At 32.8% G+C, this 72,089-nt stretch overlaps 2 protein-coding genes, 1 non-coding gene and 5 pseudogenes across 3 annotated transcripts; 7 read left to right on the top strand and 1 right to left on the bottom strand.

Annotated features, from left to right (window-relative positions):
• Nucleotides 1-12,625: 12,625 nt before the first annotated feature.
• Nucleotides 12,626-13,572, top strand: LOC114086464 (olfactory receptor 6C2-like; annotated as a pseudogene).
• Nucleotides 13,573-17,326: 3,754 nt separating this feature from the next.
• On the top strand, nt 17,327-19,789 carry LOC114086457 (olfactory receptor 6C74-like; annotated as a pseudogene).
• Nucleotides 19,790-26,578: 6,789 nt separating this feature from the next.
• LOC114087705 (olfactory receptor 6C6-like) lies at nt 26,579-27,541 on the top strand. Its single transcript, XM_027929273.2, has one exon. The coding sequence runs from the start codon at nt 26,585-26,587 to the stop codon at nt 27,539-27,541; it is 957 nt and encodes a 318-aa protein (XP_027785074.2). The 5' UTR covers nt 26,579-26,584.
• Nucleotides 27,542-41,207: 13,666 nt separating this feature from the next.
• Nucleotides 41,208-42,171, top strand: LOC114086448 (olfactory receptor 6C1-like; annotated as a pseudogene).
• A 7,277-nt stretch (nt 42,172-49,448) lies between these two features.
• On the top strand, nt 49,449-50,381 carry LOC114088129 (olfactory receptor 6C3-like; annotated as a pseudogene).
• Nucleotides 50,382-56,379: 5,998 nt separating this feature from the next.
• Nucleotides 56,380-63,784, bottom strand: LOC114086439 (ubiquitin carboxyl-terminal hydrolase isozyme L5-like; annotated as a pseudogene).
• On the top strand, nt 63,732-63,840 carry LOC114088792 (U6 spliceosomal RNA). The gene has a single exon (XR_003582058.1). It is a non-coding gene; the product is annotated as a U6 spliceosomal RNA (small nuclear RNA).
• A 1,338-nt stretch (nt 63,841-65,178) lies between these two features.
• LOC114085879 (olfactory receptor 9K2-like) lies at nt 65,179-66,150 on the top strand. Its single transcript, XM_027927200.1, has one exon. The coding sequence runs from the start codon at nt 65,209-65,211 to the stop codon at nt 66,148-66,150; it is 942 nt and encodes a 313-aa protein (XP_027783001.1). The 5' UTR covers nt 65,179-65,208.
• The last annotated feature ends 5,939 nt before the right edge of the window (nt 66,151-72,089 follow it).

The raw sequence follows: 72,089 nt of genomic DNA, 5'->3' as shown, positions 1-72,089 counted from the left end.
GGGATTAGGTTGCCAGGGTTTGTACTCTGGATTTGTCATTTACAAGTTGACACTTTGAAAAAAAAAAATTACCTTCTCTGGAATTCAGATTTGTTCATTTGTTGTAACAGAGAAAAAATAATTGTACTCAATTCATAGATTTTTTGTTATGATTTTGTGTAGGTTAGTATCTAAAATAGTACAAGTAAACAAGTAAATACTCACCAATATTAATAATTATCCTTCTAATTGGTTCATTCCAGTGCAAGTCTTATTTCAGCAGGCTATTTTATAAAGAATCCATAGCCTGAAACTTCTAAAACCAAGCCAATTTATGCTGCCCAACACAACTTCAGATTTGGGACAAACTGTGCTTGGATTGCCCTCTAGCGCTGACACAATGAACACATTAAGCAAATGTGTAACAAACCTGGACTTAGAACACTATCTAGAGATGAAATAGCAGAAATGACTACAGACTCAGAGAAACTACGTAGGCCACTTAAAATTACTAGAAATAAAGGCATAAACAAAGATAGGTTATGAAGATTGAAATAAACACCCAACGCTTCAATGATATTGTGCACCAAAAAAACATCAAGAACTTTCATGGAACTACTAACTGTCCAAATAAGGTACACAAAGACGACCGGATAGTAACCCACATGGATGTGAACTCTTGAATGAAGACTCTAAAAGAATAATTTTAAGGAACTTAATAAGCTTCAAAAAATAGGGAAATGATCAACTGTAACAAAGAATTAGCAGAAAATTTGAAGCAATTGAAAATGAAAAAAAAAATGACCAGAAATCCTTGCACCACAAAAAATACACTAAGCAAAATTTTAAAATATGAAAGAAGGCATTATAGCAATATTGATTAAACAGCAAAGAGAATTAATTAAATCAAAGCTTATTTGAAAATGCACCATTGGAGAAGAAAGAAGACAAGAGGAATAAAGAAAGCCTTTGGGGATTTGGGGACACCATTAAACAGCAAATAATTGTGTTATTGGGCTTCAATAGGGACTTTAGAATGCCTAAGGGATAGAAAACTTATTGTCAGATATAACAACAGAAAACTCCCCAAACTTATGGAAGAATACAAATATCCAGGTATAGGAAATTCAAGGTTCACCAGACAGATTTAACTTGACCAAGTCTATTCCAAGACATTTTAATGAAGTTATCAAAGTGAAAGATAAAGAAAAGATTCTCAAGAGGGCAGAAGAAAAGAAACAGATGACACATAAGGGTGTCTCAATTTACCTGACAGCAGACTTTTTAGAAAAATCTTATAGGGTAAGAGAGAGGGGCATGAGATTTTTAGAAAAAGGAAAAGCAAATTATTAGCAAAAGAAACCACTGAACCCATCAAAGCTATTCTTTGAAATGAAAAAGATGTAAAGTAAATGTATGTTTAGCTAAAAGCTGAGAGAATTTGTCCCCACCAGATCTAAATGCCAAAAAATGCTAGAGGGAGTTATTTAAAATGAAAGAAACTGATGTTGAAGAGTAAGAAGAAAAGATGAGAAGATTTAAAACTTAAGAATTAGAGTAACAGAAAAAATTCACAATGCCTTAATGTTCTAAGGTGGTATGTAGATCATTTATGTCTTTAGTATGAAAATGATGAACAAAAGGAGCCTAAACCCAGTAAATACATTGGTACGTTTACGGAATATGTGATGTGGGATACTAAAAATTGAAACTGTGGGAAGGAGTGGAGTGCAAATGTAATGTTTTTATTAGTATAGTTTCTTTTTCCTTTGTCTTCTTTTTAAACCTTCATAATAATGCTATGTTGTAAATATTTTAAAATAACTTGTTATAATCAAAGATGTCTTTGGAACCCTCAGAGAAAATACAAAAAAATCTATAAGCCAAAAATAATAAGAAATAAATCAAAACACATTCACAAAGGAAGTAAATCACTTAATCACAAAAATAAGACTTTGAAGAAAGGGGAAAGGGAAGAAAATAAATATAATAAAACCAAAAAAGTGTTTCCAAAATGGCTGTAGTAAGTATTTACCTATTGAAAATGTATTTAAATGTAAGCATGTTAAATTCCCCAACTAAAAGATGCAAAGCTAAATGAATAAAAAATAAAGACCCAACTGTCTGTTGCTGACAAGAAGCTCAACTCACCACTAAGATCCACATAGGCTGGAAGTGAGAGTATGTAATAAGGTGTTCTGTTGGCAGCAGGTCCACCCTGGCCCCTGGAGCCCTACCTCCACTAGTTTGTTCTGCATGCCAGTGTGGCCAGCTCACAAGGCCATGGCGAACTTGCGGTTTTTCTGTTCCTGCTTGTCCGTCTGAGACATATGTATCCCACGGGAATGCCTTGACCTTTTCTGGTCTGATGGACTTATTGTTAAGGGAGGTTTCGGTACCTGACAATAATAGATGTTGAAACTAAATTTCTCCCCTCTCCCTCCTGCTTTTGGGTAGTTTTCCACTTCTGCTGCTTGGGGTATAAAAAAAGGTGTGTTAGCAATAAAGATTGTTGTTGACTCCTGGATGAAGAACCTTGGTGTCCTGTGTGTCTTTTAACCTCGCCGTCCCTCGCCGGACTCGGCTCCCTTGGCCGGACGCGGCAGTGTTCCATTAAAATAGAATAAAATGAAGCAAGAATAGCCACAGTCACATCACAAAATATTAGACCCTCTATAAAAACTGTAGGGCCAAGGGTGTGGCTCAGTGATAAAGTCCTTTTCTAGAATTCATGAGCCCCAAGTTGAATCCTCAGCACCACCAACAACAAAAAAGGAAATAAAAAGTTTTAAAAAATATACAAAGGATATAATTAAATAGTGATGAAGCGTCAATTCCATGGGAGTAAATAATAGTTCTATGTGCATCCAATATTGGAGCATGCAAATATATAAAGAAAATATTCATAGATGAAAAGGGAGAGATAAACTCCAAAACAATAATAGTATGGAACTTGAATTCCGTACTTTCAGTAATAGACAGAATCATTCAGAATAATATGATAGGCTATAAAACAAATCTCAATAAGTATTTAAAAATTGTGATCATATTAATTTATCTTGTGAAAACAAACCATGACACAATTAGAAATCAATCAAAATTAAAACTTTGGAAATTACATAAATCCAGGGAAATTAAACAAATTCAGTCTTGAACAACCAACAGATAAAGAAAGAAATCAAGACTGAAGTTAAAAAAATGCTTGAAACAATTTAAATTGGAAACACAGCATACCAAAAACAATGGTATACAACTGAAGCAGTACTAAGAAGGAAGTTCATAGCAATCAACACCTGCACCAGAAAAGTAAAGACTTTAAATAAAGATTTTATCTCTGCATCTCAAGGCACTAGAAAAATAAGAACAAACAAAATTCAAAATTAGTAAAAGGAAAGAAATAATAATCTAAACCAAAAGGAGTCAAATGGAGAATTAAAACAACAACAACAACTACAACAAAGGCAAGTTAAATAAAGAGCTGGTCCTTCAAAAAATAAAGAAAATTGACAATTCTCTAGCAAGGCTTACAAAAAGAAAGAATATGCAAACAAAATCAGAAATAAAAATAAAATTATTAAAATTGGCACTGAAGAAATACAGAGAAACATCAAAGATTATTATGAATAACTATACCTAAAAAATAAACCTAGGAGAACAGAAAAAAATACTGGAAACGTACACCTTGCCAAGATTTAATCATGAAGAGATAGAAAAAATGAACAGCCAATAGTTAATAATGAGGTTGATTTAGTAAATGAAAGTCTCCCTTCAAAGAAAAACCCAGGACTAGATGGCTTCACCACAAAGTCCTACCAAATATGTAAGAAATATTAGTTCCATTTTTTATGTGGCTCCATAAAGTTTAAAAGAAGGAAATTCTTGCAGATTAATCCATGAGGCTAACATTAATTTCCCTGATACCCAAACCAGAAAAGGACATAATTAAAAAGAATACTATAGGCCAATGTTCTTGATGAACATAGATGCAAAAATTTACCACAAAAGCTAGCAAACTATATGCAATGATACATTAAAAAGATTATTCACCATTCTTAAGTGGGAATCATGCCAGGGATGCAAGGATGGTTCAAAATATGCAAACAAGATATACAGCATCAACAAAGTGAAAGACAAAAACATATGATCAACTGAATAGATATAGAACAGCTATTTGTAGATGTAGAATAGCGAACTCAACAAGACTTTATGATAAAATAGAACACATTAAGTATAAAACTAATGTATCTCAACATAATAAAATCTTTATATGATAAGTCAACAGTTGCAGTCACTCTGTATGGAGAAAAGCTGGAAGCTTTCCCTCTAACATCTGGAACAAGAATGCCATTTCTAACACTTTCATTCTAGCAAGAACAATCAGGCAAAAGTAAAAACTTCTAATTTGGAAAAGAGGAAATCATATTGTCATTGTTTGTAAGACAATATGTACAGATAATCCCCAAAATTTTAATAAAATTCTATTGGAACTAAAATGAATTCAACAAAGTTAAATGATAAAAAACCAACATTCAAAACTCATTAGTATTTCTGTGCACTAACAGTCAATTATCTGACTTAAAAATCGAGATTATTCAGCTATAAAAATAATGATATCATATGCCGCATGATGGATATACACTAGAGAACAATATGCAAAGTAAAATAAGTCACATGCAGACAGACAAATATTATCTATTCTTTTTCATATGTGGATATCAAACAAATTAAGCTGATAAGATTGTGTAATAGTGGTTACTAGAACTGGTAATGAGGAGGATAATGGGGGTAAGAAAAGTGGTACCCGAACACAGTAAGATAATACTCTATAGAACAGAGAGGGGTATGCAGTTCACAATAACATTTTATGTTTTATGAATAAATAGAATAAAGAAGCTGGAAGGCTCCAAACACAAAGTAATAAGGAGATGCATTGTTTGCATATAGAACAAATAATGTCCAATGTACATATGTTCTCCTGTTTTAAAATGTAAATGCTGATTAATAAAATGATTGTTTTTTATAATATATCGGTATACATAATAATATTTGTCAATTAGAATTTTCACATGTAGCAGATACTTTACAGAACATTTCATCATGAAGAATTCAATAAAATAACCGACATAATTATATCCTTAGAAACTATAATGGTGAGCTGAGTCAGGCTTGAGCTTTCTTTCCCCCTCATTAAGATGAGAAACTACTCTCTAAATTATTTTGGTTTGCTATCTTACTGTCTCAAAGGAAAGTGTCTCTGCTGCTGCCTATTTTAGTTGCTTTGCCAAGGCTAATTACACAGAAGGTTTAGTAAGTGATGTTTGAACCTGGGCACTAAGGATACTTGACTATTAATTTGGGCAATCCCAGTGTGTCTCTTGGAAACAGAGCAGAAAACATAAATATCATTATTTGGGTAGTAGAAATATTTACTGCCTGCTCAGAAAAAATCATAACACCACTTTTCTCAACCCAAAGAAAATTCTTTCTTTTTTTTCCTTCTCCCTCTCAGTTTTGTTTTTTTTTTTTTTGTTATTGTTTTTTACCAGCTGGATAGCAAAGAAAATATTTGCAATTTGGAAAGTAAGAGTTTTCTAAAGATATAAACATACTGTGTGAAAATGGGAAACTAGAAAAACCCAAGCCTCTCCAAAATATGTCTACAGAGCAAATTTAGATGATGGTGCTAGCCCTGGACAAGTCACATCTTCCTTAACACAACCCAGTTAAACCCAAAAAAGAGCTGCCAGCCAAAATGATAAAAATAATCAAGAGTAAGTAATGTAATGTAGACGTGAGAACTGCTTTCTGTTTTGAGAGATAAGGGAGAGAAATATTTGTTAGTGTATTTTCCTGTAATTTTGTTAAACTTTGCTTCAACTTTTTAATATGGAAAATTGTAATGAGCATGTTTTTAAATTATTGAACAGATCCTTGACAAAACTAAGGACTTGGTCAGGGCATATTTAAGCATCAATCTGTATTCACTCATCCAGTAATTTGTTATCCAGGTTATTTAATTTAAAAGACACTTTGAGGTATGCATTCCAAATCCTTGGAAAATGTACCACAAAGAATATTACATTGCTGAAACTTTCAACATTTTCTAAATTATAAACATTCTTTTACTGTGAAATATCGCCTATTAGTTTAATCAAATTGTTCCCTTAAAAGCTAAGTGAGACAAATTACTCTCTATTGAGAGAACTTTTAGATGTCCACCATTCACTGCACAAGATAATCAAGGCTAAGATTTTCACCAAGACAGTTTTTGCCCAGTATGTGTTCAGAGGGGGAGTATGAAGAATGAGATGACAGAAAGCTTGTCAACTTTTAGTTACTTCATAGCTTATTACACTTTTTTATCACCCTGAAGTAGTAGAGAGACAATTAGTTCTTAGATAAACTAAAATCAAAAAGGAAGTTATAATGAAGTATTAGCATATGATTTACCTGTATAAAAGAGAAACAATTAATGTATTGATTTTTGTCTATCAAAGACAAAATTGAATTTTCATTTAAAAAGATTGAAGTTGAAGTAGAAAACCCCAGCAAATCCAAAAACAAAGAGCTGTTTCCTTTTCCTTGAATAAGCTGTTGGTTAGCCTGAAAGGCTTTCAAAGAGACCAATCTTGAGGTGGGGGTGGGATATCATTAAGGATAACAGATTTGGTTTTACAGATTTCTTTAAAAACCTGAAGTCTCACTCATAATTAAATGCATGTGACAGACTGTCATTGTACATTATTGTCAGAATGCTTTGTTAGTATCTTCATCCAAGTTATACCAGTCTGCATCATTTCCCTTAATTTTCTGCTTATTTTCCTGTGATGATTCTCTGAAAGTAAGCTGAGTCTTGCCACATATACCACATGGGATTTTCTAAGGCACATGGCCATAGGAAGAAAGAATTCATTTTTCCAGACCCATAGGACTCACGTTATTTACAAAAATTTGTAAAAAGCAAACTGAGTTATTTTTTTCCCCTAAAACAGTTATCTCCTGGGAAAATATCAATGATAGGAAAATAGAAAACTCCAAGAGATTGTGTTTACAGATAATGCATGTGTTCATTGTTAGCATTATAAATAATTAGTGCTGGCTGACCAGGGGAAGTTATTGCTCCATGAACAGAAGCACAGTCTGTTCCTCTATATGAAGACTACAAGTAATGATCAGAGATTACATCAACAAAAGAAAGGCTGTAAGGCAGGTAAAAGATCTCTATTAATGTTTTTGTCATCCTTCATTTGTGTCTAAATTATAATGCAAATATATAAATTAAGTGATGATTTATGGCATAAAGAACAAAGTATGTAGATGACAATGTCATTGTTGAAAACTGTCATTTAATTGCCTCGGTGATTCTTAAATTTTAACATGCATATGAAAACTCTTAATCATTATACTAAAATTATTTTAGCTTCTAATTTCTCCACTAATGTCTAACCTCACTCCCCTACTACCTGGTGAAAACTTTTTAGCTTTGTCTAATTCCCATGAATCTATATTTGAGAAAAATCTTTGATAATTTTAATTCAGAAGATGCATGTAACAGATTACAGAAAATGACAGTGAGAGTTTTAGTACAAATTAAATGAGTTTCATCATATGGAACCTATCCTGGTGCCTGGGAAATGGCAGATGCTACATGTTATAAATTTATTTTAAATAACTTGCTTCATGTTTACCAACAGCCAGGTTCAATCAATCCCTGAACAAAATTAATAACAGCAAAGGGGATGAAAAGATCCAGAGCACTTAATTCATTGGGAAGACTAGGGCCATGAGGATGTCAGAGTGGTGCACTCTGGCAGAAGAACATTGGGAGTTTGGGAAGATGAATATGGAGAATGGATGCTATGAAGCAATCATTACGTTAACACAACTTCCCCTAGCCTGCACTGGTGGAAAGATTTATGAAAGGACAAAACTAAAAAATATAAGGAGAATTGAAAGAATTCTTATGAAAAAGGAGAAAAAAATATTTACTGCTACTCAATAAAATATAAAGACTGAAAAGAGAAATGAAAGTGATATTGTGTTCTGAGGAGAAAAATAGATGAAATTGAAAGTTTGGGTAGAAGATCACATGAGAGCCTATAAAAGTACACATGGAAAAACTACATGTCAAATAATTAAGGAGGCAAATTTTTTACTTTAAGATGGTCCAAATAAACATGTTAGGTCTTTTCCAAATGATACAGTTGACCAAATAACTTTAGATGTGATTCACCAATAGCCTACCCACAAGGAGCAGAGATCAGTTCGAAACTACTGCCAGATGCCATTTGGCAGAGTATGCCACAACCTGTTCATAAATATGGAAGAGACACTTCATTTAGATAGTGTAATGATCTCCAGCATATGCTTCTTTTTGACAGCTTTATACAAGTATAATTTATAATATAAATTGCATATACTTGAAATATTCAATTTGATGTGATAAGATACATGCAAACCATGAAGACATTATCAGAATTGAAGTAATGAAGAGATCCATCAGCTCCCAAAATTTGTTTCCCTTTTAGCTTTTGGTTTTCTTTCTTTGTTTGTTGTGTTTAGTCCTTTGCTTTGGTAAAAACACTTAACAGGACATATATTCTCTTTAATTTTTTCAGTGCTCAAATTAACAGTGCTAATAATGGCACCATGTTGCACAGCAGATCTCTAGACTTACTTATCTTGCATACTGAAATTTTATAGCATCAGAACAGCTCTCCATTTCCCCTCCCTCTGCTTCTGACAACCTCCCTTCTGAATCTCTATTTCTTTCAATCTGACAATGTTAAATACTTCACGGAAGTGGAATCTTGCAACATTTGCCCTTCTGTAACTCATTTCACTTTGATAATATCTTCCAGGTTATTTATATTGTTGCATATTGCAGGGTTTCCTTCTTTTTAAAGTTGAATAATATTGCAGTGTGTGTGTGTGTGTGTGTGTGTGTCTGTGTGTGTGTGTGTGCCTGCCACATTTTCTTTTAATCCACTTATGTGTTGACAAAATCAGGGTTGTTTCAATGTCTTTGCTGTTTTCAGTTTTGCTACAATGAACACAGGGATGCAGATTTTTCTTTGGGATACTTATTTTTATTTTTTTTGGAAATATGACAAAAAGTGGGATTCCTAGATTACAGCCATTCTATTGCTAGTTTTCTGAGGAAATATCATAATGTTTTCTATAGTAACTATACCAGGTTACATTCCCACCAAAAGGGGTACAGATTCCAATTTCTCCACATACTCATCAAAACATATCTTAGTTGTTGGTAATAGATTCCATAAGAGATATAAGAGACATCTGATTGTAGTTCACAACTTATTATTAGTTGTTAGAATTACTTTTTTTTTACTGTGCGACTCCAAATACCCACAATTCCCAGGGTAGCAAAGATCTTAAGCGAGGATCACACCTCCTGAAGGATAGATAGCAAAATCACCAGAAAAGAGAAGTTTAAGAAAAACTCTAACTTTTCCCTCTCACGCAGCCTTTACTTCATCCTGTATGTAGTTTCTGTTCACTGCAAAAGAAAAATCAACTTCTATTGTAGTATTGTGTTCCTTATCTCAAAAATGTTGGATCCTAAGAAATTTATAATTTAATAACATTTTAGGTGACTTGATGGACTGGAAGAATGGAGAAAACAGAAGGAAACCTGGCCAGGCAAAGAAAAGTTGAATAAGAGTTTTTCAGACTGTGAAAGTTATGGGCCACAGAAATGTGATGACATTTTTTTTTTCTCTCTTACAAAAGGTAGGTAGGTTTATTTATTTATCTCTATGGTAAACATTTTTTTTTTCTCTAGAAACACTACCACTAAATTTGATTTTAAAAAATACAGAAAACTAGTCAGCTAGAGGAACATTCTAATATGGATATAAAGAGATGTGTACAATTAATACATGATCACGGAAAGTCTGTAACACTAGTTGCATTCTGGTTATATCAGCAAATATACTTGGAGTGTCAGTATGAGAGAAATGGTTTGGGATATAGATAGGAAAGTAAATTAAACAAAGAAAAAAAAACTCCCTTGGTTACAATCACAGGATTTAACAGCAATTCTAATCTTCCAAAGGGAAGATATAAGAGAGCCTTTTAGATATGTGTTATCTGAAACATTCTCTACTTTTTGAAAAATTAAAATACAAGTTACAGTTACATAAAGGTACATTAAATTATTCCTTCAAAAATTATTAAACATGAGTTATGTATCAGGTACTCTTTTTTTTAGCCATGAATGACATAACCGAAAAAGAACAAACTTCCTATATTTAGAGTACATTTCCTATTGACCCTAAAAATCAAATAATCTTGAGAATATTCAGGTAGTCTTCAGCTTCTTGAATGTATCTGTTCATTTTATATAAGTGGGTCACTATTGATTTTAGTAAAAAACATAGAAAGTCTATCTCAGGAGATTAAATCTTTAGACATGCAGTAGGTGGTTTCAGACAAAGAAAAATCAAGAAGTGAAACTATTGCAGTCTCAAAAAATGATATATGGGAAACAATTCTGTAAAATGGTGGAAAATCCTAATTAAGTATCTAAAAAGGAAGAGGTCAGGAAAGAGTTTATCAGACACAGGAAAGCAAATAGCAGCTGCAGAGAGGGAATTAGTTATTAAGAGTAAAGGCAGAGTCGTTCACAAGCTGGGAAAACCCTGGGAAAGGAGAATCTTTACAGTTTAAAACTGGGCATAATCAGGCCTTTGTTTTAAAAGTATTCAAAATGAAAGAGTAGTTTAAGCACATATGAAAATAAGAACGTTGAACCAAGTGATCAGAATAGGCATTAAGGGGTACAAGTTTCCCCAGTATGTAGACAATGCTGCTTTGTTCTGTCCCTAAATTTATTATATAAGCCAAGATATAAGGATATTTAATAGTGTATACAATATGGTTTCTACTTCAGATAAATTTACAGAAACATACAGGAGAAATGTAATTACAGTGCACAGCAAAATACAGTGTGATGTATTCCATGACTGGACAAACAACACGTACTTGGAAATACCACAGGAGCACAATTTCACATGCTTTGGGTTCATGAATGAAGATTTCCTGAAAGAACTGATACGTATGGGGAACGTGGAAGGACTAATAGGTATTAATCAAAAGATTAGCCTGTGCAGAGGAGAAAGCATATAGAACTGAAGAAGACTTTCAAGTAGTCAGTGTTAGTGGAACTCAAGCCCTAAGGAAGACAGGTAAGAAAATGACAAGTGTTGAAGTGAAAAAAACAAATAAGGTACTTTCCATAAGAGCCTTGCAGGTTAAAAAAAAGATATTTTTTTCTATATTAAAACTTAGTTAACACTGGAAGAAGATAAGGTAAATCATTTAGAGCATATGGTAATTGAGATGTGGACACACAACTTGTAATGTTTAGAGCATCCTCAGATTTGTTATCCACAGAGGTTCCTAGAACAACCCAGAAATGACCGATATGTTTAACATTTTTATAGAGAATAGATCTCATCTTTGGGGTACATCATATAAGGTAAAACAAATGAATTGATGAAATCATTTATAGAAAGCATAGAGAAAGAAGAATAACAAACAAAACATAAGAAGTGAGAGGTCTGAAAACAGGATATTGGGGAGGACCAATATTTCACATGTGAATAGAAAAAAGAGAGACATTAAAAATAGCAATCTAATGCTAGGAGGAAAATCAGAAATATGATATAGGAACCACTTAAAGAATGACCAAACTTTGCTTTTTAATGCTGCTGCAATTTCAGGCAAGATAAAAACTAAAATGTGACATTGTCTAACAGAAATAAACTCATTAGGGTGTTCGGAAAGCTATAGGGAGTTGCAAGTGAAAGTCCCAATATAACTGTTTAAAGCCTCAATGGAATGAAGATGAACTGAGGAGACACTAAAGTCTTTTCAAAGGAATTAAAAGCATCATGAAAAAAAGACAAGTCCTAGAAGGCTATGTTTATTGATGTTAAATAAAAATTAAATTCTAGGTTTCGAGAGAAAAGGGGGAACAATCAATAAATGATCACAAATGAATGCATAAGAAAATACTTGTTTTGTAAATATCTTGGACATTTCCTTGCAGTATGTGTAAATTAGTTTTATATCAAACCAACCATATGTTCTAGAATTTCCACTATAAGGAATCCTGTTGTTGTCATTATCATTTGTTTGTTTTTCAGAAGAAATATATCTTATCCTTAAAACAATCCCCAGATAATAACAGTGAAAAGAATCCATGCTCTTAGTTACCTGGATATGCCCTGTATCCAGAGTTTGCTTGGACAAAGAACTATTAGCCTCCCATGAAATGACATCTTTCTGTACCCATCTGGAAATCCAGTCCATGTAATAAGTTGTTTGTGACAAATAAACTACATATATAAATTCTGTAGGAACAAATGATAAAAGAAAAAGTTGAATGTTTTACCATAATGTGAATCCTTAAGGAAATCTCCACTGCTCATCCACATATAATTCAGGAAGGCTATTGGAATAGTAAAAACATTAATTATGATGTGAAAACAGAAAATAAACAAGCTGATTTGCTTGGCTTCTATATGCACAGTCTTTTGCTGTAGAATTTAAATGTCTGTTTCTTCATAAAATTTTTATTTTTTTTACACAAAGATTAGATAACTGTCAAAGTTCTATGATGAGGAACCACACAGCAATAACCACTTTCATCCTGCTGGGACTGACAGATGACCCAAAACTGCAAGTTCTGCTTTTTATCTTTCTGTTGCTCACCTACATGTTGAGTGTAACAGGGAACCTGACTATTATCACCCTCACATTGGTGGATCCCCATCTGAAGACACCTATGTACTTCTTCCTCAGAAACTTTTCCTTCCTAGAAGTTTCATTTACTACTGTCTGTATCCCTAGATTCCTGTACAGTTTATCAAGTGGAGACAATACTGTTACCTACAATGCTTGTGCAAGTCAGATATTTTTTGTTTTTCTCTTTGGAGCAACAGAATTTTTTCTCCTGGCAGCCATGTCCTATGATCGCTATGTGGCCATCTGTAAACCCCTTCATTATATGTCCATCATGAACAACAGAGTGTGCACCTTATTAGTCCTCTCCTGCTGGGTAGCTGGCTTGATGATTTTGTCCCACCCCTTAGCTTAGGCCTCCAGCTTGAATTCTGTGATTCTAATGCCATTGATCATTTCAGCTGTGATGCAAGTCCCCTCCTAAAGATCTCGTGCTCAGACACATGGATACTAGAACAGATGGTTATCATTGTGGCTGTATTTGGGCTCATTATTACCCTAGTCTGTGTGGTTCTGTCATACACACACATCATCAGGACCATTCTGAGATTCCCCTCTGTTCAGCAAAGGAAAAAGGCCTTTTCCACCTGCTCCTCCCACATGATTGTGGTTTCCATCACCTATGGCAGCTGTATCTTCATCTACATCAAGCCATCGGCAAAGGAAGAGGTGGCCATAAATAAAGGAGTTTCAGTTCTCACCTCTTCTGTAGTGCCCTTGCTGAACCTTTTCATTTATACCTTGAGGAATAAGCAAGTGAAACATGCTTTCAATGACTGCATAAAGAATATTGTGTTTCTCTCAAAGAAGCAGAAGTTTTGATGAATTAAAGGAAAATAAAACATTCTGCAACTGTTTTACTGCTGCTTCTCACTTACTTCATGGTTTCTTTTCTACATTTCAGTCAGATTAGCCTTCTCAATAATATTTAATATTTCATACTGACCACAACTTTATTAAACTCTTTATAATTTCAAATCAAATTCACACATCTTGTTTACCTTTATTGTGAAATTGAAATATATAACTTCCAAGGAATTCTGTTTTTCTCCACTTATAAGGTAGGGAAGTACAGAAAATAACATTTCTCTAGGGAAGGAAAGTAATATTAAAAATTTGTGTAAATTTTCTATGGGTTAAATTATATGGCAATAGTGCTAGTCACTTTCTTTCTGTAATAAAAGTCGCAAAATGAACAACACAAATGCAACCATCAAAAAAACAAAACAAAACAACCCAGCAGAGACATGCTGAAAATAATAAACTGAATAAGACATTCCAGGTCCATTAAACTAATTGGGAAAAAAAGATGTCTACAGTAGTTTATGATTAATCAGAATTGAAGAAGTAGACATATTGTTATAATTACTGACAAGATTTACTTGATATTTCCTTATATAAAAGAGCAATATCACTTAAAAGATAAATACTTAATTTAAAGCAATATAAACATAAAATAACCTATTATGGGTTAGTAATACACAATAGTTGCATAAAAGGTAATTGGGACACCAAACTTTAATTTCCCACAAATAGGAAAACTAGTTAAATCAACACAAAAAATATATAAAGTTGTGTGTGTGTGTGTGCGTGTGTGTGTGTGTTTTCCTGAGTGGAGGGTATACCAGGGATTGAATTCAGGGGCACTTGACCACTGAACCACGTCCCCAGCCCTATTTTGTATTTTATTTAGATACAGGGTCTCACAAGTTGCTTAGCATCTCACTTTTGCTGAGGCTGGTTTTGAACTCACTATCCTCCTGGCTCAGCCTCCCCAGCCACTGGGATTACAGGCATACACCACCACAACTGGGTTAAAAGTTTTTTTATAATGATATCAAGGATATAACGTGAGAAAAATAGGAAAAAAACTAGGAGATACAAATGTTAATATAGATTAGAATTAAGATCTAAGGAACAATGAAGAAAATACTCAAAAATTAGAGAACTAATTTAACTAGTTTTGGAGTTATTAATAGTATACTCACCATTGAAAGAAAATCCCAACAATATGTTACCTTCAAGAGGCACACCTCTGAGGCAAAGACATCCACAGGCTAAAGTAAAAGGATAGAGAATTATATTCCATAGAAATGGAGATTGAAAGCAAGCAGAAGTAGCTCCTCTAATAGTCAACAAAGCAGATTTCAAGCTGAAATTAATGAGAAGAGACAAAAAGTTTCCCTTCACACTATAAAGGAAGAAATCCAACAAGAATATATCATAATACTAAATATTTATGCCCCCAGAACTTTTCAAAATAGTATCTAATGAGACTCTGGATTTCACTGATGTCTGTGGTGATATGTCCTTTTTCATCTCTAATTGTTACTTTTCCTTCATCTGTCATTTTATCGCATATCTCTCTTTCTTTTACTTAGTTTGGCTAAAAGTCTCTCAATCTTGTTTATCTTTATAAAAAACAAACCTTTATTACATTATTCTTTGTACTTTTAAAATTTTCTATTAATTTTACTTTATATCTTACTTATTCTTTTTCTTCTATTAGTTTTAGAATTGGTTTGTTCTTGTCTTTCTCAGACCTTCAGATGCATCATTAGATTGTTTCTTTGGGATCTCTCTGCGTTTGGACTTTTTGTTGTTGTTTCTGTTGTTGTTCATGTAGGCACTTATAGCTGTAAACTTTCCTCTTAGAACAACCTTCAAAGTGCCCCAGAATTTCTGGTTATGTTCTATGTCTATTCTCAGTTGATTCTAAGATTTTTTTTTAAGTTTATTTAAAGAAAGAACATTGGAGTGACAATCCACATGGCCCCTACCTAATCTTTTTGCCCCATAATTCTGTCATAATAATGGCAACTTGGATCACCCAGTTGGATTTGACTGGCATAGCCTCAGGGTTTTAATCTGGACACAAGGTAGATTTTATTGTTTAAGTGTGTTCCCCCAAAGCCCAAGTGTTGGAAATTTAATTCCTCAATTTAGTAGTGTTGAAAGGTTGGGTCTAGTGGGAGGAGTTTGGGACAATCGATCAGAGTCTTCATGAATACCTGAATCCCTTTATAACATTAATGGACTTCTTTTTAAAAAATTATTTATTTATCTAATTTGTTATACATGACAGCAGAATGCATTTCAATTCATAGTACACATGTACAGCACAATTTTTCATTTCTCTGGTTGAACACAATGTAGCATCACACCATTCATGTCTTCATACATGTACTTAGGGTAATGATGTCCATCTCATTCCACCATTTTTCCTACCCCCATACCCCCTCTCTTTTGCTCTTTGCCCTATCTAAAGTTCCTCCTTTCCTTCCATGCTCCCCCAACCCCATTATGGATCAGCATCCACATAACAGAGAAAACAAGGAGTGAGCTTCTTATTATGGGAACTTAATTCTCTTTCCTCCTTCCTGCATAGGACCACTTGTTTTTCTTCTATTTTGAATTTAATGAGTATGAGTTCCTCCCCTCAGGCAGCTATTTGATGTTGGACTTCCCTTACTCCAGAATCATGAGAAAAAATAAACCTCTTTAAAATTTTTCCAGTCTTCAGACACTCTGTTACAGCATTAGAAAATGGACTGAGAGAGGTCCATTTAAGCATAAATATAAATGGATATTTCTTTTTCTTCTATTCATATCCCATCTGTAAGAATCCTGATCTGTCTTGGTTTCCACAAAGCAATGTCTTCATGTCCCACCACATACAACTTCCTGATTCCAATTTCTTTTATTTCTCTTTGCCTCTACATTCATGAATCTTATTATTCACTTTACCTGGCTGACCTAACACTGACATTATCAGAGTGTTCCTACTGATTTTGTATTGAGGTACAGAATAGAAAGATGCCAACGGAGACTATTCCAGAGATACTGGCATAGTAAAAAGAAGAGCAAATGAAATTATTTCCTATGTATCATTTCTCTTGTTAGAAATTGAGTTTCAGCCATGAAAACAAATGATAAAGGAATAAAGATTTTTGAGTACATTGTAAAGCCCTAAACCTTGAGGAGGGTTAGGTATGTGTGTGTGTGTGTGTGTGTGTGTCTATGCAAAAATACAAAATAAAATGATGTATTGAAAATAACAAGAATCACAAGGTTTACACAAAGTGATGGAATTTTATTTAATTAAACTTTAAATGAGGGGCTCAGGTTTTGGCTCAGTGGTAGAGTGCTTCCCTAGCACAAGCGAGGCCCTGGGTTCAATCCTCAGCACCACATAAAAATAAATAAAGAAAATTAAGGTTAAAACAAAAAGAAACAAAGAAAAACTTTAAATGACTAGTGAAATTATGTACCAAAACATATGTATTTATCAAGAAAGAAAAGTATTTTTAGTCTTTAACTTCCTTTAATTTCCCTCTAATTTATTCATAAAACAGAATAAACAATTGCTACACAATATAGATTGTTCTCCAGTAGAAATGCAAACTAATTTATTAGTTCTCTGACTAGGTAGCCTGAAAAAAAAAAAAAAAAAGGAATGCTTCTTGCTGGCATAATCATTTTTAAAGCATAAATGAGCATTGCATAGCTTTTTTTGGTATATTGCTTTTTTAATGTTAGCTCAAACCTAGTTACCACTGTTATTTTTGGGGAAGAGATGATGATGATGATGATGATGATGATGATGATGATGATGATGATGATTGTTTTTGCATTCAGACTTGATGAAAGTAAGAGCACCATAATTCAAAACCACACAAGACTGACAATGTTCATCCTCACAGGTTTGACTGATGACCCAGAATTAAAAGTTGTATTATTTGACTTCCTGCTTCTTACCTAGTCGCTGAGTGTCACTGGCAATCTGACCATCATCACACTCACCCTAGTGGATACGGACCTGAAGATCCCCATGTACTTTTTCCTTCGGAATTTCTCTCTTAGAAATCCCCTATACTATTAAATTGCTGGCTACTATGGCAACTGGGGACACGACCATTTCCTATGCCGTTGTGCTACTCAAGTGTTTTTTGCTTACCTGCCTGTGTCCCGCCCTAGCGGGGTCCAGGGAGTCCTGAAGGATGAGTGGCATCGGCGAAAAGATGAGACAGGAGTCGTTCTGTTGGAGCAATCTCCAGAGAGAGAGCTAATGCAGCTTTCTCTGGGTCATCTTTTATTACAATTTTTCTCATCATTATAGATTCAGAATACGTCATTGATTATATAATTTAAAACTTTGCCAAGACATGACATTTCCTTAACCATGATTGGGGGTACAAATAATGTAACATTAATTTACATTTTTCCAGGATATGACCTTCAGTTATGTAATTATTAAAAGTACAGAATCATTAATAAAATACATCACTAATTTACATTTTTCAGATTTTCCCAAGATTTACTATTTTTCCCAAGTTATGTTATTTTCTACGTAACCAGACTCTAAGTCTCCTAACCAATCATTAACCTAAAGTACACTTGTACTTTATTTCTAATCTAAAATTCCCATCTAAAAAAGTCCCTTTAAATCTTATATTTAAAACATCCTAAAGTTTATAAATCATTCTTAAAACATATCAGAAACCTATACAACTAAAAACTTAAGAATTTCTAAACTTAAGAATCTAAATAAAATAATATTTTTAACATTATTCTAAAACTGTGTCTTATAAAGCTATTTTAATTAATTCCTAAATTTATTCTCATAAAACTGGTTGAGCTGCTTTCTCAAATAGTTTCTTTGTTTCTCAGTCAAGGTGCACTAGTTCTCATATCTTTATAATCTTTCTCAAAAGAAAATAAGTTCTAAACATCAATCCACTTTCCACCAATATTAACTATGCTCATCATATATCCCTATGTAAAATAAAAAAGGGTTTATAAAAAGAGAAGAATATGTCTTTATATGTTTTAACTTTCCTAAGTGTATAATATAACTTTCCTTAATCAAAAATGAAACTGCATGTGGTGAACTTTGTAAAATAAGCATACGGATTAGGTTTTCTAAGAGGCCGGAAATATGGGCTTGGGTTCTAGTTGATATAATCAATGTGGTGCCTAAAATTCTCATGACCTTTCAAAGGATGATTGTTGTCCATTATCAGGTTTGTCCACAATGTACTGAAATAGAAGAACAGCCTTCTACTTTGTCCTTGATATGCTGAGGGGTGGTAGAACAGCCTTCAAGGCATGAACTACCTGTTATTTTATAGCCATCTGAAATTTAACTTGTTTGGCATTTAACATACTCATGCTTCCTGTCAGGAACATAAGCATGAAAATGAAAAGTCCCAACTACATAAAAAGGGTCTCATGGTTTCGGTTTCCCACCAACCAGCGTGGCTTTGCCAGCATTCATCCTCACTGTGACCCTGTCAAGACAGTGGGAGAGTGGCTTTGCCAACACTTTTTCTCACTGTGACCCTGTCAAGACAATGAGTGGGGGATCGCCTTCACCACCTACCTACTTGGAGCATCAGAATTTTACTTGTTGGCAGCTATGTCCTATGACCACTATGTGGCCATCTGTAAGCCCCTTCATTACATGACCATCATGAACAGCAAAATCTGCATTCAGCTGGTCCTCAGTTGTGGGCTTGCTGGCTTTTTTGTCATCTTCCCACCACTGTCCTAGCTCTAAATATTGACTTCTGTGCCTCCAAGGTTGTTGATCATTTCTACTGTGACACTACACCCCTCATGCAGATCTCCTGCACAGACACACGGCTCCTGGAGATGATGAGATTCATCTCAGTTTTGGTGACACTCTTGGTCACACTGGTCATGATGATGTTATCCTACACCTATGTCGCTCTGATCATTCTAAGAATCCCTTCAACTAGTCAGAGGAAAAAGGCTTTTCCATATGTTCTTCTCACATGATCGTGATATCCCTTTCCTATGGCAGCTGCATCTTCATGTATCTTAAACCTTCAATCAAACAAAGAACATCTTTTTCCAAGGGAATTGCTGTCCTCAATACCTCAGTTGCTCCACTTTTGAACCCTTTCATCTATACCTTACGGAATCAACAAGTGAAAAAGCCTTTGTTAATCTGATACACAGGATTGTCTCTTTCTCAAAGAAATTAATGTTTTACTTTGTTATACAAAGGATATGAACAAGGAAGGCCCAGGTAGTTTCAGCAGCTTCCAAGAGATAGTTTTCTCCTTTAGTTTTTATTTCATTGTTCTGACATTTAACTTTATATCCTTTGAAAAATATTTTTTTCGCAAAACTTTAGTCTGAAATGCTAATTTTTCTTGTAATCTCCATTAAATCTGCCTTTTATTTTTGACTTTATTTCCTCCCTTCTCTTAGTTTTCTTTCTATGGACATATGAAAATGTTGAGCTTCCACTTTCAATATGTCTCTTTTTGTTCCTTAAGAATTGCAATTAGGTAAGACTAAAAAGTTTATCTCATTTAAAATTGCGTTTGATGTATGTATGATCCATCAAACTAATTTAGAATTAATATTTATTTTTATGCTTCCAATTAAGTGATGTATATTGTATTTAAGTAGATTAAAAGAAAATTATAGCAGAGCTTTTCATGTTTGCCTTTGAGCACTATTTACCTTTGACGTGTATATTTAAATGTTTTATATGTGCCTGTCTCTGAGTGTATATTCACACATATCTATGTATATGTGCATATGCTCTAAAATAACAAATCACTTAATTTTTAGATGAAAGAAGTTACATTCATAAATGATTTTTATCATGGTTAAAAGAAAATGTGACAATATTACTGGTTCATTTTGAAAATCAATAATAAATATAATACTTATTTGATGGTCTCAAAATCCCCAAAATTCCTCTGATTAACTTGAGATAATCCTAAAGTAAATTCTAAATGATTTGTGAAATAAGAGCAATGCTAATTCTATTTTGTTTTCAAATTTTATTTGTCTGACCTTTATGTCTGACCTAGGTATATATTAGTACAGATATGCAGATTGATATAGTTATAGATATACTTCCTACCAGTGATACCAATATAGTAGAAGATTCAATTTCTAGCTTACTGAATTGCTACCTTAAGACTGAATCTATTAGGAGACTCTGAAATTTAAATTCTGTGGAATAAACAGAACTTCAAAAGAATTAAATATAATAGTATTTTTAAAGATACACATCTAATTTCATGAACATTTTCCCATAAACATCTGTATTAGATCGGATTTCCTTTTTTCATTTCATTTTTTAAAAGTGAGAATCTTAGTTGGAAAAAATATATTTGAAAATATCACCCAAAGGGATGAGATTAAATATAACCAGGGAGAAAAATAAACATAGCATATAATTAGACAATTATACAAGTTTCTGTACAATTTGTAGAACAAATTGGATATTAGAAGATACTTAGGTTATAAACATGATTTCAGGAAAAAATATATTTAAACAATTGATTATAAGTTATTTATAGTTTTTCTTTTCATCTATGTATACATTTTTTTTCTAAATTGTCCATTTACACCTGATGATCATAGAGCATTATATAAGGTTTAGAAATATGAAGAGAACACAAAATTATATGTGTGCACACACGTGTGTACATATATACACACACATATGTATAAATATCTTGTGACAATGTAATAAAAGTCAAGCCTAAAGAACTCTCAATAGATTCATTAATTTTGATTCTGTTATGTATCAATGAGGACCAGTTTGCTTAAGTCAATACCATTCAAGTTAAACTACCTGTTATTTACTCTGAAATATTTTATGTATTAGTTTTTCTGAGACTTCTAAGTATCTAGTTCAAATATCACTTTTCTTAAGTATCTCTGTTTTCATTTCAATGCATATTTATCAATCAGTTCTCTGTGTTACATATTTCATAACTTTTTTTAGTAACTCTGTGATAAAAACAGATACATGGACTAGTGGAGCAGAATAGAAAGCCTAGAAGCAACCCACACACCTATAGCCACTGACTCAAGACAAATATGCTAACAACAAGCATTGGAGAAAAGACAGTCTTTTCAATAAACAGTGCTGGTGAATTTCAACATACAAATGCTAAGGAATGAAACTAGATCCCATCTCTCACCAGTTCCAAAAACTAACTCAACGAGAAGGAAATAGTTAAATGTGAAACCTGAAATTATGAAACTACCAGAAGAAAATAGAGAGGGCATTTTTAAGTCCTTGGAATGGGCAAAGATTTTTGGATGAGACCCCAAAACCACAGACATAAAAGCAAAACAAAACAAAACAAACAAAAAAAAAAACAATAACAACAACAAAAATGAATGGAATTATATTAAACAAAAAGCTATACAAGAAAGAAAACAGTCAATATGATGGATTATTTTACATATTTTATGTAAGAAAAAGATGTCCAGCTGTTATAATCAAATACAAGTACAATAAAAATGATTGACACATTTGAAGACACAAAAAATAAAGATCTTTTCCCCCCTACATCTACTTAGACAGAAAGTCATAAAAAAAATCAAGTCATGGTCAAATAGGAGGAAATATCTATCACACAGCAAAGATGAAAAGATGATATTAATGATTTATAAACAACTCTTAAAAGGTGTAAGAAAACTAAAAACTTGATAGAGAAAATTAGCTAAAGACATATATAGACAATTCATATAGGAAATGGCTGTTTGATTTGTGAAATGATATTCAATCCAACATATAATTAGAGAAATGCAAAGTAAAATGATTCTAAACTATCATGTCTAAGACATAGGATAGCTAACATTTTGTAACTATATAAATTTACTCTGTTGTTAAGGTTAATGAAAAACAAGAACCCTAATAATACAATACTAATGAGAATTAAAATACTGTGTGTAGAAAATGATTTAACATTGCTAACTGAAAGTGAATGGTGTTTTCTTTTGATTCAGAAATCCCAATTTTAATTATTTATATTAGATTATGTAATTTAAATTTTATTTTAAAAACTTATGAAAATATATATGCACAATTTTATACATATGTGCTCTCTACTTGTCAAAATTGTAAACAATCTATTAGCCAAATATGAGAGGAATTAAATCAACTGTGACACATCCTTACAAAGAAGGACTATGCACCCATTAACAAATTTGAAATATCTCCATGTGTTGATGTATTTGTTTGAAAGGATATTCTTGTTTAGTGAATAAACCAAAAGGAAACAGAGTATCTGTCATATAACTTATTTAGCCTGAGCTTAATTAGTCTATAAGAGGCTATGTTTTTATATCTTATATTCTCACTTCTCATATCAACCTTAAAATATTATTCTTTCTGTCTACTTTTAAACTCCTAACTATGCATCTGGGACTGGATGTGTGGTAGGCAACCAACTAGTATAACAACATATACAGAATTCATTGAAAGCATAGTTAGAACATATAAAAATGTGTGCGTGTGTGTGTGTGTGTGTGTGTGTGTGTGTATGTGTTTGTTTGTAGAAAACAATTTGGCCATCCCTTAGGAAATGATATTTTGGGATGTGAGTTATCCTGAGAATTCTTTGTTCTTATTAGATATTTTCCTGTAAAACAGAAGACATAAATCCTTCACAGTATCAAGTGATAATTAATTTTCATATTGTATAGCACATCACATTTAGCAAGTGGTATAATACTTCAGATAAGTGGGTTATAGTAAATTTTAGAAAGAAGTTAGTTTGATAAATTTTCTAAGAACATATAATAAATTAGTCAAAATTAACATTTCTAAAATAACATTTAAATCAGTCATGTTTATGTAGAATTAAGTGCTTAGGGAGAAAAATGAATCCTCATTGCTTTCTGCTCGCCAGGATGATGAGTTAAGTATGGAAGTGCATACTTAACTTTCTTTGGACCAAAGAAGCAAGGTTAGTGTTTTAACTATTATCTGTACTTCAGCTTGTAGATATGGGTGAAAGGTAATTGATAAGATAACATAATGATTTAAAAATTAAAACTAGCATTTTAAGTTTCAATTTTTATGTTATATTTACTATTTCAACAAAACTGCATATAATTGTACTTATTGGCCCATGTTCATATGATGTTATATTATTTTCCCTCAAAATATACATTGTACAGATACATGGTATGCATGATTGTTGAATAAGGAAAAACCAACCATTTGATAGAAGAAAATTGTAGTTTACTATATAATTAAACATTTATATTAGGGTTGCCTTTGGGATGGTCTGTGTATATGAGATAAATTTATAATATACAATTTACATTCATTTTAATGTGGTAAAGAACTCTGGACATGGGACACTGCTCTTTCCACTGGTTTATACTTTTATTAAAGATGATTAAACAGGGGAACTCTAAATATTATTTTCAACCAAACTATGTTGGAGCCATTGATGTTCTTTGGCTTATCCTGCTTCATCTGTCTAGCATATCTTGTCTCATCTTTTTATCTCCTTCTAAGGTCCATCTAAAGATCCAAATACTCAAATATCTACTTCTTTAAATTCCTGTACAGAACACTGGTAAGACCTCTATTTTTTGGTTCACCTTTGGTTCTTTTATGTTTATTTTTATATGTATTCTGCTGTCTTAAAGATAAATTATGCATTTTAGATTGAAAGTAATTCTGTTAATATCCTCAATGCAAAACACAAGATTTTACATAGCAACCATTTAAAATAGGTTTAAATATTTTGTGATGATCATAAAACACCTAAGAAAGAATTTTTACATAGGGGTATCACTAATTCTTTTTAGAAGTATTGTACTATAATTCAGCTTCTAGTTAAAAATTTAAAACAAAAAGCTTGCATAAAAGCTTTTAGAAACCTGTGCAATTTTAAAGCCAGGACTTCTGAAAATAACCTCTATTAATCTGACCCTTTGCTCTAAATATAAACCTGAGCACATTTCTTGAATATTTAATCTCATTTGTCCCACATAACACATGCAGAGCATTAAGAAAGTAATTGTTTTATATATAGTTCTCAGTGGGCACCAGATTATAGGCATAGACTTAGTAGCTTGTTTGCCTGACATATGAATATCATTATGTTGGGAAGGCTCTACATGCTATCCAAAATTTGTCTGAACTACAGTCCAACCACCTAGTGTAAGTTTAAAATTTATCACTAACTTTTCTTCTCCTTCTAAATTATGCTGACTTAAAGTATACTCATGGTTGTAGTCTACACTTTGTGGAATCAACAAAGTGGTATGTTATTATAAAGAAGCATATTCTGTTTTAAATTTTCTTCCCTTATTACATATATATCTTTATGTATTTTAATCATTCAATTTTTTCTTAAGCTAATCCCCTAACTTTTAAAAAATATAATTTTTTCTTCAGGTTTCTATGACCCTTTCTTTCTCCTCACATTATACTTCCCTTCTCATAGCACATCCCAAACACATTTTTATATTTCTGTGCTTCTGAAAATCATTACTGTACATTTCACATTATTAGATCTTATCAAGTTTCAAATTATAACTAGAAGAAAAACATTTTTTGTTATATATAACAGCATTACCAAATTGTTCATAATGAAAAATGTTTTGGGAAGTGTGTGCATCTGGAATAGATGTTATCAGAGACGAGGAGATAGAAATTGTCACAAGAAAAGCAAATAGATTGTACCTTGGTTGTTTGGAAATAGTTGAGGACCAGTGGTATAATTAGCCATAAAAGTCATTTAATAATCAGGCATATTAAACTTTCATATAGCACAGATGGCCACACTCTGGTTACTTGTCTAGACTAGATTTGTTCTTCTGTGTATGTTAAATGGCAAATGTAGGTTGCTGTGTATATGGTTCTACTTTACAAACTAATCAAGAACTGATATGCCATCTCAACTCTTGTATATTAATCAAAACGGTGCATTCTCCAAGATTTATGGGTCTTCTAACTATTCATATAAATAACCAACACTCATTACATTTATAGAATCATAATATTGCTAAAATATATAAAGTTTTAATTTTCTGTCAAAATATTCTGGAAATTCAAATTATTTTTCTTACCAGCAAGTTACCTGTGCATTATGAATGAGCATTACATTACTCTACCTGAAACAAATTTTTGCTAATTGTAACTTAAGCACTAGCTATTGCTGTTATTTGATTGAGCTTCTTCCCTAACCCCCACCATTCAGATTGGTAAAAGTCAGAAAATGGTAATGGGAAACCATACAGTAGTGGCTGTGTTTATCATAGTGGGTTCAAATGATGACCCACATTTGAAAGTTGCGTTATTTGTTTTCCTGCTTCTCAGTTATATGCTAAGCACTATTTTGATCTGATCATTTCCACATTCACTCTGCTAGATACTCATTAGACTCTCATATATATTTTCTTCCTTAGAAATCCTATACTGGTATATGTATCTTCAAATTTTAGTTATTATGGCTACAGGAAAAAAAAAAACAAACCACTATTTCCTATTACCATTGTATCACTTGAATGAAAATTTGTTTGAAATATTAGCTAAATTCAGAAATTTAAAAAAATTAAAAATACCAATCCAGGCATGGTGGTGCATGCTTGTATTTCTAGGGGCTTTGAGGCTGAGGCAAGAGGATCTGGAGTTTAAAACCAGCCTCAGTAACTTAGTGAGAACCTAATCAACTCGATGAGACCCTGTTTCTAAATAAAATACATAAAGGGTTTGGGAACATGGCTCAGTGCCCCTGAATTCAATACTTGGTTCAAAAAAATAATCAAATATTTGAATAGCTTGTCATAATAGCCTATTGTGGTAAAGCCTTTGAAAGATTGGTCATAGAAGGATCTCTCAGTGTTCTTATAAAGATGATGACTGAAGTGAAGGATATGTTCATTGTGATGAACTCTCAGCTGATTTGAGAAATATTTGTGAATTGGTAAGTTTCTGAAAATGGAACTTTATATAGATTAAAAGGAAGAAAAAACTTCTTGTAATATTAATTTTTATTTTATGTCAATTAGATAGAATAAAAGAGAAATGAAGAATCAATCAGTGGAGATAGAGTTCATTTTGCTTGGACTCACAGATGACCCTCTGCTACAAATTGTGATTTTCCTCTTTCTATTTTTCAATTATACCTTGAGCCTGATGGGGAACTTAGTCATCATCCTTCTCACCTTGCTGGATCCCCGCCTCAAGACTCCAATGTATTTCTTCCTCCGAAATTTTTCCTTTATGGAAATTTTGTTCACAACAGTCTGCATTCCACGGTTCTTGATAAGCATTATCAGTGGAGACAAAACAATTTCCTACAATGGTTGTACAACTCAGTTATTCTTTTTTTTCCTAGTAGGGGCTACAGAGTTTTACCTCCTGGCTGCCATGTCCTATGACCGCTATGTCGCCATCTGCAAACCTCTGCATTACCCAGTCATTATGAACAGCAGAGTGTGCTACCTACTGGTGCTCAGCTCCTGGGCAGCTGGATTCTTAATCATCTTTCCCCCTTTGCTTTTGCTACTCAAGCTGGATTTCTGTGCTTCCAAAGTGATTGATCACTTCCTGTGTGAATCTTCTGTCCTGCAGATCTCTTGCACTGATACACGTTTCATAGAATTGATGGCTTTTGTCTTAGCTGTGATGACACTTGACATCACATTGTTTTTAGTGATCCTCTCCTACACATTCATCATCATAACTATTCTCAAATTCCCTTCTGGTCAACAACGAAGGAAGGCCTTTTCCACCTGCTCCTCACACATGGTAGTTGTCTCTATTACTTATGGAAGTTGTATCTTTATGTATATGAAGCCATCAGCAAAAGAAAGGGTGACTTTAATTAAAGATGTAGCTGTGCTCAATACCTCTGTTGCCCCTTTGCTCAACCCTTTCATTTACACCCTGAGGAACCAGCAGGTGAAAGAAGCTCTTAAGCATATGCTCCAAAGGTTTTGTTCTTTTAAAAAGGACAAGTCAGTGGTTAGACATAAATAATATGCTGTTGGAACTTGAATAAGAAAATTCAATATGATTATTTATTACATCAGTTTGTATGTATAATATTTTACCCCTTGAATATTTATATCTTATTAGGTTTCATGTGTCTATCTACACTTCTCTGTTCTTATTTCTGAGTGGATTTTCCTAATTTCTATGAATAGATTGTCTTCTTCAATCTAGAATATTAATTCTATCTTGACCTAGAAATGTCTATTCTCTTAAAGGGTAGTTTTATACATTGAATTTTTTTGCAAGCGAACCTTGCTAGACATACTTACTTCAATATTTTGATATATGTATTAATTGCTAAGCATTGCATCTGCTCTGAAATATTTTGCATTGCTAAAATTGTCAGAGACACAAAACATGATCATTTATTATGTAATGTAATTGTTGTTGTGATAGAAAAGTAGCAGAAAAATCTAAGCAATTTTAAAGTTCAAGGTAAACTTCCAAGAAGAATCAGTATTTATGTTGAACATTGAAAGATGGATAAGGAAAATAAAAATGTAAGGATGTTGTGATTTAGAGCTATAACATATGAAAGGAATGGATATTCTACTGAAAACTTTTCTCCTATGGAATTGTAATAATTAAGAATAAGTTAAACATAAACATGAATAGTTGTCATTTGAGGTAAAAAATTAAACTCCAGCCTTTGGTTCTAACTTTACCGTTTCTGAACACTACAGGTGATACTATTTCATGGAAGAAATTCAACCGACAATTAATTTATATTTTGGTTTGGAAAAATATTTATATATTTAAAGCATGTGTATTAAATCACCTCCATCAGCCACTGAAAGAAACGATACACTGATGATTTTTAGTCCCTGTAGACTAGGACCTGTTCTGAAATTTCATATAAATGAAACTTTGGTTTGAATTTCATGTCTGACTTCTTTTGTTCAATATAACAAAGTTCACCCATGCTATTTCATGCATTCATATCTTCTTCTTTATGCTGATGTGATTTAGCAACATGTCTCCTGTTCTTTTGAAATTGCCTGTTTTTCCTCACTTGATCCAATAGTTTGGTGTTTCATTGTCTGAGGAATCTCTCCACAAAAGTAAATCATTTCCTTGATTAGTGTGAAAAGTTAGTAAATTGAAATGCCAATCCCTGAAAGTTTCTATCCTTTCATATGTCCTTTTGAAATAAAATCTGTCAAAGTGAAATTAATAAGAATGGACTTCTTATTTTTTGATGATTCCACTCTCCAATTCCCATCATCCAGGCAGAGAAGCTTAAGAAATTGTCTCTCAAAGAAAAGAAGAAGTAACTGTAAAGGAACACATTCCATGTTTTCTTGCTCTCTCCATGGGCCCACTTCACCTGAAAATAAACTTGATAACTTGTTTTTATAATTCAACAGACTCCAAGACTCAACTTGGTTTTGAAGACTTGAGGGAGCCAAAAGCCAAAGTAAGAGTATTGATGACAGGATGTTGAGCAAACTAATACTTAAGATTTCAGGATGGAGATCTCCAAAGAAGGTGAGGCAGGTGTGAATGGGAAATGGCAATGCATTTCAGTAATTTCTGAGACAGTGTTTACCGAAAGCCTTAGCAGTAAAGTAGGTAATTCCCAAACACTTAGTGAGAAGATACTCTGGATGTCACATTGGCTCAGCTGCCTGACTACAAACACCTGGGGAACAATAAACTTTGCTTCTTTTCCTACTTGCAAGTTTTTCACAAAGTCCTCTCCTGGTTTTAACTTACCATAGTGAGATGGAAACACTGGGAAATGGCCTCCCAGTTGGTCCTCTGCTCTTAGAGAACAGCTAGAAAGGTCATGTGTGATGTTGACTCAGCAATATATATAGTTCAATGGAGATTCTATAAAACCAAAGCCATGGTATTAGAGAGTGCAAATCATTGCTTTTATTGTTGACTCTACTCAAAGAATGATGTCAGTGTTGTGGACAGGCTGGAAGGAATGACATGCAGTTTTCATCTTCTTGTTCAATTTAAACCAATTATAAGGACTGTTTGAAGTTTCTGTCCATTATGAATGCTTACATCCATGAAATCTACTCATGCTATTTCAGATGGCTTTGATGTTGATAAGTGTGATTTTAGAGGGCTTAGTAGATTATTTCTGATGCAGGGAAGAATCAGAAAAAAAGCAAAAATCATAAGGATATATATTACTATTAAAGCAATTTAATTTTTCCAAGATAAAACAGGTCTAGATTTTAAGAACTATATGTGTTCCTTGTAGAACAATATCTCAACTCCAAGCTCTTCTGGGACAAATTCTTCTCAGTCATCAAATCACAAATCCTGGGAACAAAACTATGTTCTTTCTTTTATTCATAACCTCATCAAACAGCTATCTAAGAACTTATATCATACTAGACAAAATAGGCATGTTCCTGGAAATTGAATGTTGATAGTTTCATTGACAGTAGATTGAGATCTATAAAAGAAAATGTCATAGAACAATATATATATTTGGATGCTAAAACACATGATAGAGAATTCTAAGTAGTTAGAGGGTTAGGAGTGTTTTTTTGTTTTTTAAACAAATTTTCTTCTGCTTATTCCTTAACTACAGAAGTTACACTCCTCTAACCATAAGCAATTTACATTTCAGTTAAAGATGCTCTCTAGTCCACTAAAGCATAGTCAGTGATGGATAGGATAAATAGGGATAAGCAGGAATAATGGGAGGTCACAGGGACACAGTCACAGAGGGAGATAAAATCATCTTTCTCAGGCAGACAGTATGTTCAGTCAGCTCTTTCTAGAGAACAAAATATCTTAGCCCTGATAACAAGGTAGGATTACCAACCACAATGGCAGAGCAAGGACTGTCTCCCTTTCCAGATGGAATTCAGGCCTTGAAACATAAACCAATTAGTAAATATGCCCATGCAGTCTGAGCACTTAAAAAGGGACCTAGAAACATACCACTATGGTTATTCTTTGTTCAGTCTGACAAAACCAGTAATTAAATGTGTATGTGGACAGGACTTCCAGGGAACATGGGGCTATTCTCTGTCTACAGATGGGCCATTCAGTGTCTACACTGCATATATGTTTGCTTTCAATAAATCTTGGACGTATACAGCCATGTGAGAGAGAAAGTTCAGGCCATCACTAATCTTGCCTGGTCAGGACAAAGGAAACAAGGGACCCACTTCCTTCTGTGATATTCCTGGTCTTCCTATAACATTAGGACCATGTTGTCTTTGCACTCAGGCAAATGCTTCTTGTCTGTGCTCTATGGTTCATAAACTCTAGACAGACATCTGTAATATTCTCTGTAGTTACACTAATTTCAATAATTTATACTTATAAATGAATGAAATGGGCCAACTCAGTGTAATGTTGAAATGCTCTTCATAATAATCTTGTTTTCTATGAAATCAAAGTAACCAAAGATGAACCTTTAAGAAGAAATTGAAAATAAAACCCCAGGAGTCGGTGGATGGTACTCAAAATTTAACAGTCTGAGAAGATTCTCAGAATTATTCAATAATAATAATGTTAATCAGATTTTACTAATAAATAAAACTTTATAAATATGAATACTAAATAGGAACTTCCTGTTCCTCCAGAGTTGTTTAAGAATCCAAAATACAGGGCATAACTTTTCAGATTCTAAAGGTTGTCATCAAAGAGGTAGAAGTATTGACCTTATAAACAAATAAAGAAAGTGGGTTGAAAAAAATATGTGGTTTTATTACCTTCCTGAAGGCAAGTTAAAAGTCAAGTTAATGAATAAAGTATCTGTACAAAAAAAATATGTATGTTTTCTGGTCGGAATCTGGCTGAAATATTGAATGTTCAGACCTACAGTCTGCTACTTGAGAAGAGCCTGTGTGTTATACCCCCAGGGTAGACTTACTGAACACAGCTTTTTTTTAATGTATTTTTTTTAGTTGTAGGTAGACACAATATCTTTATTTTATTTTTTATGTGTTGCTGAGTCTCAAACCCAGTGCCTCACGTGTGCCAGGCGAGCATTCTACCACTGAGACACAGCCCCAGCCCCACTTTTTTTTTTTTTTTTTTTTTTGGTACAAAAGGGACCATGACTGAGAAGATGACTTTGTTTTTTGAGAAAAAAAAAATCATTGTATCTGCTAATTTACACTGTCCTGATGTGAAACAATATTATATTTTTTTGTTAATAGTATGATTTTAGAAAAGTGGATAGATTGGGCAAAAGTCATATATTTATATGCAGTATTCTTTCAACATGATGGTTCAGTTTTTGACAATACATTTTTTTTTAGAGAGAGAGAGAGAATTTTTGAATATTTATTTTTCAGTTTTTGGTGGACACAACATCTGTATTTTATTTTATTTTTTTATGTGGTGCTAAGGATAGAACCCAGCACCCCGCGCATGCCAGGCGAGCACGTTACCGCTTAAGCCACATCCCCAGCCCTTTGTCAATACATTTTTAAAAGCTTTATCAAGTTATACTTTCATTTTTACAGAGTAAATATTCAGGACTATAATGGCTTGGTTATATGGCAGGTAAATGTTTGGTTATTTAAGAAAGTGACAAACTATTTTCTGAAATGGTGACATAATTTTATATTCCATCAGCAGTGTGTGAGGTTTTCAGTGATTCCACATTCTTACCAACAGTTGTTTTGACAAATATGTGTATATATATATATATATATATATATATACATATATATAATCTTTAATCATTCCAAAGTGTATATAGTTGTATCTCACTGTAATTATAATTTCAATTCTATAGAGATTAATGATGCTGATCATTATTTTTATGCTTTCCTGCCATTGAATAATTCCTTTGATAAAATGAGTGCTTAAATATATGCCCATTTTATTTTTTACCACTCTTATTATCATTTGGGATTCTTTGTGTATTGCAGATACAAGTCCTTTTTCAGATATGAAAATTTCATATATATTTTCTATGCTGTGGCTTGTATTTCCATTCACAAATCATGTGTTTTGAAAAGCATAACATTGATTATTTATATTTATCAACTATTTTTCTTTATGCCTCATGTTTCAATTTAGCTCAAGATAACATCTACTATCAGTTTTGTGTTTATCTGGAAATTTTATACCTTTAATTTTATAGTTATGGCTTATTTGAGTTTTATATATGGTATGATTACTGATCATGTGGATAGCCATTTTTTTCAAATATTATTTGTTTAAAGATACTCATAGAAAAAATATTTATTATCTTGGAAATGTTAATAGTTCCAAGATTAGAAACGCTAATCTATACAAACACACGTGATTGAGAGAAAATTACAAGACATGATTTATCAAATGCCATCCCATACATGCCTCATTATCATAAATAGTGTTTCATAATGTGCTAAAAATTTAGCTTAAACTGAGCTTTATGAAATTGAACATAAATTAAAACTTAATGAAGTACTATGGTAAACAATTAGAGGATTTTTCTGCTTTGTCCATAATTCAGAAAATTAGAGAATGAACAGAGAGAGGTGATGATACCTTTGTGTGTCAAAAACTCAGATCAGTTTTGTTCATGCATTCATTTATCTTTGAAATGTGATCATGACAATGAAGTAGATAAACATGATGATAAAATGAAGATATGTAGATGATCCTAATAATACAAACACACTTACAAAGTGTGAAGAAAGTTAAGAGATCATGGGACATGAGCAAAGACGAACACATGAAAGAGTGTTTTTACACTGAAAATCAAATGATGTTATAATTTAAATTAGGAATGTGTAATACAGTTATACCAGACAAATTCACCAAAACCACACACTGAGAAAAGTTAGCCTCTTCAACAAATGTCTGGGGAAACTGGAAATCCATATGAAATAGAATGAAAGTTAACTCCCATCTCTCACCCTGCACAAAAATCATCTCTAAGTGGATCAAGGACCTAGGAATCAGAACAGAAACACTGAACATACTAGAGGAAAATGTAGGCTCAACAGTTCAACATTTTGGCACAGGAACTTACTTCTTTAACAAGAGTCCTAAAGCACAATAAATAAAGAATCAATACATGGGTTGACATCAAACTAACAAACTTCTTTATAGCAAAAGAAACAATCAAGAGCATGAAGAGAGAGCCTATAGAGTGAGAGAACATCTTTGCTACCTGCACCTCACATAGAGTATTAATTACTAGGATATGTAAAAAAAAAAAAAAACCTCAAAAAGCTTAACACCAAATAAACAAAACAAAACAAAACTAGAAAAGAAAAAAAATAAAAACAAACAAAAACAAATAACCCAATTAACAAATGGGCAAAAGAACAAAGCAGGCACTTCTGAAAAGAAGAAATTTGAATGATCAACAAATATATAAAAACATGTTTAACATCTCTATCAATTAGAAAAATGCTAATGAAAACTACAGAGATTCCATCACACTCCAGAAAGAATGGCAATTATCAAGAATATAAGTAACAACAAATGATTGTGAGGATGTGGGAAAAAGGGAACAGTCATGCTTTATTGTTGGGACTGAAAATTGGTGCAACCTTTCTGGAGAGCAGTATGGAGATTCCTCCAAAAACTAGAAATGCAACCACCATTGACCCACTCCATGGCATATATCCAAAGTATTTTAAATTAGTGTACTACAATAACACAGCCACATCAAGGTTTATAGCAGCACAATTTACAATAGCTAAGTTATGTAAGCAACCTAGATACCCATCAACAGATGAATGGATAAAGGAAATGATGGAGTATTACTCAGCTGTAAAGAATCACTTTATGTCTTTTGCTGGTAAATGTATGGATCTGGAGACTATCATGCTAAGTGAAATAATCGAATCCCACCAAAAAATGAAAGTTGAATGTTTTTCTTGATATGTAGAAGCTAAATCACAACAAATGTGTGGGAAGGGAATCAGAGAAGCTCAGTAGATTATACAAAGGAGGATGAAATGAAGGGAGTTGGGAAAGGAATAAGGAAGAAGGTAGAATCAATCTAATATAATTTTTCTAAGTACACATATTAAAATACCTAAGTGAACTCCACCATTGACCCCCTATACAAGAATGGGGTCTTAATTAGAATAAGATATATTCCATCATTAGATAATTTTATCAAAATAGAGTCTACTCTCATTTTTAACTAAGGAGACCCAATTTAAAACAGATGTATACTGGGTTTTTAGAAAGTGGAGAATAGATTTATATAAAATTAGAATTTGAAGACAAATACTTTTCTAGATGACATGAAAAAAAATTGTCATAATTGAAAAATGAAATAGTCCTTGACAGAATTGGTGTGTACTATGGAATAAAGGGACTGAGGCACAAGTAATTATTGATCTGAGTTCACATACACTTCTACTTTCACACTTGGAAGGCATTCCTGGGAGATCCAATTGAAAATGTATAATAAGAAGTAAATTTACCAAGGACACAGGAATATAATTCTCAAATTTTGGGGGGCTATTCCTGATACAGTTACAGGGAATGTGAGTGAGTTATGCCCCAGGGCCTGATATGTGAGCACAGTGGCACATTCATTCCTGTATCACTCTCTCTAAACAGAGTGAAGATTCTGTCCTGTGGAGAGAAACTTTCAAAGTCTAGGGATACTAGGAAGAAAGCTTTGTGATTTTATTATAGACATAAGTTAATAAAATATTCCAAATGAATAAACTAGACTTTTTGTAATTAGTTATGATTTTAAATCTGTAGCATAATTCCTAAAGCTCAGCTAAAAGTTGGGTTGTTTTTGTTTGTTTATTTTTTGCTTTATGAGACACTCACATACTGTGACTGTCTCATATAAATTTATACATGTGTTTAAATATATACATGTTTAAACATATAATTTAAATATATACATGTGTTTAAAATTAGGCAAATATTTCTAAAGTATTGCTTCCATATTTGTATATTACAGTAAATCATGACCCCCTTATTTCCCACTGTCCCCCAACCTTTCATTTAGAACTTCAGTAGTAATGTGTATTATGTTTATATTCCTTTGAGTTTTGTTTACATTCTTCTTCTGGCAGTCTTCACTGAATTGGTCCCTTGAGTCAGTGACAGAGAAAATGGATAAAAATATTAAGTAGCTCATGATATATAAAATTTTTATAGAAACCACATCAAACCATTTTAAAGCACTTCTGATATTGTTTCTATTTTATATTTTTGCTTCTTTCTCACGATTTATAGTCAAAGAGATATATATGCTCTGGATAAAATGGAAAAAATAAGACAAAAATTTTGACAATATAAAAATTGACTTGTATTTTAAGTGATACATAACCTGCAACAATTAAAATAAGCATACTAGTTCAGTAGAAGAAAGAGGGAATGTTTTTAGGAATACTGGTTTCCCTGGATTACAACAAAGCCATTGTCTATTTTTTTTTATTCCAGTCATTCTGGTTATTAGTGAAACTGGATAAAACCCAGAGGTAAGTTGGATATACAGAGAGTGGAGGAAGACTCTCAAATCTCAGCATTGATTCAATTCTTAACAGCTCAACTTTTTAATCAAGGTTAAATAGAACTTGACATATTACAAGTCATGAAATGGTTATGTTTTTGCATGTTTTGCTTTACTTAATCTATTCATTTTCTATTGATTAAATACTATTCATATCTCTGTATTTTAAATTGAATACCGACTTGTAGTACTGTGTTAAAGGAATAGACTTGAGTTGTACATAGTCTGAGAGTGTATTCCACATTTGCTAGCTGTGTGGATTAATGGAAATTTTACAATTTTGAGTCTCAATGCTTCGTTAGGAATAGGTGGAACAATTTCACACTTGTGTTATGATAACTAAGATAAAATTTTTCAGTCACTGGAATAAACTTCTGTTTAGTAAACCACAATTACTATTAGTACTCTTCCAAGAGTTGAGAATGAATTCCAACCAAAAGAAAAATCATCAACGCAGCTATTTTTAGAACCTAAGAGCCACATGATTTATGGAGTACATTTGTTTACATGATTATATTTAATTCTCAAAAACACTCTTGAAATTCCTTTTGCATTTTAAGCAGAGACTGAAACTTAATGAATTTAAGTAATGCATCCAAAGTCCCCAATCCATTGCATGACACATCTATATTTTTGATCTACATCTAAAACCTAAGCTCATACCTAATGTAATAAAGAATAATTTAATCATGTTTTGAGATGATTATTTCCTCTTCCTTTCTTGTTTAAATTATAGATAACTAGGTAATGAAATGAAAATATAAACACTGACATGAGTGTTAGTATTTATGAAATGATCATCAATTGTAATTTGATGATCTCTCTTTTCCCTTGATTTCTTTCTCTGTAAGCTGGTATGATTACAGAGAATTGAATCTGCCTATCATTTCTGAAATTAATAAATATAAATTATTCTTATTTCTATTACTTTTTAGGCAAAAGTTTTCTAAAATAATTGAAAGAAACAGTAAAATAAATTCTCATAAACAAGTGTTTCAACCACTCAGTTGGTGTTCCTAAGTAGTCTTTGCTTTGTTCATGCTGACAGAATTTTTCAGGAACCATCATCTCCCGTGTCCTGGCTCAGAGCCTGAAATACCTAAGAACTGTAAAAGTGCATTTTAGTGTGGTTACAGAGCTGAGCTAGAGATTGCCTACATGTCGAATTCAATAATTAGCTTGTTCTGTAATGTACTAACCTAGACACTGAACAGATCCTGAAATTTATAAAGGAGAAATAAAGAGTGTAACAGGATCAGATGCTCTATGAAACTTTACTAATGATTTCCACTGGGGTTTAAGTGAAGAAAAGAGAATTGAGCAAACGAAATATTGAAAAGCTAGAATCTCAAAGTTATTGCATTACTGAAGAAGATTTCAACCCAGTGCTATATGAGTGTGTGTGTGTGTGTGTGTGTGTGTGTGTGTGTGTGTATAAAACAAACAACCAAAAGAGAGAGAGAGAGTGGGGTGGAGATCAGAAATCAAATGGAACCAAAGTTTTTTATCTCATTCTCTAAAGAACATCCTTTGATCCTTCACACCTAATATATATTTAAGTATAGTGTTTCTAATTAAATATATTGCCCATATCACATTGGCTTTATTTATATGGTCATTATTAATATTCATTGGATAGTAGAGATTTGGAAAGTGCAAATTTTATTTAACAAGTTATAAATATCACTATTAAATTTCATTTTGAATGATTCAAATAATCTATCTCAGATTCTTTGGAAAGAAAATAAGAAGTAATTTTGATGTAATGTGTAAAATGAAATGAGAACTAAATAACCAAAGACATGTTCTTTCAGGAGAAAATATAGAGTTTACATTCATAAATAATAAACTAAAATGATGAGTTAGATCTCTGCAGATACCCATCATCCTCCATATAAACACATCCTTAGTTTAAGGATCAGGAATCATATATATTTTATTAAGTATTTAATTAATTTTCTTTCAAAGGAATAGAAATACTCATAATTTTTTCATGTTCATTTTATATTAACAAATCAAAACAATTCATTGAATATTTACAAATTTTTATAGAAAAGCACAGTATACCACAATTATTGATGTTCAATCTCCTACTGCTAGAGTTTCTTTAAGTCTCTTTCTTTGGTATTTGGAAACTTTCTATACAGATGTTCATTTTTGTGTGATGTGCTCATAAAGCCTTCTTCTGTTTATTTATATCATCCTTCACAGCTCCTCCTACATTTCTTCAGAACTTTAATTAGTAGCAAAAAAATAGTGACTCATGATATTATTAATATTCACAAAAATGTTAAAATTAACAAAGATTAGAAAGATATATAGATATTCAATAAAGTTGGAAACAAGGATAAATAGAGTGCATTCATACATTTTACTATGGAATAGTAATAATGTAAATATATTTTTAAAAGTATGAGTTTCCCGTAGCAGTAAGTTATTATAAGAACTTTAAAATTGAGACTGTCACCAAATCTTGTCTATTTGATGGGAAGGTAGTTTATTACTTCTAAGTATTATGAAAAACTCTTGATTTCAATAAAAACAAACACAAAGGAAAAGTAGTATTCCTGGAGGAGGCATAAAGAGAATTGAAAGAAATGTTACAAAAGTAATTTAGAAATAATGTTTAATGAAGTTTTTAAAAATTTATGTATCAATAAAATGTGATTTCCCTTACTTTTTTTTGTTTTAAATTCATTCCATATAGGGACATTGGGCTAAGTGTTTAAGTATATCTTGTAAGGTAATGTGTGAAAATACATCTTATAAGAGAAAAATAAGACATAAGTACTGCCCAGGCTAGAATAGAACATAAAATAGGGAACTGAGCCTGATGGCAGCATTTGTTTCAACAACAAACTCAGCATTAACTGAATGAATCTTTCTTTTAGCTTTGAAGATAAGATCCTGTCCTTTCAAGAATGAATAGGGTAAGGACAGAGTTCACAGGAGACTTCAGCATAGTAAAGGTGTGGTGCGTTGGGAGGAAGGACTAGGGGTTCTTATAACATTATACAATGGATACTCCTCCTGTGATGGAAAGAGGTGATTTGGGATGTCATTACAATGAGCCACTCACAATGCTAGTTATAGCTTACTGAAAACTCCACAATCACTTCCAGAAAGATTATTACTAATGAGTATCAGAAAAACAAACTAGCCATGCATAATGTTAATATGGTGTGAATACATAATTTTCTCAGATACAATGATCAAATCCTGCTAGGGATGGGAGTAGAGTGTGTGTACAATCAGGTGATTCCTAGTCTATTGTTGTTATTCTTGTGTAATTCTCCTGGGATAAAATGTATTTGTTCCTATTTATCTAAGATATCCTTTGACTCATAAGATCATCCCAATCCCAAGGTATTCTTCTCAGTGGTTAGAGAATATTTTATGCATAGAAAATGTCTATACAACTTCCATTAAATGTTAAGCATATTTACAAATGCTTCACATATATTAACTTATTTAAATCTTACAATTATCAAATGAGATTGATTTGTATTGTAGATAAGGAACCTGAGCACAGAGGAGTGATTTTAAGACCTAAAGAGTAAATTGGATTTACAACCAGACATTCCCATTCTTTCATATGGAAATATCTTTGGTAATAACATTAAACTTTACCTCTAAAAAAGCATTAGAACTTATTATTTTAAAAATAAAAATAAAAATGTTAAGGCAAGTTTTCTTGGGGTATGCTTATCTATTTATCTGAGGCCATCCTCAAATATTAATAACAATAATAAGGATATATTGCTTCAATTAGAAAACAAAATAAGTTGACTAGTAATAAATAACATAAAAGTGACACAAGTAGACTAAAATGTCATAAAATCTTGCAAGAGCTTTACATTCAATAAACCTCAGATTCAAACCTTCCAGTGTTCATTGTTTCCTGCTCCTTTCTCCCCTCTATCCTTCATTTCTAGGCTGCTTATGGCAATGGCATCAGGATTTCCAACCTCCAATGAGATAGGAGGAAGAATTGGAAAGTTTTTTAGCATTAGTAAATGTTAGTTGATGGCTAAGGATAAAAAAATCACTTTAAATAATTATATGTCTTTTCCATTTTTGGTAATTTTTAGTGAAACTAAACTATTACCTAAGGGAAAATATCTATAGAGATTGGAGCATTGTCCTAAAAGGAAGATATTTTGCAGACCCAGGTATGAAAGAGAAGACGTAACATTTGGAATCAGAAAAGTCTGGCTAAAACCTTAGTTAGCCCTACCATTTTAAGCTGTATAATACCAAATTATTTTCTTATTATCTTTAAACTTATTTTATGCACACATATTAACTATACATTTTAATGAAAATCAATGTGATATTTCTGTAGATGTATACAACACTCATTGATCATATTCAATGACCCTTCTTCCACTGTCCCATCAACCCATCCCTGCATCCTTCCTAATTGCTACTAATCACTATTCTACTTGGTTGTTTATTTCATTTTGTTTGGTTTTTTAGATTCCGCATATGAGAGAGTACAGTGATACTTGTCTTCCTGGTCTAGCATATTTCACTAAAAATAATGCACTTCATTCCATCCATCTTGCTGCAAATGATTTCATTCCTCTTTGTGGCTGAATACTACTACTTTGAGTAGACATACTACATTTTATACATCCATTCCTCTGTTGAAGAGCATCTAGGCCCTTAATATTTTACAATTGTGAGTTATGCCACTATAAACATGGGCATCCAGGTATATCTTTAGTATAATGACATCATTTCATTTTTATATATACCCTGTAGTAGCATGGCTGGATCATTTGGTAGTTCTATTTTCAGTTTTTTTGCACCTATGTGCTATCCTTCCTAGTGGCTGTACTAATTTACATTCTTACCAACAGTTTATAAGAATTCTTTCTCCACATATTATCCTCAGTATTTCCTAGAGTGTGTGTGTGTGTTTGTGTGTGTGTGTGTGTTTGACAATAACCATTCTAACAGTGGTGAGAGGACACCTCACTGGAATATTGATACTAAAGCAGTTTTTAATCTACCTTAACTAAAGAGTTTTTCACTGTAAAAGAGTGGAAATTAAAGGAATTGTTGTCATTATCAGGTGGCTTTCCATTTCCCTTGAAGGTGGAAATGGCATAATATTTCAGCAAAATTCCAGCTTCACATTGGTATATTTATTAATCATCAACACAAGCTTTTTGTTTGCACTTTCTCCTATAGGTTTGACAAGAGCAAACATAAACAACTGAAAACCAGATGAGAAACCACACAGAAATAAGACCGTTTATCCTCCTGGGACTGTCAGATGAGCCCAGGCTCCAGGTGGTAATATTCATCTTTCTCTTCCTCACCTACATGCTCAGCATCACTGGGAACCTGACCATCATCACCCTTACTCTGCTGGATCCCCATCTTCAGACTCCCATGTATTTCTTCCTCAGGAATTTCTCTCTATTGGAAGTTTCATTCACAACCGTCAGTATACCCAAGTTCCTAAGTACCATTATTTCAGGAGATAAAACCATTTCTTTTAACAACTGTATAGCTCAGTTGTTTTTTTTCATTCTCTTGGGAGTCACTGAATTTTACCTTCTGGCTGCCATGTCCTATGATCGCTACATTGCCATCTGCCAACCTCTGCACTACATGACCATCATGAATCGCAAAGTCTGCACAATGCTGGTCTTTGCTTCCTGGCTGGCCTCATTTTTAATCATCTTCCCTTTGCTCATGATGCTGCTAGAGCTTGATTACTGTAGGTCCAATATCATTGACCATTTTTACCTGTGATTACTTCCCCCTACTCCAACTTTCTTGTTCTGACACTAAATTCCTAGAGATAATGGGGTTTTCCTGTGCTGTGTTTACTCTGATGGTCACTTTGGCCTTAATAATTCTGTCCTACATATATATCATCAGAACGATTTTGAAGATTCCTTCTACTACTCAGAGGACAAAGGCCTTTTCTACATGTTCTTCCCACATGATTGTCATCTCCATCTCTTATGGCAGCTGCATTTTTATGTACATTAAACCCTCAGCAAGAGAGAGAGTGTCTCTGAGCAAGGGAGTGGCTGTGCTAAACACCTCAGTGGCTCCTATGCTCAACCCCTTTATTTACAGACTGAGGAATCAGCAGGTCAAGCAAGCCTTCATGAACATGGCAAGGAAGATTGTGTTTTTTTACAAGTACACGGAAAGACGTGGTGGCTTGAGGTAAAGGCACATTGATGAATAATTAAAAGTACTAGAGAATGAAATTTCAGTAGCCAATTCAAATCAGCATTTCCCTTTGTGTCCTTCTTGTTCATTCACTCTTTTTTCCTAACAAGTTTACTGTCACATTTGTTTAATATATGTCTCACCAAATTTAAATTATTTTTGTATACCTTTCTGACACCATGTTTTTCTGGTGCTTGTTTATTACAACTTCTCAAGCAATAATTATTTTACAAAGAAAATTGCAATTTGAGTTGTGGTCGGAACAAGAAGATACCTCATACACAAGTGACACAAATTACAAAATATTTATATATTTTATTTAATACACACCAAAATATAAATTGTAATTCTGTTTATATTCTATAGAAATTTCCTTGCACTTTTTTCTAGGAAACATCTTAAATGCTACTTACGTGAATGAAAACTGTAAATTTTACTCATTTAAAAAACAATAAATGGTCTAGGATTGGAGCTCGATGGTAAAGGACTTGCCTGGCATGTGCAAGGTCCACCTTTATTCCCCAGCACCACAAAAATAATGATAATAATAACAATAGTTCATAAGTTAAAAATTAAAATAAACCAACAAAAATGCTGCTTGTCTATTCACAAAGTAGCATGGACCATTAATAATGCATCTCTAGATTTAGATGCTAAATAGACTTTCATATTTACAAACCCTACAATTTCTCAGTAGATGCATAGGTAGATACACATAAAAATATATGCATACATATGTATATATACACATACAAGGAAATAATGAACAGATGTTATAGAAAATAATGAAGAAATAAACATTGAAGCATTGGATACATGGGATAAATTTATTTTCTGAAATTCCATTGTGATTAAGCTCTTTTCTGAATATGAGCATGCCTGTGTTTGCATGTATATGTGTGTATATATATATGTGTGTGTTTATATATATATAGATAGATAGATAGATACATATGCTCCTTGAAAATAATCAAAAAAATGATATATAAGTATATATACGCATATATATAAAATCTCTTAACATATAGATCTTTTGAACATATTATATGCATGAAAATATATAGATATGGGTATAGGTATCCTCATGTTTTGGACTTAGAAACAGGGCATATAATCAATTTAGTAGATACTTAAGTAAAATTTTGAAAATTTCTGTCTTGTAAAAAATAAAAGCTTCATTGCAATGAAAAATATTCCATTATATATAAAGTCATGATTTCATTTGTTAAAATTTCTATTCCACACATTATGCTTAAAATACTTAAAAAGTATTTAATAAAGATGTGGGTGTGTCTGTGTGTATGAAAAACTTGAAAATATGGATACTGAGAATTATTTTAACATGTGAGAAAACCTACTGTAATTCTCATCAATGGAGGTACATTTTGAATGTTATAATCAATTGAGAGATTGAGTATGAAATTTGCTGAAAGAGATAAAAAGGGATTCCAAATTTTGGAGGAACATTGTACATGATTTGTAAATTAAATTTCTTCCAAATGAATTGCAATTTTTATGTTAGGAAGTAAATATTTGAAAAACGTATCTTTCTGTAACCTCAAAGTACCTATTTCCCCACAAATAAATAAGGAATATTATCAAATAAATGAAGCATAAATAACATTATGAGGATGAAAACAAATCTGTATGTAGATTACATAGAATAATTACCTATAGTAATGACTACCAGCAATTATTATAATTTTCTCTAGACACAGTGAGATAGTTTTGAACACTTTCAGATAAAATTTATTCATCTTGGAAATTCTATACACCCCTTGAATAGAAACTCCTATTTCCTTTTCTGCCAGTCCTGTAGCATTCTATTTTATGCTTCTATGAGTCTGCTTTAGATACTTCATATAGGTAAAATCATTCAGTGTTTGTACTACAATGATTGGCTTATGTAATTAAGTATATTGTCCTTCAGGTCCATTCTCATTGAACATTATGGTAAGATTAAGTTTTTTAAAAATAGTATGTATATGTGTGTGTGTGTGTGTGTGTGTGTATGAAAAACCTTATGCCAGTTACGTTGGGATCCCCACCACAATCTTTCCCCCAATTATTTTGCTTTTCCTGCTGTATAAGACAGCAATCATTTGACCACTGATTTTCTGAATATGGATTATTTCACTAAGCATGATGTTCTCCAGTTCTACTCATTTACCAGCAAATCCATTCTTCTTTCTGACTGGGTAACAACACAAATGTGCCTATATATCACATTTTCTTAATCCATTCATCTGTTGACAGGCACCTAGGCTTGTTTTATCACTTGGGTAATGTGATTTGCACTACTATTAATATTGGTATGCATACATCACTCTCTTGGGCTGATTTTAAATCTTTAAGATAAATTCTGCAGAGTGGAAGAGCTGGGTCTTATAGGTCCCATTCTTAATCATTTTAGGAATCTGCATACTACTTTGCAGAGTCCTTGTATAAATTTGCAATCCCACCTACAACCAAAGAGTGTACCTTTTTCTGCACATCCTCACCAGAATTATTATTATTTGTACTCTTGATGATTTCCATTCTAGTAGAAGTGAGATGAATTCTCAATATAATTTGATTGTGTTTCTCTCATCTCTAGAGATGTTCATTTTTGTGTGTGTGTATTTGTTGACCATTTGCATTTCATCTTTTGAAAAGTGTATGTTTACTTCTTTTGCCCATTTATTAATTAAGGTATTTGTTTTACTGGTGCTAAGTGTTTGAGTTCTTTGTATATTCTTGGTATTAATCCCCTGTCAGAGGAGTTGCAGGCAACAATTTTCTCCCATTCTTTGGGCTCTTCTCTTCATGCTCTTAACTGTTCCCTTTATTGTTTGGAAGCTATTCAGTTTTGATTCCTTCTTACTCATTTATCTGGGTTTTATTTTGTGAGTTTTATAGGCCTTCTTAAGGAAGTTGGTGCCTGCACCAATATATTGAGTTATTGACCATATGTTTTCTTCTAACAGTTGCAAAGTTTATGGTCTAATTCCTAGGTCTTTGGTTCACTTTGAGATGTGCGAGAGATCAGTATCTCATTTCATTACTCTACATATGGCTGAGCAGTTTTCCTACCACCAGTTTTTAAAGAGGCTATCTTTTCTCCAACATATATTTTTGACACCTTTGTGAAGTATCAGATGATTCTGTCTTTGTGGGTTTGCCTCTGTGATTTTATTCTATTCCATTGGTCTTTATGTCAATTTTAATGCTAACAACAAGTTGTTTCTGTTACTATAAGTCCATAGTATAATTTGAGATCAGGTATTATGATTTGTTCACCCATGCTATTCTTTGCTCAGGATTGCTTTTGCTATTCTGGGTTTCTTAGTCTTCCAAATGAATTTCTGGAATGTTTTTTTCTAGTTCTGTGAATAATTTTATTGGTACTCTGATGGAGGTTGCATTAAGTCTGTATGTTGCTTTTGATAGTATGGCCACTTTGATAATATTAATTAGCCTATCCAAGAACATAGGAGGCTTTTCTATCTTCTAAGATCTTCTTCATTTTTTTTTCAGAGAGTTCTATAATTTTCATCATAGAGCTCCTTCTTTCTCAACAATATCACCATTGGAGTATAGAAAAGCTATTGATTTATTAATGTTGGTCTTCAATTCTGATATTTTGCTGAATTATTTATTAGCTCTCTGAGTTTTCTCGTGGAGCTTTCTTTCTTTCTTTCTTTCTTTCTTTCTTTCTTTCTTTCTTTCTTTCTTTCTTTCTTTCTTTCTTTCTTTCTTTCTTTCTTTTCCAGGGCAAGTCTTATAGATTTAGGATCATATCGTCAGCAAATAGAAACAATTAGACTTCTTCCTGTATATATATTTTTTAATTTCCTTCTCTTGCCTGATTGTTCTGGTTGGCTCAACATATATAAAACAACAAATGTGATTTGCCACATAAATAGAATTATAATAACATTTAAACAGATGTAGAAAAACGTTAGACAAAATCCAGCACCCATTCATGTTGAAAATGCTGAAGCAACTAGGGACAGAAGAAATTTACCTTAACATTTTAAAGGATGTATATGACAAAATTAAGGACAGAGTCTTATCTCAGATAACCATTCCCAATTGTGTAAGAAGACAGCAGGAAAGTGCTGTATTATGAATCTGGAAAATGTAGTAGATTAGAAGAAAGCCGTCAAAATTTAAAATGTATGTTCAAAAAACATCAACAGAACAAAACAAAAGCAAAACAAACAACACTTTGCTCATAACTGAAGCACTCCAAAGAGGTCAGATTGTTAATTTTAATTTTCTGTGATATGTTTATGTCAAATACTAATGTGATCTAATAGAATTTCAAAGTTATAAATTCATATTTCCATATGATTCAACATAATATACTTGAGAACCAACTCAGAATACTGAATAGAAAACAGAGAAAGCATTTATCTGATCTTTTCTCTAGGAGTTGTAATAATAATAAGCAAATGGTAAATGATACATTGGAAATATTACAATTTTGTAGCACATAATGAACTAATGGAGTCAACTGTTCATCACAAATGGGCTGCTCAGAAAATATTGAAAACGTTGTTAAGCATGTATTCTCTTTCTGAAACAGTTTTAAAAGAACAAAGGGAAAAATGCTATTAACCTGAATTAAATATCTAAATCTAACTATTTACTATGGGAGATTTATATATATATTGAATGATTTTTATTACATTATATGTTATTAGTTTGTTTAATTATATATTAAATATACGTGCTATTATCTAATGTTATGATTTGGATATGAAGGGTTCCATTAAATTCATATAAAAGAAAATAAAGGAATGTTCAGAGGTTAAATGATTAGATGATGATAGCTGGAAAGTCATCAGTGGATTAATACATTTGATGGATGAATAATTTGAATATAATACTGAATGGTCACTACAGGCTGGTAGGATTGGAGTGGAGGAAGTATATCACAGGGGTCATGCCCTTGAGGACTTTATCTTGTTTCCTCAGATCCTCTCCTGCACCTTCTCTGTCTCCTTTCTCTCTCACTCTTTCTTCTCCTCCTCCTCTGTCTTGGCTTCCATGAGGTGAGAAGTTCTACTCCACCAGGGCTCTTTCACCATGACATTCTGCCTCACTGGGGCCCAGAGTAATGACGTTTGCTGACCATGAACTGAACTTCTAAAACCATGAAGCCCAAATCACATTCCTCCTTTAAGTTAGTGTTGTCAGGTATATGAACCACAGCAATGAGAAACAAACACATCTGATATTATATTTTCGTTGTCAAAATATTTGAGAAGCATGAAGAACGTGAAAGAGAATAATATGTGTAATCCACCAGCCAGAATGTCATATAAATGAAGGTTAATCATTTTGTGGTTATTTCCTATTAAAATATTGAAGTGATGATAAATAAAGGTAAAGCCAAGATGTGTAGAAAGATGAGGAAATTTGACAAAGCAATTAAAAATTGCAGTCTACAATGAAGATGAAATTAGCTAAAGTATGTGATAACATTTTGTTAATTATGAAAAAAATATGTACTTCATAATAGTTATTTTTAAACTGACCATTATGGAATAACCTTTAGTTTACAGGGGACCAACATCTAACAAAGTATTAACAATCAAAAAGGATTATGTAGACATTTTTTTTTTAAAGATAGAGTGAGAGAGGGAGGGGGAGAGAGAGAGAGAGAGAGAGAGAGAGAGAGAGAGAGAAATTTTTTTTAATATTTATTTTTTAGTTCTTGGCGGACACAACATCTTTCTTTGTATGTGGTGCTGAGGATCGAACCCGGGCCGCACGCAAGCCAGGCGAGCGCTCTACCGCTTGAGCCACATCCCCAGCCCATGTAGACATTTTTTATATTTAAAAACATGATTAAATATTTAGATTTAGAATTCAGGTTTTGTAACAAAGTATGCTTCATAGTTATTTTTATTGCTTATGAAATATTACATACTAATAAAATATTAAGTAATCACAACTAATGGAAATATAAGTTTGTCTAAGACAGCATTGTAGATTCTCTGTGGAATTCAAAAATACCATTCTCAAGGGAGATCCACAATAGAGAAGAGTTAGGAGGTTTCTGAGAAACTGAAGGATGGCTAACAAAAATCCCTCGAGGTTGATAAGACAGCAGAGATGTGGCCTGGCCTTTGTCTTGTTCCCAGGAGATTAAACCTTTGGAAAACAAACCAAGTAGAGTTAAACTATTTGAGATAAAATGTACAATCAGTTGGAAGCAGTATTGTGATTTAATAATCTAAACTCATAATACCCAATTTTATCATATGTTTTTCTGTTCTTTCTTTAAATATTACTTTTTTAAAATTTAGATAAAATTAGTGGAGGGGAACATAGTATATTGTCACATTTTCTGAAAGTTTTGACATTGCATCTTTATTTCCTAAAATACTTCCCTTCCATCCTCATAAAATAGAGAAAATATAAAATCAAATTTGATTAGTGTGAACATTGCTAGTGTCTGACAAAACAGCAATGATTTTACATTCTGTCCTTCACAGCAGAAATTTGAACATCTACAATATGGAAAAGACAGCTCTCAGGACTTAGCAGACTAAATCCACAGAATAGCATACCTCTCCTGTGTTTGAAGAGCTGGGGGCTAACTGAATTGGTTAAGGTGAATTGAAGATGTTTTCCTGTACACTTCTAGACATCCTTGTGGATGAGTGAATCAGTGGAATGAATGGCTCATGTAAGACAAAATGACAAATCAAGAAAAGACTTTTCCATAAAACTTATCAGATAAGGAAGGATGATATTCAAATGGAAAATAAACTGTGCTATAACCCAAGTGACAGAGCTGCTAAAATCTAAGGCAAGTACTTTTGAAATTATGATTCAAAGGAAAGTGAAAAATAAATAACATGTTCTTTTAAGCTCAAACTGAAAAAAAAGTTTGTATACTGTGTGCCTGCATGTATGCACACACACACACACACACACACACACACACACTTCTAACAAATCATCAAAGACATCAAACTTTACAGATTTTGAGAGAATTATAATATAAATCAGTAAGTGAACATGTTTCCTGGTTACTACATTAAATAGTCATATTATTACAAATAATATTATTACAAATATGTATTAAAATATAATGAAAAGAAGATGATCAAAATTGTTACAGATTGTGGAACATATTTTAGAATTATATCAATAAGGACTGTACTGATCATAATAAATTATATCTTTCTTCTCTATTTAATTCTGTTGTACCCCCAATAGCTTTAAAAGAGGAAAAAGGAGAGACTAAGAAACAAGAACAAAGAGAAAGAGAGAGAGATGAACCACACAGAGATCACAGAATGTGCTTCTAGGCCTTTCTAATTGTCCTGAGCTTCAGATTGGAATTTTTATCTTTTTATTTATCACTTACATATTAAATGTCACTGGGAATCTGACTATCATCACTCTAATCTTGGTGGAATCCCCTCTACAGACTACCATGCATTTCTTCCTCCAGAACTTCTCTTTCTTAGAGATCTCATTTACAACTCTGTCTATCCCTAGTTTTCTAAGTGCTATTCTCACCCAGGATAAGACCATTTCCTATAACAATTGTGAAGCACAACTCTTTTTCTTCACTTTCATGGGAGTGACAGAATTTTACATTTTCACTGCCATGTCCTATGACCACTAGGTTGCCATCTGCAAGCCCCTTCATTACACAACCATTATGAGCAGGAAACTCTGCACCCTGCTTGTGCTGTGTGCCTGGGTGGGTGGGTTTCTGACCATTTTCCCACCCCTGATGCTTCTGCTTCAGCTGGGTTACTGTGCTTCCAAGGTCATTGATCACTTTGCATGTGATTATTTTCCCCACTTACAACTGTCTTGCTCAGATACATGGCTCCTAGAAACATTGCTTTCTACTTTGCTCTGGTTACTTTGCTATTCACTTTGGCATTAGTGGTTTTATCTTACATGTACATTTTCAGGACAATTTTGAGAATTCCGTCTGCCAGTCAGAGAAAAAAGGCTTTCTCCACCTGTTCCTCTCACATGATTGTCATTTCTATTTCTTATGGAAGTTGTATATTCATGTATGTTAATCCGTCTGCCAAAGAAAAGGCATCACTGACTAAAGGAGTAGTTATTCTCAACACCTCTGTTGCCCCCAAGTTGAACCCTTTCATCTACATCCTGAGGAACCAGCAAGTAAAGCAAGCCTTCAAGGATGTGCTCCACAGGGCAGGGTATTCTACAAATAAATGAAAGAAAATTTGTCAAAAGTAAGGGACACTGTAAGAAACAACTTAGTAAAATCTCAAAATTCATAAATATCTTTATTAAGTATCCTTGTTCTCTAATGGTTTCTTTATATGCCACATTATATTTGACTGGAGATTTCCCCAGTCCATTTTTCCACACCCACACCCAAGTATATCCAACATATTGTTTACTGAGTATTTAAAAATATGCTGAAATTTTCCCCTACAGAATTTTCTTGAAATGGTATGTATTTATATAAAACATAATCTATGATATGGTAAAGAGTTTTAATTCTGTGTATATCACTCCATAAAAGGCACATGTGTCGCTATGTTGTACTTCAGATGCATAACTTTAAATTCTGTGTAATTTCTCCCATGTTTTCAAAGTGAATATTGATAATGTCACAATGTTTTTAGATTCTACATGGTCTATATCTTGGTTTATTAAATATAATGTAATGTTCTATTACATTATATCTTAAATATTGGGTTGTAAACTTTGTGAAATTGAAGGGTACCACTTTCTTTTTCTCTTTAAATTGAGTTCCTCATTAAATACATAAAATAAATTTAGGATTCACTATAATTATGTTAGTCATATGAACATCAACTCAATAATTAAATTTTTGTCATGAGTTATCAGTTAATAGTTAGACCATAGGATAATTTCAACTTCAATTGTTTCTCTTTAAGTAATATTGATTAGAAAACTTTAAGACTAATACACTTTATTTCTAAATTTATGGACTACTGTAATTTACAAAGTAAATATAAAAATTGTTTTAATTATTTATAAAATAAAAATCATTACATGAATTCTAATACATTCCAAAGGATTCTTAGTCTTTATATCTCAATAGTCTGCTAAAATCTGGAAATCAAAGGATTCCAATACAAGAAATTAAAATGGTAATGCCTCTCTGAGAAATTAAATGTTTAGGAATTTTTGTGATTTAAAGATGAACGCATGCCATCAGTCATAAATTCAACACAACTCAGTGCTATTTTATTTTTCTATGAATTAACTAGTTGCTTACTCAACTTTTCCTATTCTCTCTCTTCTTTCCTAATTTCAAATACTGTCAAATTTTAACCTATCAGTGATTGCACTTTTGAAATTTTATATCACATGATTTGCATACTTGTGATATTCGTGTTATATATGAAAAATAAGAAGAAATTGCTAAATGGAAAATGTGTGTTACATATATACTTATGTATGATATATGAATGTTATACTTTTCTTGTCATAAAACTTATATCTCTCAGTGTAGAACAATTTTGAATACATAAGTTTAAGTATTTAATACCAGATTTCTAACTATTTATTTTCTTGGCTCACAACTATTCCTGCAGTAAGAGGTTGTCATATTATAACTATAAGCAACAATTCAATGAAAGTATATGATACAGTGAAAGGAAGTAAATGTAACTTTTACCAAATATTGCTATAACATTAGCTATGGGCATAAGAATTCTCTCCCTAAATGTAAATGCTGATAGAAGGATAACTCTCATCAGAGATCCTTAACACTGGTCATTTCGGAAGACACTTAAGTCAGACTAGAAACTCAAGCAGCATTTTCTAACATATCCCTATGTTATTGTGAGGAAGATCTGATGAGGTTGCCAAAATTTAAGGAATGCAAATATGCTAACGTTCTTAAAGATCCAGAATTTCTCAAAGAAAAAAGCCATAAGTTCAAATAACCATAGGAGAATCAAATTCTAAATCAAACTTTTATACATCCAATACCACATGTTATTTATATACTTACTTTATTAACATCAATACAGGTACTGACTTATCAATATTTTTTAAAATTTTTTTTAGTTGTCAATGAACTTTCTTTTATTTATTTATACGTGGTGCTGAGAATTGAACCGAGTGCCTCACACATGTTAGGAAAGCACTCTACCACTGAGCCACAATCCTAGCCCTGGTCTTTTTTATTAATATTGATAAGACAGTTGAGGCTGGGGTTGTGAGTTCAATTCTCAGCACCACATATAAATAAATAAAATAAAATTGCATTGACGACTAAAAATAAAAATTAAAAAAGATATGTCAATGGTTCATTTATATCTTTTAGTGATGAGTTTCCTTGGCAATCTTTTTTTACTTAATGAATTCCCAAAGTTATAAGACACAGATAAAAATAAGCCAGCTCCATTTGTATAGCATACATAGATAGAAATAGTTCTTATTTTATATTGTTCAAATCAACATTTGCCAGAAAATGTAAAATCATCAAGAAAGACTAGAAAGTTAGCTTGTTATTATTCAATTATTTAATTTTTAATATTATGAGGGTTCTAAACCTGCAATTGTATATGCAAACTGTATTTTGAAAGGTACAAATGAAATATAATATGTATTAAATTAAAGAATAACAAACTTATTTATTATTTATTACTGGAAATATCATCAACAGCGTCCCAAGACAAGAACACAGCAACAGGCCTGGTTTGGTTTTTTTTTTATTTATTTTTCCTTATGTTTCAATGTTATGCTGTGATAGAAATGGGATCCTCTATCTGAAAGTGGGCATTCTCTATCTGAAAGAATATGTTCTTCCCAGCAGATTTTAATTTAATCATCCACTTGTTCATTTGCTACAGCAATATTGAAAAAATAACGAAACCATGTATTTTATAAATGAAAAATTTTCTAGGCAATGATTTGTTTGGGGAAAAGAAGTTTCCCTTTCTTGTCCTTTTAGTCTTTTTACTAGAAAAGTAAATGAGGCACAGAGGGTAATTACATTAGCCAAACCTTAAAATAGGAAATTTAGGAAATAATATTAACACATTTTCCAAATAAACGTGTAGTTTCTAAAGTAGATGATTATTACAGTGACAGGTTGTTAAACCTGTGAAAGTTGCCTAAAGTACATGGGCTTGAGTTTCTCAAAATATAATATCTGAAAGTAAGCTGAAATAAACTTTGAAGACTTTTCAAACTCTTCTTTCAATTGTATTGTATTCTAGACTAGCTTTGTAAGATTGAGGAAAGAAAAACATCAATTACAATATTTTCAACAGTTTTATGAATTAAACATTTTTTTGTAAATAACTATAAACTAAATTTTAAAGACATACTGAAAGATATAGCTTCTATTTAAATATTATCACCATAAGCTTTTACCTATGGTCTGTAATAATATATTTTCAATGAAGAGAGTTCAATATTTAACTTCTGCTAATACAAGTTATTTGGATGTGAGATACAATGGAAATGGGAGGGCGTTACTGTGAACACAAGGTTTTATTTTATTTCACATAAAACTCATCTTTATGAATCTTTTTAAAGTGTTATCTTCAATCTCATGCTAATATTTTTACATTATAGGGGAACTTATATTTTTATGTTCTAAAGAGGAGAAAAAAAGGATTGACAATGAAAAACCACACTGTACTCACAGAATTCATTCTAGTAGGGCTAACAGGTGATCCTGAGTTCCAGGTTGTGATTTTTATCTGTTTAATTATCACATATATATTGAGTGTCACTGGAAATATGACAATCATCACTCTCACCTTGGTGGACTCCCATCTACAGACTCCTATGTATTTCTTTTCAGGAACTTCTCTGTATTAGAAATCATCTTTACAACTGTCTGTATCCCTGGATTCCTGGGCACAATTATTACTAAGGACAAATCAATTTCATATAATAATTGCACAGCTCAAAAAAAATTGCACAGCTCAGTTGTTTATCTCCATCTTCTTGAGTATAACTGAATTTGACCTTCTAACGGCCATGCCCTATGATCGCTATATAGCCATCTGCAAACCCCTGCATTATACCACCATCATGAACAAGAGAGTCTGCATATTGCTTGTCTTTTGTGCTTGGTTGGCAGAATTCCTAAACATCTTCCCACCAGTTATTCTTTTTTTCCAATTAGATTTCTGTGGTTCCAATGACATTGATCACTTTGCTTGTGACCATTTCTTTCTATTGCAATTATCCTGCTCAGACAAATGGCTCTAGAAGTGATTGAATTTTCCTCTGCAGTAGTGATTCTGCTTTTCACTTTGGCATTAATAAATCTATCCTACATGTTCATCATGAGGACAATACTGATATTTCTTTTTGCCAGTCAGAGAAAAAAGGCATTTTCCACGTGTTCCTCTCACATGATTGTCATTTCCATCTCTTATGGAAGTTGCATATTTATTTATCTTAATCCCTCTGCAAAAGAAAGAGCATCATTGACCAAAGGGGTTGCTATTCTAACTACCTCTGTTGTTCCCATGATGAATCCATTTATATACACACTGAAGAATCAGCAAGTGAAGCAAGCCTCTAAGGCCACCATCCAGAAAGTGGTGCTTCTCTCTGGTAAATGAAATTATTAGTAATGTTAGGAAAAATAAGTTTCTTGTAAATGTTTTCTGTTATGTACAACCTCCCCAAACTTTCCTTCATTTATGGTTGTTAGGATTTTTCTTCCCCATGTCCTTCTTAAAATTTCCCCCATATTGTTCTTAATAAATTCTATAAAGCTAAATATTTCTTCAGAATTTTCTAATATTTCAAATATTTTATTCAAATGTATTTGGGCAAAGGAGAAAAACTGGATTAATGACTGTAATTTTAAATAGAAGTAGTTTGCTTTGGAACAGACAAAGGACATTTAGTTTGATGGAAAGTGGGTCAAGATAAATGTGGACTTCAGAAATTTTCATTCTTACCTGGTAATAAAAATAAATTTTAATGCTAAAAGTAATTATGACAATAATGAGGAGAAGTAGTAAGAGGATGAGAGGAGAAGATGAAATAAATTTTTTCAGTATTATTATATGGTTGACTAATTCTTTTTTTTTAAACAAGTCATACTTCTTTATTCACAAGGAGGAAAAAAATAATTGATGTAACAATGCATTTGCAATCATTAATGAGGAAGCAGATATACCATGGTAAACTATGGAAAATAAAAGGAGACGCAGAAACAAGATGCAGAGCCGGAAAAGAGGTGGGAGAATGACAGAGAGGCCAAGCTGTCAAGCTTTATTTATATCAATAGGTTACTTTAGGTCATTGGCATCATTAGTACATATTGTTCATTGTGCCGTTAGGCAGGTTATAGAGTTAGCAACACTATGCAACTCATTCCTGAGTTACATACAAAGGTGGAATGTACAATGTTAGCAGTTTTGTGTAGCTCTCAAGAAAGTCCATTGTATAAAGTTACTGTTATGAGGACAGGTTTAGTCTCAGTGAAACATTGTGGTTATCTAACAAGAGAGTTTTTTTATTCCCGGAAGCTATGTGCCTGAGATCAAGGGCAAGGCTGATAAGACTCTAGTGGCATTGCCACAGCAGCTAGACATAGCACATGTATTAGTTCCTAGGAGAAACGGCAAGGTGTTCTAAAGATGGGAAACAGAGCCAGTTGCCCAGCAGGAGTTAGCTCACAAGAGGAACACTTCCCTGTATATTCTCATGGTCAGATTCCCTACAAAACACTTGAAGAAACTTTGCTAAAATAAAATTACAATATATAACCATATCTTTTCTATTGGCAGCAATGGAAATTACTAGAAACTGCAGTCATGCTCTTTTCAAACGAACTTCATTAAAATCAAATAAGTGGTTTAAGAGGAAAAATTCAGTTTTAAGATCCTCAAAACATAGATCAAAGATGGAAATATTGATTTTTTTCCATCAATGATAAGAAGAAACAGAATACCCTGTTTAATTAAGATCTGACATTTAAAAATCAAAAGTATTTATGCTAAAAAAATCAAAAGATGAATTAGAACAATTACAGGTGAAAAATATCATTTGTGCATTTTCTAGTTTCATTCTATATCCAGAATACCAACAAGAGTTCTCAGATCCAGAGCCAAAGAATGGAATCTGAGCAAGAAATCTCAGTGTCACTTATATTTAATATGCACTGTATATGTATGATTCAGGTAAGGAAAAAGTTTATTAATCATGCATTAAAGACAAGGCAGACTGGTACTATTGCCAAACATGCACTGAGTCATATAGGATGTTGCTCAAAGTTCCTCATACTTAATGTTGCCATAAAATAATAAGTGTAAAAGCAGAAATATGTACACATCCCAAAGTAGTCTCTTCTTTTGCTTTCCTGAGCTTTCTCTGCATTCTATTTTTCTTTTGCCTTTTCTACAAGAGGTATTAACTGCTGGTATTCTGCTAAAGTCTTGAACAATTCCATAATGAAAGGCAGATAATTATTCTTTTGATATTTTCTATCTTCTATCTTTTTAAATTTCATACATCTTCTTCAATAAGCATCTGATTTTTGGCAACTTCTGATTGAATAGCACTTAACATATTAATACCCAGATCTGTGTCCATAGGTTCCTCTGCAAGTTGTCTTTGTAACTCTGCTGCCTTCTGCTGATGCATCATTTTTTCTGTTAGAAACACGGCCATTAAGCTAAATCGAGGCCATTAAGTTAAATCGAATTTCACCTTCACTGTACTTTTGTATTCTTTTTTCTATGATTGGTGGTACTAAACTCATCTGGTCATCTTGATTGTATGCAACTACATCAATTGGTTCTTCTCTTAATCCATCCAGTTCATACAGTCTTCCATCAACAGGAACATAACTAAAAAAGTGAAAAGCATCTTCTTCTTTGGCTGATGTCTTTGCATCAAATTCAAATGTTTGCTCTCTGAAAAAACTGTGGTGTATCTGTTGAATCATATCCGAATTGCTGAAGGCCAAACCCTTCATAACTGCATCAAAACTTTGTGAAAATTCTCTAAACTCTGATAATGTCTCTCCTAAATGGACATCTTGATGGGTACAGTTCAATACACACTTACAATGGCTTGTGTTGCACATGCATTTTTAATTACTGGCTTCACGAAATATATCGTGTCAAGTCTGAACTCCTTAACACAGTGCATCCTGGTCCTTCTGGCTGCCACTTGAGAAGAAAAATTAACTTTAACTTTTCAAAATTTAACTTTTTTTCAAAATTTAACTTTAACTTTTCAAAATTCTCAGGTTCTAAACTCCGTATTTCTTCTACTTGGGCCCCTTGGTAACCGAATCCTTGAATGAGCTCGGTAAAGACCCAGGAGAGACTTTCCATGAGGCACCACTCCCCGGCCTTGCAGGACTCCATGGCCTTCTCCGCTGCCTCCAGCACCAGCTACAGTGGGTCACAGATCTCAGCAAACCCGCAGCGGAGCACTAATTCTTGAAACAGTTGCCATTACCTACGAATCTAGAGTGTAGTTTTTGATATAATTTTTTCAATAAAACCTAGGGGCTCATTTAATTCTTTCAACAATTTTATGAGGTATATATAATTGATATTTTTCATTACTCCAAGGTATTTTTCTTTAGATATATTAAATAACTACAAAATTATATACATATGAGAGAACATAAAATGTAAAACTTAACAAGAAAAATAAAATCAATCAGATTAAATCATGTTATAAGCAGGTACAAAATACCATAATGAATCCCATCATTCTGTATAATTAATATGAAGTAATAAAGAAAACCTGCACATGAAAAAATGACGGGAATTATGATAAATTGGTGAACGTTTAACAACTTACTGAAGAACTGAAATTGAGAGTCTAGAAATGACTTTAGAATTTTTAATAGTAGGGGTAAGAAATGACACCTCTTGTGATAATATTCTATTTACTCTATTTTTGTATTAAGCAAATCATATGCAGGATTTATTTTATAAATTCCCTTAGAAAATAAGTAGTGATATTTGTAATTTATAGCAAATGAACAAAGTGAAGTAGATGTTGAGAATTCAATATTTCAGAGATTACACCTTGCAATTATGGGATAAATCTACTTCTCTAATATCACAAACCAGATTTATAAATTTCCAATACACTGATTTTCATTTGAAATATTGTATTAAAAATTTCTGATAAACACCAGAATTGTTAGAGAAATTTCCATTATTTCTATTATTATTAATTCAGGTAATCATTAATTATCTTATGACAGGATTGGTGGATATTGTGAGGAAAAAGAGTGATTCTGTCTTAAATGTTCTAAAATTTTCATGGGGAGAAATAGTCCAGGCAAAAAAGTCCAGCTCTCTATTCACCTCACAGATAGTTTCTTTTGCTGAGAAGAAGCTTTTTTAGTTTGAATCCACCACACTTATTGATTCTTGATTTTAATTCTTGTGCCAAAGGAGTTTATTAAGGAAATAGGGGCCTAATACCACATGATGGGGATTAGGGCCTAATTTTTCTTCTATTAGACTCAGGGTCTCAGGCTTTATTCCTAGGTCCTTGATCCATTTTGAGATAAGTTTTTGACATGGTGAGTGATAGAACTTTAATTTCATTTTGTTGCATATGGATTCCCAGTTTTCCCAGCACCATTTATTGAAGAGGCTATCTTTTCTCCAGTGTATGTTTTTGGCACCTTTGTCTAATATAAGATAATTGTAATTTTGTGGGTTAGTCTCTGTGTCCTCCTCTGTAACATTAGTCTAGAGTCTGCTTTGGTCCCAATACCATGCTGTTTTTGTTACTACTGATCTGTAGTACAGTTTAAGGTCTTGTATAGTGATGCCACCAACTTCACTCTTCCTGCTAAAGATTGCTTTAGCTATTCTGGGTCTCTTATTTTTCCAGATGAATTTCATGACTTTTTTTTTTTCTATTTTTATGAGAAATGTCATTGGGATTTTGATTGAAATTGCATTAAATCTGTATAGTGTTTTTGGTGGTATGATCATTTTGATAATATTAATTCTGCCTTTCCAAGAGCAAGGTAGATCTTGCCATCTTCTAAGGTCTTCTTTGACTTTTTTATTTAGGGTTCTGTAATTTTCATTATGTATATCTTTCACCTCTTTCTTTAAGTTGATTACCAAGTTGTTGTTTTTTGATTTTGAGGCTATTGAGCATGGGGTAGTTTTCCTCATTTCCCTTTCAGAGGATTTGTCACTGACATACAGAAATGCCTTTGATTTAGGGATGTTGATTTTATATCCTGCTACTTTGCTGAATTCATTTACTAGTTCCACATGTAAAAGGTGGAACTTTTACATTCTTCTAGATATAGAATCATGTCATCAGCAAACAGTGCCATTTTGAGTTCCTTTATTTTTTCTATGTGCATCCCTTTGATTTCTTTTGTCTGTCTAATAGCCCTGGCCAGTGTTTCAAAAACTATGTTACATAGAAGTTGTAAAAGAGGGCATCTCTGTCTTGTTCTAATTTTTTAGAGGGAATGCTTTCAATTTTTCTACATTTAGAATGATATTGTCCTGGGGCTTAGCATAGATAGCCTTTATGATGTTGAGAAATGTTCCTGTTATCCCTGAATTTTTTAGGGTTTGAACATGAAGGGGTGCTGTATTTTGTCCAATGCTTCTTCTGCATCTGTTGAGATGATCATATGATTCTTATCTCTAAGTCTATTGATGTGATCAATTACATTTATTGATTTCCCTATGTTGAAGCTACCTTGCATCCCTGGGATAAATCCCACTTGATCATGGTACACAATCTTTTTGATATGTTTTTGTATTCAATTTGCCAGAATTTTATTCAGAGTTTTTGTATCTATGTTCACTAGAGACATTGGTATGAAGTTTTCTTTCTTTGATATGTCTTTGTCTGATTTGGGAATCAGAGTGATATTGGCCTCATAGAATGAGTTTGGAAGTGCTACCTCTTTTTTCTATTTCCTTAAATAAATTGAAGAGTATTTATATTAGTTAGTTCTTCTTTAAAGGTCTTGCATAACTCACCTTGTATCCGGTCCGGGGTCTTTCTTGATTGGTAGACTTTTGATGGCATCTTCTATTTCGTTGCTTGAAATTTATCTGTTTAAATTGTGTATATCATTGGGATTCAATTTGGGAAAATTATATGACTCTAGAAATTTTTTGATGCCTTCAATATTTTCTATTTTATTGGAGTACAAGTTTTCAAAATAATTTCTAATTATGTTCTGTGTTTCTGTAGTAATATTTACTTTTTCATCATGCATGTTAGTAATTTGAGTTTTCTCTCTCCTTCTCTTGGTTAGCGTTGCTAAGAATCTGTCAATTTTATTTATTTTTGCAAATAAACAACTTTTTGTTCTGTCAATTTTTAAAAAAAAAATTTGTTGTTTTAATTTCATTGTTCTCAGCTCTGATTTTAATTATTTCCTGTGTTCTACTGCTATTGGTATTGACTTGTTCATCCTTTTCTATGGCTTTGAGATGTGTAGTTAATTCATATATTTGTTGACTTTTTCTTCTTTTAAGGAATGAACTCCATGCAATGAACTTTTCTCTTAGAACTGCTTTCTGAGTGTCCCGGATATTTTGATATGTTGTATCTGTATTCTCATTCACCTCTAAAATTATTTAAATCTCCTCCTTGATGTCTTTTGCAACCTATTGATCATTCAGTAGTATATTATTTAGCCTCCAGGTGTTGGAGTACCTTTTGTTTCTTATTTTATCATTGATTTCTAATTTCATTCCATAATGATCTGATAGAATGCAGGGTAGTATCTCTACCTTTTTATATTTGCTAAGAGTTGCTTTGTGGTATAATATATGGTCTATTTTAGAATACTTTCCATGTGATGCTGAGAAGAAAATGTATTCTCTAGTTGAAGGATGAAATATTCTATATATGTCAGTGAAGACTATGTTATTGATTGTATTATCGAGTTCTATATTTTCTTTGTTCAGCTTTGGTTTGGAAGACCCTAATCTACTGATGAAAGAGGTGTGTTAAAGACACCCAAAATTATTGAATTGTGGTCTATTTGACTCTTAAACTTGAGAAGAGTTTGTTTAATGAATGTAGATACTCCATTGTTTGGAGCATATATATTTACAATTATATTTGTAATGGTTAATTCTTGTTGGCATATGGTTCCCTTGAGCAATATGTAACATCCTTCTTTATCCTTTTTGATTGACTTTACCTTGAAGTCTACTTTATTTGATATGAGGATGGAAACCTCTACTTGCTTTCACCATCCATGTGAGTGGTATGATTTTTTCCCAACCCTTCACGTTCTGTCTGTGGATGTTTTTTCTTATGAGATGAGTCTCTTGGAGACAGCATATTGTTGAGTCTTTTTTTATCCAATCTGGTAGTCTGTATCTTTTCATTGGTGATTTTAGGTCATTAATATTCAGGTTTATTATTGAGACATGATTTGTATTCCCAGCAATTTTTTTTTTATTTTTGGTATTTAATATGACTTGGTTTCTCATGTGATTAGATTTTCCTTTAGTGTAATACCTACCTCTGCTGATTTTCATCATTGTTCTTTATATCCTCTTTATGAAATATTTTGCTGAGGATGTTCTGCAGTCCAGGCTTTCTAGTTGTAAAATTTTAACTTTTGTTTATCATGGAAGGTTTTTATTTCATCATCGAATCTAAAGCTTAGCTTTGCTGGATGTCAGATTCTTGGTCGGAATTCATTTTATTTCAGAGCTTGGTATATGTTGTTCCATGATCTCCTGGCTTTGAGGGTCTGGGTTGAAAAATCTGCTGAGATACAAATTGATCTCTCCCTGTTGTGATCGGGTTCCTCTCTCGTGGCTTTTAAGATTCTTTCCTTATTCTATATGCTAGGCATTTTCATTATAATGTGCCTAGGTGTAAATCTGTTGTAATTTTGTATATTTGGTGTCCTACAAGCCTCTTGTATTTGGTTTTTGCAATTTGTTCTTCATGCTTGGGAAATTTTCTGATATTATCTCATTGAAGAGATTGTTCATTCCTTTGGTTTCAAACTCTGTGCCTTCTCTATCCCAATAACTCTTCGATTTGGCCTTTTGATGCTGTCCCATAATTCTTGGATGTTCTTTTCATGGTTTCTTACTATATTCACTGTGTAATCCACTTTATTTTCCAGATTATATATTTTGTCTTTATTATCAGACATTCTTTCTTTAACATGATCTAGACTGTTGGTTATGCTTTCTATTGAGTTTTTTATTTGGTTTCTTGTATACTTCATTTCAAGAATTTCTGAGGTTTTTTTTCAGAGTCTCTATCTCTCTTTTGAAGTAATCTTTTGCTACCTGTATTTGCTTTCTTATCTCTATTGGAGTGATCAATTTTTGTCTGTATTTGCTCATTTAGATAGTTCTTTAATTCACAGATTATGGTTATTTTAATTATGAACCTTCTGAACTCCTTTTCTGACATTTCATCTACTTTGCTGTCCATAGGTTCTGTTATTACAGTGTCCTGGTTTGTTTGGGACACTTTACTCCCTTGTTTTCTCATGTTGTCTATGTGTCTTCCTTTCTTGCAGTGTGGATCTGAGATATTACAGTTTCTTCCCTATATTCTTGTAGTACCCATGCAAATTGTCTGTACCTCAACTCTATGTTGGGCTTCCAGACCCTGCTGGTGTCCCTCAATCTATATTACTGCATCTGAAGTTGGTGGTGGCAATAGCAGAGGTAACTCGAGATAATAGTTAAGGTGTCCCAAGATGGAAGCAATGTCTTACAGAGATAGGGCTGAAAAGGTGGGCCTCACACTCTCTTTTGGATGCCTGCTCTGAGAAGCAGCTGCTTCTAGGCCCTTTCTGCTGTCAAAAGTTAGGATTTACTGTGTGGGGAAGTTAATGGCAATTAATGCAGTGTCTCAAGATGGAAGTGAGTTAGGCTTAGGCTCCCAGGGGAGGAACTCAGACCTACTCTGGACTTGGGTCCTACACAAGTCGCTGGGGGTGGATGTGGGCCAGGTCCGGCCTCCCGCAGTAGTCTACTGGTTGGAAGAGGTGTTCCTGTGCTGGAGTCTGGGCTCAGGTGGGTGTCTGCCCGCAGAGGAGGGGATGGACCCGATTGTACTGTGAGCCTGGGACCCACCAGGGTAGTGTGGGCAGATCTGGGCTGGATCTGGGCTCCTGGGGTAGTCTGCTGGTCAGAAGGGGCTGTCCTGTGGCGGAGGTTGGGCTCCTGTGGGTCAATATCCTTCTCTTCACACTGAAAATTTTTCAGAGAATTGAAGAAATATTTTTAATTAAAAATAATTTTTTAAAATAGCCTTGCAATTAACTTATGGGAATATTTATGGGGAAAAGATATACTTAGACTATTGGACTCATTAAAACTAATATGACTTGTGATTTTAATCCAGGTCTCAGTTACACAGTGTTTTCTAAGGAATTTTTACACATAGATTCTGATTTCTTAGACATATTTTTACTGGGGAATTTTTTATGACTATATTGATTGCTATCATATCTTTATATTTTTGAATTATTTAGTATTAAAGTAAAAAAAAAAGTATGAATTAGCAAAACATCTGATTTTGAGTTTGTGATTTAAAAGGCATTTGCCATATCAAGAAATAGATGGGTCAACAAGAAATATTAAAGAGTTTCTGCTTTGGCAGCACATATACTAAAATTGGAATGATACAGAGAATGTTGTCATGATCCATGTGCAATGATGACATGCAAATTTGTGAAACATTCAATTAAAAAATATTTCAAAAATTCAGGGAGAATAATGGGCTTTTAAATTATTCAAAAGTAGTTTGCCACAAAATTTAAATAATTTTTAAATAATACAAACTCTTTAATCTATTTCTCTTTGTTTATCAAATATTTGCTGTGAAAATAACCAGAAAGATTTTCTTTTCAATAAAGTCCAGAGAGAATTCTAAAAGGGTACATGCAACCAGACATGGAAAAAAAAAACTTTGTATTTTAATTATTATTAGGCTATTTTGTTTATATCTTAGACTCTTTGTTTATATCTGAGGCTTCTGCAGTCCTCATGGACAATAGCCCAAGAGCCTGCACGTAAGTGACTTTATGATTATTCCTCTCTCAGTGGACTCCATCAGAGATGAGCAAAACTTTTATGATGAAATACTTTGTAAAAAAGTTTTATAGAATAAAAATAACTAAAGCCTTCAAAGACAACCTCTATTCTGGCAGATAATCATGGAACCTGGATGACACAAGATTGGAAAGGTCCTTAAATATCCATGGTTATTCCATTTTTCTCATTTTAAGATGCATAAATATACCAGAATTCAAAAAAAATTGTTTTTTTTAGATTTTTGACTTTGCCTGCCTTGACTACAGAGTGAGATCCCTTTAACTTAATAGACTCAGCCTTGTTAGAAATACATCTCTTGCAGTGGAAGAACTGAATTGTTTGCCAGTTTATTGACCCACTTTAAAAAGAGAGCCAAGATATTATGAAATTTTTAAATTAATCAAATACTAATGAAAATGAATACTTCTTAAGGAGAAAATAAAATATATTTATTTAGGAAATTCATTCATTTATTTTTAAAGTATCTCTACATTATTTAGCTTTAAATTTTGTTTGATGCAACAAAATTGAATATGTTAATAAATCATTTTTTTATACTTCCAAAAATTGCTGCATGAACAAGGAAACTAGATGGATCAAAGCAAAACAAGGTAAAAATATTTTTTAAATTGTTTGTTACTGTAATGTGATGATTCAAATACTGACATTGTTATAAAATAGTGGCTAAAGATAACATGGTATGATTATATATAATATTCCTAATTTAGAATATATGTAATACTGCTATGTTAGATAGAGATAATTCTTTAGCTGTAAATTATGACAAAATTAAGGAAGTGTAAAATGAAATGATTAAAATCTGCTTCTTCCTAAAATGCCGTATACATTTTGGTGCTTGATAGAATTATAACTTCAGCAGCCTAGGGATATCGAATGCAAACTCTTGTTTGTTGATATGAAAATAGTTTCATGTGCAGTATTTCACCTGTAAATATTCTATTTCTACACTTAAAATACTATAATCAAAAAGAGAATTTGTTTTGCCTTATGCCTCTCCTTAGGTTTCTGCCATGGTTGACCAGGGAAGAAACAACCACACAGAAGTTATTGATTTCATTCTCATAGGATTTGAGGTCAGCCCAGAACTCCATCTTCTCCTCTTCCTGATATTTCTGCTTGTCTATGTCATGATCCTTCTAGGGAACATTGGGATGATGACCATTATCATAACTGACCCCCGGCTGAACACACCAATGTATTTCTTCCTAGGCAACCTGTCTTTTGTTGATCTCTTCTATTCATCTGTTATTGCACCCAAGGCCATGACCAACTTCTGGTCTGAAAGCAAGTCCATCTCCTTTGCAGGCTGTGTGGCCCAGCTCTTTCTATTTTCACTCTTCATTGTGACGGAGGGATTTCTCCTGGCAGCCATGGCTTATGATCGCTTCATTGCCATCTGCAACCCACTCCTCTATTCTGTTCAGATGTCAGCACGTCTTTGCACTCAGTTGGTGGCTGGGTCCTATTTTTTTGGCTGTGTAAGCTCAGTTCTTCTAACTAGCACAACATTTAATTTGTCCTTTTGTGCTTCTCGGACCATTGACCACTTTTATTGTGACAGTCGCCCACTTGAGAGATTATCTTGTTCTGACCCTTTTGTCCAGAAAATGGTAACTTTTACCTTATCTATCATCATTATCTTGCCAACCATCTTAGTCATTATTGTTTCTTACATGTATATTGTGTCCACAGTTCTAAAGATTCGCTCCTCCGAGGGCCGCAAGAAAGCCTTCTCCACTTGCAGCTCCCACCTAGGAGTCGTGAGTGTGCTGTATGGGGCTGTCATCTTCATGTACCTCACCCCTGACAGGTTTCCTGAACTGAGCAAAGTGGCCTCCTTATGTTACTCCCTAGTCACACCTATGTTGAACCCTTTGATTTACTCCCTGAGAAACAAAGATGTCAAAGAGGCTCTTAAAAAACTTCTAGGAAAGAAAAATGGTATTCTATGATTACTATTTCTGCTCAAACAGTTGTATTGTTGCTATTTGTTTCATACCTCTTGTGACCACTAATGTTATTCTCCTTAAAATGACAAAAGTACTGTTAGTAGCATTTTCCAGGTGATGTACCCTTGCCCAAGGGTCCTTCTTCCCCCTCTTGGACATCATTAATCCTGAAAATCCTGGATATGAGAGATGCTCTGGAAGTTAGGGAATTATTTTCAGGATAAATCCTCTCAATGATCTCTAATTACATTTTATTTCACAGAATCAATGTGTATGCCATACGGTTGAACAATGTTTTCATATTTTATTATACTGTTCAAACAAATCTTTAACTAGTATGTGTCTTTGGGCTTGTCCTTCCTTGTATCTGCAATTATGGGTAATTCACAGATGCCTATTTTTTATATGCTATATTTTTTCAACCGTATAGCTAGTTCCATTAATATATGTAGTGGTAATGAAATTTTCACCTTGATTAAATATTTTATATGTGTTACACACCAAGGAAATAATAATAGTAATGATCCAACTATAGATAGCTTCACTACGTACATTAACTTGGAAAGTTTGATTTCTAGCATGCCAGGAATTTTGGATACTCTGAAGCACTTAGTTACTGGATCCTAATTCAAAAACTGAAAGGGAAATAGAAACTTAAAATACTTTTGAGCACTCATTCCCTTAATTCAGATATTTATAATTTTGTCTGTGTTAATTATTGCCAAGGAGCAATTGAAAGAGGAATGAAGGGAGTCATCAAAACAGAGTGTGGCCTCCCTATTGTATATGATGATCATTCCCACATTAATCTTTTTATTTACTCTGTAAGAAATAAAAATACTATAAAAGCTCTAAGAAATATCCTGGGGAAAAATATTTTTCTACTAGTGCATATTAATTTTACAGAAGAGTAGGTTTCAGTGTGGCACATCTGTACATACCTATAACATCATTTTATCAATTTCATTATACAGTATTTTCCTTACCTTACCCTGCTCAAATTCTTCCCTCTTTCCTAATAGTCTCCTTCTGTCCTTTTATTTTCTTCTATCTTCTGTATGTGAGAAAAAATATTTGATACTTGTCTTTCTAAGTTTGGCCTATTTTGCTTAATATGCTGTCCTCCAGTTCCATCTGTTTTCCTGAAAATGAGTTCATTTCATTCTTTATGGCTGTTTAAAACCCCATTGTGCATATATACCACATTTTCTTTATGTATTCAAGCATAGATGGACACCTAGGGATACATTTTTTGTGTATTATAAACTCGATGATATCCAATAACATTTTATGTCAAAAAATCAGTGTGTATGTCATAGTATTAACCAATGTTTTTATATTTTATTATACTGTTCTAACAAATCTTTTTTCAAGTGTTTAAGTTAGCTATTGAGAATTATACTGTAAAAATATGTTAAAGTTACACTGACTTTAATTCTTTGCATAAATATCAAGCAGTGGTACAGCTGGATCATGGGTTCTTTAATCTTACATTTTTGAAGAACTTCCATACTTATTTCCATAGTGGCTATACTAATTTACATTCAAATCAATCTTTTGTGCAGTTTCCTTTTCCCTGTATCCTCACCAGCATTTATTGTTGTTTGTATTCTTTTTAAAATTTTTATTTATTTATTCTAATTTCTTATACATGACAGAAGAATCCATTTCAATTCATAAAATACACATAGAACACAATTTTTCATATTTCTAGTTGTACACAAAGTAGAGTCACACCATTCATGTTTTCATACATGTACTTAGGGTAATGATGTCCATATCATTCTACCATCTTTTCTACTCCCATGCCTCCTTCCTTCCCCTGTCTCCTCTTTTCTCTAGTCAAAGTTCCTCTATTATTCCCATTATCCCACCCATTCCCATTATAGATTGGCATCCACATATCAGAGAATACATCTAGCCTTTGTTTTTTTGGTATTGGCTTACTTCACTTAGCATTCTCCAACTCCCTCCATTTACCTGCAAATGCCATGATTTCATTCTCTTTTAATGCTGAGTAATATTCCATTGTGCATATATATCACAGTTTCTTTATCCATTTAGCTATTGAAGGGCATCTAGGTTGCTTCCACAACTTAGCTATTGTGAATTGTGCTGCAATAAAATTGATGTGGCTATGTCACTGTAGTATGCAGTTTTTAAGTCCTCTAGATATAAACTGAGTGGATTTCTGGGTCAAATGGTGGCTCCATTATGAGTTTTCCAAGGAATCTCCATACTGCTTTCCAGATTTGTTACACCAATTTGCAGTCCCACCAGCGATGTATGAGGGTGCCTTTTTCCCCACATCCTGGCCAAAACTTATTATTGTTTGTATTCTTAATAGCTGCCATTCTGACTAGAATGGGATGGAATCTTAGAGTAGTTTTGATTTGCATATCTCTATTTGCTAGAATGTTGAATATTTTTTTCATATATTTGTTCATTGATTGTATATCATCTTCTGAAAAGTGTGTGTTCACTTCTTTGGCCCATTTATTGACTTGGTTATTTGTTTTTTTTTTTTTTTTTTTTTTTTTTTTGGTGTTAAGTTTTTTGAGTTCTTCATATATCCTAGAGTTTAGTGCTCTATCTGATGTTCTTGTGGTAAAGATTTGCTCTCATTCTGTAGGCTCTCTCTTTCACCTCACTGATTGTTTCTTTTGCTGAGAAGAAGATTTTTAGTTTGAATCCATCCCATTTATTGATTCCTGGTTTAATTCTTGTGCTATAGGAGTCTTATTAACAAAGTCAGAACCTAATCCCACATGATGAAGATTTGGGCTTACTTTTTCTTCTATTAGGCTCAGGGTCTCTGGTCTAATTCCTAGGTCCTTGATTCACTTTGAGTTGAGTTTTGTGCATGTTGAGAGATAGGGGCTTAATTTTATTTTGCTGCATATGGATTTCCAGTTTTCCCAGCATCATTTGTTGAAGAGGTTATCTTTTCTCTAATATATGTTTTTGGTACCTTTGTCTAATCCGAGATAACTGTATTTATGTGGGTTTTCTCTGTGTCTTCTATTCTGTATTATTGGTCTACATGTCTATTCTGGTGACAATATCAAGCTGTTTTTGTTAGTATTGCTCTGTACTATAGTTTAAGCCCTGGTATAGTGATGCCACCTGCTTCATTCTTATTGCTAAGCATTGCTTTGGCTATTCTGGGTTGTGTTTGTATTCTTGATGATTCCAATTCTGATTGAAGTGAGATGCAAATCTTTTTTTTTTTTTTGAGATCAAATCTTAATGTAGTTTTGGTTTGCATTTCCCTGATGGATAAAAATGTTAAGAATTCTTCATTAAATTATTGGCCATTTGTACTATTTTTTTAAAAAAATGTCTCTGTAGTTAATTTGCTCATTTAATAGGTGATTTGAAAATTTTTTGTTGTTTCTGGTTTTTTTTTTTTGAGTCATATGTTTATTCTGTGAATACTCTTTCCAGAGAATAGCGAGCAATTTTTTTCTCAATTGCATAGGCTGTCTCTTCACTCTGTTGTTTCATTTCATGTGAAGAAGATTTTTAATTTGGTGTCACTGCATTTATCAATCTTTGATATTTTCTGAGCTATAAGAGTCTTATTCAGGAGTCTTACCTTTGCCTATATTTTGGAGCTTTCCCCTATTTTTAATAGCATTTGAAAATTTGGGAGTAATACACCAAATACCTATGTCTTTCATCCACTTTGATAGTTTTCTTCTGTGTGTGTGCAGGTGAGTAGTGAGGATCTAGTTTAATTCTTCTGCATGTGGATATCCATTTTTCCCAGCCCCATTTGCTGAAGAGTCTTGTCTTTTCCCTAATGTATCTTTTTGGCATCTTCTCTCTCTGTCTTGTATTCTATTCCACTGGTCTATATGCCTGCTGTTTTTTTTTTTTTTTTTTCAGTTTCAGGTTCACATATTTCTATTACTATTATGTCCCTATATTATTTAATAATTTTATAAGAGAAATTAGAGGTGAGAAATAAATAAAAGGAACACAGATAAGAAAGAAAGAATTTGAATTTTCCTTATTTTCGGATGATATATCTTTATTCACTTTTCCCAGCACCAGTTGTTTAAAAGGCTAACTTCTCTCCAACATATGATTTGGCAACTTTGCCAAATATCAGATAACTATATCTGTGTGGGTTTATCTCTGTTCTATTCTATTTTTTCCCATTTGTCTTTATGTGTCACTTCCAATACTATACTGTTTTTGTTTTTGTAACTGTAGTATAATGTTTTATCAGGAATTGTGATGAATCCATCACCACTGTTCTTTGTCAACACTATTTTGGCTATTCTGGATCTTTTATTTTTCCAAATAAATTTTAGGACTGTTTGTTCTAGGTCTATGAAGAATTTCAATGGTATTTTAAAAGGGATTGCATTGAATATGTCCACTGATTTTGGTAATATGGCCATTTTGAAAATATTAATTCTGCCTATCCAGAAAACATGGAAGGTATTTCATGAGATCTTCTTCAATTTCTTTCTTCAGTGTTCTATAGTTTTTATTGTAAAGTTTGGTCTTTCGCCTCCTTCATTTGATTTATTCCCAGATTGTGTGTGTGTGTGTGTGTGTGTGTGTGTGTGTGTGTGTGTGTGTGTGTGGTTATTCTGAGTGGAATAGTTTTCTTGATTATTTTTTCTATATCAGATTCATTGTTGGAATATAAGAAAACTATTGATTTTTGTATGTTGACCATGTACTTTGCTGATTTTGTGTATCAATTATAGAAATCTTCTGCTGAATTTTTAGAGTCTTCTACATATAGGATCATGTCATTAATAAACAGATAATATGACTTTGTTTTTTCTGTTTATATCCCCTTAGTTTCCTTCTCTCACATGATTGCCCTGATTAGAATTTCAACAACTATATTGAATAGCAGTGTTGAGAGTGAAATATTGAGAGTTCCTGATTTTAGATGAAATGCATTGTTTTCCTATGTTCAGTATAATATTGGCTTTGGTTTGGTCATATATAGCCTTTATAATGTTAAGGTAAGTCTCTTCTATCCCTCGTTTCTACAATATTTTTAGCACAAATCAGTACTGGATTTTGTCTGAAATGTTTTCTATTTCTATTGAGATTGTTCTGTGATTCTTGTCCTCAGTTCTATTTATGTGGTGAATTACATTTATTGATTTGCATATGTTGAACAAAACTTGCATCCTGGGAATAAAAACCTTTTGATCATTGACTATTCTTAATGCATTTTTTAATTCACATGCTAATATTTTATTAAGAATTTTTACATTGTTTTTCAGCAAGAATTTGGTGTGTGAGTTTCATTCCTTGATGTGTTTTTGTCTGGTTATGGTATCAGAGTGATACTGTTATCATAGAATAAATTTGGAATTGTTCCCTCCATTTCTATTTCTTGGAAAATTTTGAAAAACATTGTCATCAGTTTCTCTTCAGAGGTCTGGCAGAACTCAGCTGAGAATCAATCTGGTTCTGTGCTTTTCTGTTGTTGTTGTTGTTGGAAGGGTTTTAAATGCTGCTCAATGTCATTGCTTGATATTGGTCTGTTTAGATTTTCTATATCCCCATGTATTAATTTGGGAATGTCATATATCTAGAAATTCCCATATCTACTACATTTTCTAGTTGTTTGGAATATAAGTTTTAAAATAGTTTCTAAAGATCCTCTGGATTTTTGAATCTTTGGTGATACCTCTGTTTTTAATCTAATTTAATTGATTTGGATCTTTTCTGCCTTTCTTTTGGTAAGTTTAGCTAAGGTTTTTTTTTCAATTACATTTATCTTTTCAAATAATAACGACTTTTTGCACCTATATTTTATATTTTTTCTCAATTTTATTAATTTCAGTTCTGACAATTATTTCCTCTTCTCTACTGATTTTGGAATGAGTATCTTCTTGCTTTTCTAGGGATTTGAGGTGTACCACTCAGTTATTTAGTGGAATCTTTCTGGTTTTTATCTA

The sequence above is a fragment of the Marmota flaviventris genome, chromosome 3 (genome assembly GCF_047511675.1).
Source record: "Marmota flaviventris isolate mMarFla1 chromosome 3, mMarFla1.hap1, whole genome shotgun sequence".
NCBI lineage: Eukaryota > Metazoa > Chordata > Mammalia > Rodentia > Sciuridae > Marmota > Marmota flaviventris.
This window is presented reverse-complemented; position numbering and strand designations above follow the sequence as displayed.

What these genes read in the sequence shown, in the direction of transcription:
- LOC114087705 (XM_027929273.2), top strand. Translation starts at nt 26,585, where the DNA reads ATGAAGAATCAATCAGTGGAGATAGAGTTCATTTTGCTTGGACTCACA.
- LOC114085879 (XM_027927200.1), top strand. Translation starts at nt 65,209, where the DNA reads ATGGTTGACCAGGGAAGAAACAACCACACAGAAGTTATTGATTTCATT.